The sequence below is a fragment of the Gouania willdenowi genome, chromosome 19 (genome assembly GCF_900634775.1).
Source record: "Gouania willdenowi chromosome 19, fGouWil2.1, whole genome shotgun sequence".
In the NCBI taxonomy this organism is placed as follows: domain Eukaryota; kingdom Metazoa; phylum Chordata; class Actinopteri; order Blenniiformes; family Gobiesocidae; genus Gouania; species Gouania willdenowi.
In genome coordinates, this window is record NC_041062.1 from 20,700,563 (window position 1) to 20,761,510 (window position 60,948).

The window sequence follows — 60,948 nt, forward strand, 5'->3', positions numbered from 1 at the left end:
CCAACGACGAAGCACAGAGTTGTTCAGCTTTTATTTGCTTAACAATTATACGAGCTTATAAACATTATTCCTCACCATGACGGCTTGTTTTCCGTACTCGATCCATCGTTCCGAGGCAAAGTTGGTGGCCTCGGCACAGTTGAAACCGTGATTAAAACCAGCGTGGTACGCATAAGGGAACGTTATCATGAATTCACCAGCGTTTTGTGTAATCTTCAAAGAGTAAACAAAGGAAATCAGTTACAGCATTTACATCATTGTCCTTGTTTGGATGAATGCTTGAAAAGGAAAAACTCTGCTCACCTTTTCAAAAGGAATGCCGTGTTTCTCCAAGATTGAAGGTGAGATGAGCGCCATCTTGTGCCTTAAAAACGCCTCACAGTTTTTGGAGCTTTCAGGAAAAAAGTCTAAAAGTCACACAGAAATCACAAAGTTTAGTTTTAGGAATTTTTGTACTTTGGTGTGTTTTTGTTGTTCTTTTAGTTTTGTGAATTTTTGTTTTGTGAGTTTTGTGTTTTCGGAGTTATTCTGTATTTTTGTTGTTGTTATGGTATATTTTTCTGTCATTTTGTACATTTATTTTGTGTGTTTTTTATTGTCATTACACATGTTTTTCTGCCATTTTTGTAGTTTCTGAGTTTTTGTTGCCCTTTAGTTAGTTTTTGTTGTCTTTTTGTGTGTTTTTGGAGTCATTTTGTGTACTTTTGGTTCAAATGTTGTGTATTTTCCGGTATTTTTGTGTGTTCTTGAGGCATTTGTGTTTTTATTCATTTTAGGGGGCCACACGAAATCAGTGTGAGATCCACATGTTGGTCACCACTTGTCTATTTGTGGTTGAAACTCAAATGAAATATGACATAAGGTGGCAACAGTGATTATTAACAGCAATTCTAAAAATGTATATAAAATAATTTGTCATATATCGATCTCTTACCTTTGGCCAGATGTTCCAGGCTTTTCCCGTGCTCTGAAGACACAGCGTACCTACACACACACACACACAGTTTAGTCATTTATCAATGCAGTAAGTAATACATTTATATGTTTTGATCATGACAATGAGTTGTCGTTCATCATCACCATGATTTGGGCTCTCCAAAGTGAAGGTAGTTGATGCTGTAGAGGTCCATGTCCTCTGTGTGCCAGGGAAAAGTGGTTTTCCAACTCCCAAAATACAAGTAAGGTGTGTTAACGCCCTCTATGTTGATGCCGCTGTCCTGCTCCAGTGTGTCCAGGATGGTGCCGAGGTTGCCAATATTAAACTCTTTCACATTCTTTAAGGGGAAAACACAAAGAGATGCATTAAACACAAAAGTCACCAACACATAGGTCCAGCGAGATTCATTTTGTCTTCCTTTTGAACAGCATAAGTTGAGGTTTTGTTTATTCAAACAAGGTTTTTCAGAAATGTTTTATCTCCCGACATGTTTCGACTGTCAGCTGCCAGTCTTCTTCAGAGGAGTTCTGCTGATTGCCTTTGATGGTTCCTTTGAAGTCAAGTGAAACTTCAAAAGGAACCATCAAAGGCAATCAGCAGAAACCTCTGACGAAGACTGGCAGTTGAAGTGACCTACGCAGAATGTATTTAATCAATTTAATGAAAACTCACCGGCTCGAATAAGCTCCCGTTCACATCTGCTCCATATATTGGGCAGTTTTTGTTCACGTTCGACCAGTACTTCCTTTCTAGTTCCTCAAAGTCTGAATGTTTTGGAGGACGATATCTAAGAAAACATTACAGAAACAACAGATTAATAACTTAAAATCAAGAAAGCTTAATCCAACATATGTTTTTTCCTCGTGTTACTAACTTAACACTGTTGGCCATCTTCCGGAACTCCCTCACAGTCATGGCCTTCTTCCTTTTGATATACTGTGAGAACACGCCCGCATTGCCCGACACCACCTGCTTAAGGGGTTTTGGTATCACTAAGTCATCGATGTTGTCGTACGAGCCTCTCGGTTTCCACTCTTTAGGTGGAACAATCTAGAAAAAAGAGAATTTATTGTGTTAAAACAAACTTACGCACACAGGAAGTAAAGGACCTTTGTCATCCAATGATAACACTCACTTTAGCCAGGCCGGCCTTATGAGCCCCCTGGGACTCTATGTAGGCGATGTAGCGGCTGAAGTTGCTGAATTCCTCGTACGTTGGGAAGAAAGTCATGATGCCTTTGCCGTCAGGGTTTGGAGAACTCATGTCTGATGCCATCTTAGATCTTCTTAGAAGTTCCTGCACACACAATGGAAATGGACAAATATTTGACCTTATCATAACCACAAACCAACTTTGTAGCTACAAACCAAGATTGTAGTTTTTCAAATGATATGGATTTTCACCACACAAATGTCCGATTTACAGAAATTATTCTTAAAATAAAATCAAATCAGTAATTGACAGCTACCTATGGCTTTTTAAATTCATAGAGAATGGACGGGTTAGGGTTAGGTTATAACCCAATATTGCAACAATTTTTAGGGTTTGGGTTAGAGTTAGAGTTAGGTTTAGGTTTAGTTTTAGTCACATGACCTAAACTGGCCAAATAGGGGCGCTGCGTATGGATAGAATGTCGGTATATTGATATGGCACCCGTACGGATAGCCACTGCCAATAATAAAATACTCCTCACTTCCTTAGCTATCGCCAAGAAAACTACCCTCATGAACTGGAAATCTAAAAAGTCCATACACATCACCCACTGGAAGAACCTTCTGTCAGATCACATTGCTTTGGAAAAAGAACCACCCACCCCTCTTAACACCACTCAACCACCCTCCATATGGCTCTCGCTCATAGATTTCTTACACACCTAATCCCTCTCAGCTGTACCTTACATCTATTTCTTATGATCCTTTATTCCCTTATCCATTAGCATTTTTCTTTATTTATTTTGTTTTGTTTTTGTGCACATATTGCTACTTTTCCAACCATTCATTTTATTTGATTCCTTTTATGGCACAACTGCATATCCCACAATCTCCCTCGCTGTCATCTGCTCCTGATTCTGGTTATTATGATTGCCTCTGTTGTTTAGGAATTTTTTATAATGTTGTCATTTGTTTATATTCTCCAAATTCTTTGTATTATTATTATTATTATTATTATTATTATTATTATTATTAGTGTACATTATAGGGTGGAGGGGCTGGGGGAAGAATGTAAATAGCGATGATAATCCATTTTTACAAATGACCAGTTTTGGGTTGATATAGTCATATATTTATATATATATATATATATATATATATTTTGTTTTTGTTTTTTTTAATGCATTTGCTTTATTTTTTTGCCCCTCTGCTCTCTCAATTTTATTTTGTATATATATATATATATGTCGTTTCTATACCCCACATATTTGACTATTATTAACTTGTTATTGTCTCCTTCCATCATCCTCTAATAAAACAATACCATTATTATAATATCACACACATACACACACACACACACACAAACTGACTATTATAATCTATTAGCATTGTAAATATTGTTTATGATCTGTGGTATTTTTTTCTGCAATTTTCTGTTTTTGTGTTGTATGTGGCAAAAAATAAAGTAAAATAAAAAGCTTTACAATATCAGCTCAATCATATCGGATTATAACTAAACATGTAACACAAATTTACATATATACACAAAACTATATATATATATATATATATATATATATATATATATATATATATATATATATATATATATATATATATATATATATATATATTTAATTAACTATATCTACAATATTACAAATCCAGCTGTATTTACCAACTTGATTTAGGAATATCACCGAATAAGTCATTAAAATGTACAATATTACAAATAACTTTAGTCACAAACCTTGGTCACTGCTGACCTCTGCTGGTCAATGTTTACTAACTGGTTTAAATGATATTAGACCTCCTTTAGTCTTATCTGAGAGTCTTTAGTGCTGTCACTGTTGTAGCTCCTGCTGCAAAACTCACACTGCGGTTTATTCTGATCATCTTTCATCTTTTAGCCTGCGTTGCCATGACTCCCTGTAAACATTGAGCTGCATTTAAAACGCTTTTGGCTCAAACTGACACTTGTGGGAAATTCAAAAAATGAATTATTATGAGCAGGGCTCCTGTAGCACTAATAATAACCTAATACATTTGTTTTTAGATTTTAAAAAATTGTTTCGGGTTATATCTGTAGAAGTCAATAGGCAGTGTTGCTAAAGATGAATAAATTAAGGCAAAACTTGCAATAAAAACAAGTTGCAAAATGACGTGCAAATGTGAGTGATACACTGAGCCAAACAGCGGTGCTTATGTTAAAATAACTAATAATGTATTATAATAAAGACAACTATATCCCTCTTAAGGCGTAGGTAGTGTTTGATACATTTATAATGCATACTAATGGCTTCAAAAATACGGATAAACATGTTTTACATGGTAAACACTGCTTTCAGTTCATTTAAGATAAGAGCAATACAGTAATTTGATTTATTCATGAAATTTATTTCTGTTGATTTAAACAAAATGGGCATTTCATCATGTTTACATTCACCAGTCATCTTTTTACCTTACCACGCATATTGTTGAGCATGTTAATGGTTTAGACTAGAGTGCAGTTTGTTAAACAATGGTTGGCTCTCTATGGAAGAGACAGAATATATACAGTCTTACAGTAACAAGAGAACCTTTTGAGATCAACTCTAACACAGATAAATAATAATATACACAACCGGTCAACTCATTTTTGTATTTTTCTGTAATGTTTGTTTTTTTGGAGTCATTATGTGTATTTTTGTATCTTTCTTTTTTCTTTTTGTGCATTTTTTGTATAATTATTGTTTTTTGTTGCCATTGTAGTGTGATTCTGGAGTCATTTTGTGTATTTTTGTATCTTTTTTGGCCTTTCTTGCATTACAGATAGATAGATAGATAGATAGATAGATAGACAGATAGATAGATAGATAGATAGATAGATAGATAGATAGATAGATAGATAGATAGATAGACAGATAGATAGATAGATAGATAGATAGATAGATAGATAGATAGATAGATAGATAGATAGATAGATAGATAGATAGATAGATAGATTGTTCTGCAGCAATGAAGGTTGAATCAGCCTTGAAAGCTGGTGCTACTCATTCCTTCAAGTGTTCCAATTTTTCTTGGTTACTTCCAACCACCTCTGTCTGCATAAAAGCAGTGTTGGAACACATTGTGGTACCAGACCCTGATGAGCATCAGCTGAACAGTTTTGTTCATCAGAATCAGAATCAGAAACAACTTTATTGACCAAGTAATGTATGTTGTACACACGAGGAATTTGACTTGGTGAACTGTGCTCTGTCTAATAGTGTAAACATTAAATAATAACAAACAACTAGAAAAAAAATAAAAAAATAAATATAAACAGTATTTAGACAAATATGTGCAGAACTAAATAAAATAACAAGATAATAATAATAAAAATAATAATAATAACAATAATAATAATAATAATTATTATTATTATTATTATTATTTTTAAAAAAAAAGAAAAGAAAAATAATAATACAATATAATAATATGATAATAGTGCAGTAGTGCATTGATGAGTAGTGCAGGTGAACATTTAAATGAAAAACTATGTCCATGAACATTCTCAGTGACAGGTTGATCCAGGGTTTTTATGTTTAGTTCCATGGTTATTTCACAGTAACAGAAACAGGTCTGACACTCTATGACTGTTAGGTGTTGATCAGAGTGACAGCCTGGGGGAAGAAACTGTTTTTATGGCGGGTTGTTTTGGCGTACAGTGATCTGTAGCGTCTGCCGGAGGGGAGGAGTTTAAACAGATTGTGTGCAGGGTGTGAGGGGTCTGCAGTGATGCTACCTGCCCGTTTATTGACCCTGGACAGGTATAAGTCTTGGATTGAGGGCAGATCAACACCAATGATCTTTTCTGCAGTCCTAATTATCTGTTGTAGTCGGTGTTTGTCTAGCTTGGTTGTAGATCCAAACCAGACAGTGATGGAGGTGCACAGAACAGACTGAATGATGGAGGTGGAGAACATTATCAGCAGCTCTTGGGGCAGGTTGAACTTCCTCAGCTGACGCAGGAAGTACATCCTCTGCTGTGTCTTTTTTCTGGTTGTGTCTATGTGGGAGGTCCACTTCAGGTCCTGTGAGATTGTGGATCCCAGGAACCTGAAGGAGTCCATAGTAGCCACTTTCCTATTCAGAATGGTAGTGGGGGGGGGGTTCTTCTGAAGTCCACTTGCATCTCCACAGTCTTGAGCGGGTTCAGCTCCAGATGGTTCTGACTGCACCAGAGAGCCAGCTGCTCCACCTCCCGTCTGAAGGCAGACTCGTCCCCGTCCCTGATGAGACCGATGACGGTGGTGTCGTCTGCAAACTTCAGAAGTTTCACAGAGGGGTCCCCTGAGGTGCAGTCATTGGTGTAGAGGGAGAATAGAAGTGGGGAGAGAACACACCCCTGAGGGGCGCCAGTGCTGAATGACCGGGTGCTGGATGTGATGCTTCCCAGCATTACTTGCTGCTTCCTGTCAGTCAGGAAGTTGGTGATCCACTGACAGGTGGAGGCCGGCACTGTGAGCTGGGTGAGTTTCTGGTGATTCCATCATTGCTTTTTACACTCAAATTGCTTATTTGTTCTATGCTTTCATTTCAGAGTGAAACACCACAATAAATTGAATAATTTTCAGTAAATACCTGGAAAAAGTGTGTTGTTCTTTTCTGACCAGTAGTGTGTGTGTGTGTGTGTGTGTGTGTGTGTGTGTGTGTGTGTGTGTGTGTGTGTGTGTGTGTGTGTGTGTGTGTGTGTGTGTCTGTGTGTGTGTGTGTGTGTGTGTGTGTGTGTGTGTGTGTGTGTGTGTGTGTGTGTGTGTGTGTGTGTGTATTAGAGCTGGGCGATACATCAAGATTCAAGAGATATAGAGTCTTCTATTTGTGAGGATAGGAAGTTCATAAATGTTAAAAGGAAACGGGCACCCCTATATTTTAATTGTTGAACAATGTGGTGTCCTGTTTGGGGAATAGTTCATTTATTGTGTTCTTCCACATTGGCGTTTGATTTGTTTGTAATGTGGAATGTAAATTGTGCTCCAAAGCTACACAGACAGACAGAAGGCACTGTGCCAGTAATATTGGTGTTGTGGCCCAATTTCACCACAAGGTGGAGTGTGCTGCTATGTGAGTCCTTCTGCATGGTCAAACAGTATCGTCTCATTGTAGCTCGACGTGCTGTGAAGTGAAGCTGTGTGCAGAAGCGAGACGTTAAAAATGTGCTTTCTGTTTGTGTACATTTACAGGTAAGCAGACATGAATGATAGTAGGAGTGATAGGATGTGAGAGGAGGCAGTGGATCTCAGGTTTAGTGGGGAAGAGGGCCGTTTATAACCACTAAGGGCGGATAGAGAAGTTGAGTTTGTTGTTAGTCATGCTAAGTAAGCTAACGATGCTAAGTGAGCTAGCTTCTGGTTGTTATAAAGAGATCCAGCGTCAATGTGTGTGATTTGTGTTTGTAATATTTGTTAAATCTCAGGAACTGTTCCATGGTGTAAAATAGGAGTCACATTTATATTCTATATGATTTATATTACATTTATATTCTATATGATGTATATCACATTTATATTCTATATGATTTATATTACATTTATTTGTTCTCTTTTATAAGTAATAACTACATGGTAAAACAGTATCGTCTGATTGTAGCTCGACGTGCTGTGAAGTGAAGCTGTGTGCAGAAGCGAGACGTTAAAAATGTGCTTTCTGTTTGTGTACATTTACAGTCGCCGAGCAGTACAATAAACACGTAAACAACCCACACTGGGATTCATTTTTCAAGTGTGCAACAAAATTGGTGGCCCGTACGGGGATCAGTGGTGCTTCTAAGGAGACAGTGGGAGATTCCTGAGTCAACACACAAGATATGGAGCTGGAGGAACTGCAAGATCAGCTGAGTCAGGCCCTGGTGCAGTTAAAGGTGGAGCAGCTACAAGAGGTGTGTCTGCACGGTAAGATCACCACTGACAAAAAGGCCAAGAAGCACACACTGATTAGAATTATAAGTGAAGCAGCTGAAACAGCTATTGAAGAGGAGGAGGAGGAGGTTGCTCATGAGTTTCTGGTCCGCTTGATATCAACTGCTCAGGAAATCCAGAGGGGTGATGACCAGACAGAGGGGACAGAAGATAGCGGCAGTAAGGATGCTGCTAAACTAGCTGGGTTGCAGGAACAATATGCGGCATTACAGTTAAGCTTCCAGGCATCGGTGAAGAGAATTGAAGAAGAAATGTCAAAGTTGACAAAGAAAGGAACAACTCCAAGTAATGTTGTACCCCTGCTAACTAGTCCCATTGTTACTCAGCCACCTGAACTCACTATACGGAGAGAGTTTAAAATCAACGGACAAATAGGAGAAAGGGGTCAGAGAGATAAACTGTCTTACTCTAATCTCATCCATCAGATCGAAATTGGACTGAAAAGAAACCACAGTGAGGCTGAGATTATTGAAGCAGTCGTCAGGGCAATAAGTCCGGGTCTGAGCCTCCGCAACATGTTGGAGATTAAAACTGACCTCACACTTTCACAACTGCGCACGATACTAAAAGGCCATTACAAAGAAGATAGCTCGACTGATTTGTATCATCGGCTAATAAATATCACACAAGACTCTAACGAATCTCCCCAAAACTTCCTATTCAAGGCAATAGAGCTTAAAGAAAGACTTTTAGCCTCATCTAGAGAGCCTGGCGCAGAAGAACAGTACAGTCCTGACCTTGTCCAGAAGAAATTTCTAAGAGCTGTTGGTACTGGACTAATAAGTGACAATGTGAAATACCAGCTCAAAAATTACTTGGACGATCTCACCGTCACTGATGATATCCTGATAGCGAAAACAAATGAAGCAGCTAGCATCGAATGGGAAAGACAACAAAAGTTCAAAAGACACAGTAGAGAACTGAAAGTGAGAGAAATTAGAGCAGAAACACAGTTAGTCCCAGAAGCAGTAGGTGGGCATGAAGGGTCACCTTCCACCTGTACAAAAGTTAAAAGTATAAAAGCCCAACAAACAGTGTCTCGCACGGAAACTGAACTTTTTGATGCAATTAAACAGCTCAAAGGGGAGATGGACGAAATGAAGAAGCTCATTTATGAATCTCCGAGACCTGCTGCCCAACAACGAATGAATAGAAAGCGCGGCTGTAAAAACTGCCAGGACAGCGACAGGGGAGATCGATGTGATCATTGCTTCAAATGTGGACTAAGTGGTCATCTTTCACGGGGATGTAGGACCAGAAGGGGCCCTACTGACAAGTCAGGACAGGTAGATATGTCAGCCAGCACTGTAACATCCATATTATCACCACCTGTAGAAAACAAAAAACAGAGTGATGAGCCTGAAGATGTTCACAAGCTAATCACTGACAGTATTCAGCATTTAGAAATGAAAATAGCTGATACAGTCGCACAGAGAGGTGAAGTTGTCCGTGTTAATCTCCTGTCCCCGACACGAAGACAAAGGTTGCTCAATCTAATTGGGAAGAAATATGTTATCGCTTGTCTTTTGGATGAAGTAGAGACAAAGGCTTTATGGGATACTGGATCACAGGTATGCCTAATAAATGAAAAATGGAGAAAACAGAACATTCCAAATGTCACAGTGAGGAGCCTCACTGAGATTATTGGGCCAGGTATACTTGATGGTCGAGCAGTGAATAAGACTCCAATCCCTTTCTCGGGATGGGTTGAACTTAAATTCAGCTTACCCTCAGTTAGCCCATCACAGTTAGAGCTGATAGTTCCAGTGTTGGTGGCTGACGAAGAAAAGGTGGGAGAAGAACCAATAATCGGGTTCAATGTGATTGAACATTTATTAGAGATGGGCATAGAACCACCACAGGTTGTCAGAGAAGCAGTCAGTGCAGCATTCTCTTTTGACTGCAAGAAAACTGAGGTGTTCCTGAAAGTGATGAAAGGTGGTGATGATGGGCTCGGCAGTGGGATTGTAAAAATAGGGAGAGGAAGCATGGCCATTCCAGCAGGCCAAACAAAAGCTTTAGCGTGTTGTGTAAGAGCAGGCCCACTTCCGGAGCCACAGGATGTTCTTTTTGGGCCGTGTCCACACCCACACCTGCCTGAGGGGTTGCAAGTGGAACAGGGGGTAGTGAGATTGCAGAGAGGTTCCTGGTCCCGTCTCACTGTCCCAGTTACAAACAACACTGCTCATGACATCATGCTGCCTCCAAAAACCGCACTGGGACAAACGCAAATCTTGAAAACGATTTACCCTGCACAAACAAAAACAGTGGACAGTAAACAGATAGAGACAGTGATCCAGAGTATTGGAAAACTAACACGACCAATAACAGAAAACGGAACGTCAGAACAAGAAAACAAAATAGAGAACAGCAGCAATGATAGTTGGGATCCTCCAGTTCCTGTGAATCACCTCTCCCCAGCACAGCAACAGCAAGTCAAACAGCTCCTACGGGAAGAGAGTGGTGCTTTTGCTCGGGATGATTATGATGTGGGTACCATACCCTCACTACAACTGAAGATTCGTCTGAGCGATCCCACACCTGTGACAAAAACATATGTGTCAGTTCCCAAGCCACTTCACAGAGAGGTGAAGGAGTACCTCGAAGACTTGTTAAACAGAGGTTGGATAACAAAGTCTAAGTCTTCCTATTCGAGTCCCATTGTTTGTGTGAGGAAGAAGGATGGAAGCCTCCGTCTGTGTTGTGACTATAGGGAGTTAAATAGGAAGTCTGTTCCTGACCGTCATCCAATACCCCGTATACAAGACATGATCAACAGTCTGATGGGAAGTTCCTGGTTCTCTGTTCTCGACCAAGGGAAGGCGTATCACCAGGGCTTCCTGGAAGAGTCAAGCCGCCCTCTCACTGCATTTATTACACCCTGGGGCTTATACGAGTGGGTGAGAATCCCTTTTGGGCTGTCATCTGCACCGGCTGAGTTCCAGAGGTCAATGGAGGAGTGCTTGGTGGGACTACGGGATGAAATATGCTTACCCTATTTGGATGATAATCTAGTTCACTCCAAAACTTTCAACGACCACCTTGACCATCTAAGAAGTGTTCTCCGTCGTTACAAGAGCCATGGAGTGAAGTTGACGGCAAAGAAATGTGAAATCTTCAGAAGCCAGGTGAGGTTCCTTGGAAGACTTGTAACCAAGGATGGCTACACGATGGATCCTGCAGACATTGCCCCTGTGCAGGCTCTGAGACAGATAACACCCACCACCATAGGAGAACTCAGAAAATTGCTGGGATTCATTTCATACTATCGCAGTTATATCCCAAATTTTTCCTGCATAGCAAAACCCCTCTACGAGCTCCTCTGCACAGACAAAACTACGAGTGAAATGCGCAAACAAATAAAACGGGGCAAGAAAAAGAGTAACGACGGAGGCCAGTTGCCATCATCGCACCCAATCATGTGGTCAGAAAAACACCAACAGGTACTTTGCCAACTACTCGACTTTCTCTCTCAGCCACCAGTGTTGGGGTATCCTGACTTTGAGCAGCAGTTCATCCTACACTGTGATGCCTCACAGGACGGGCTGGGTGCAGTGCTTTATCAGAGGCAGCAGGGAAAGTTGGTGGTGATCGCATATGGATCAAGGACTCTAACTGCCCCAGAGAAAAACTACCACCTTCACTCGGGAAAATTGGAGTTCCTGGCTATGAAGTGGGCTATATGTGAGCGGTTTAGGGACTATCTCTACTATTCTCCACCATTTGTTGTTTACACAGACAATAATCCTCTTACATATGTGCTCACTACAGCTAAGCTGAATGCAACCACTCATAGGTGGGTAGCTGAACTTGCTGACTTTAAGTTTTCCATCAAGTACCGGCCTGGAAGGTTGAACGGGGACGCTGATGGTCTCTCCCGCATGCCTCTTGACATGGAAAAGTACATGGAGAACTGTACACAAGCAATTCAACCTCAAATCGTGAACAGTGTAACTCAGGCTGTGGATGTTCAGTTTCAAGAAGCAGAACCTTGGCTGTGCCCAGCAACCATTAATACAATGTTAAATGAGGGTAATGAGGTGGGGAAGACATCAGTGGCAGAAATTCCAAAAACAGCATTAAGAGAAGCACAAAGAGAGGACCCTGTGATTGGAGAGGTGCTGCATTATGTAACAGTAAATAAGTGGCCAAAAGATGGGAAACGACTTGACAACAGGAGGGCAGCTGCACTGATCAGACAAAGACAGAGACTTCACATCGGTGATGATGGGTTGCTATATCGCAAGACTGCCACCCGTTCACAACTACTACTCCCCAAGAGGTTTCATCGGCTGGTTTACAAAGAACTGCATGAAGAGATGGGCCATCTAGGAGTAGAAAGAGTGTTGAATCTCATCAGAGATCGCTTTTATTGGCCCCACATGCAGAAAGAAGTCGAGCATCATGTCCTGCGTGTGTGCAGTTGTCTGAAAAAGAAACGCCCTAACAAACCAACTAGAGCGCCACTCACCAATATCACAACCACCTATCCTTTCGAGCTGGTGTCCATCGATTTCTTACATTTGGAGAGATGCAGGGGTGGGTATGAATATATCCTGGTTGTAATGGACCACTTTACAAGGTTCGCTCAGGCTTACCCTTGTCGAAACAAAGCTGCAAAGACAGCTGCAGAAAAAATATTTGGTGATTTTGTGTTGAGATTTGGATTTCCTACGAGACTTCATCACGATCAAGGGAAAGAGTTTGAAAATAAACTTTTTGCTAAACTCGAAGAATACAGTGGAGTCAGGGGGTCTCGGACCACACCATATCATCCCCAGGGGAATGGCCAAGTGGAAAGATTTAATCGGACGCTGTTGACCATGCTCAGAAGTTTACCTGAGACTGCTAAAGCAGACTGGAAAGCCTCCCTGACAAAGGTGGTCCACGCTTATAATTGCACACGTAGCGAAGCCACAGGTTACGCCCCTTACTTCCTCTTATTTGGTCGCCATCCACGACTCCCCATTGACCTCATGTTTGGCCTCACGGCGGAAAATCAAAGCCCATCTCACACAGAATATGCGGAGAAATGGAGGTCCAGAATGACCGAAGCTTACCAGTTGGCCTCTACGACTGCCAGAAAAGCAGGGAACCGCAGTAAAACTCTCTATGACAAGAAAGTGCAGGGTGCAGAGTTGTACCCGGGATGTAGAGTACTGGTTCAAAATTTAAATGAAAAGGGAGGACCAGGGAAATTGAGGTCATTCTGGGAAGATCAAGTGTATGTTGTCACACAAAGGAAACATCATGACAGTCCAGTTTATGAGCTCAAACCAGAAAATGGGAAGGGACGCGTCAGAGTCATCCATAGGAACCTTCTCTTGCCCTGTGACTTTCTCCCTGTTGCAACAGACAAGCCCTCTGAATCTGGGAAACGGAGGAAGGAGAACAACCGACGCAGTCAAAGAGAAGAGGAAAACAGTTCTGAAGATGAAGAGCTGTATGAATACATTGGTGGATCACAGGCGAGCAACCTTCCTCAGAAGGGAGACTTGAGGGTAGAGGCACCCGAGTATCATCCAGCAAATGGAGCGGCAGCAGCTGATGATGTCCAGAGTGGGGACAACACGGAGCAGCAATTAGAGCTGGCCGAAGAAGACATCACGATACCAGAAGGGATCATTGAGACACTGGACGATGGGACACCAACCTCAGAAAGTGAAGATGAGTCTACTCTGTCAGCCCTCAGTGACCAGGGTGACCCGGATGGTACTGACCGGTCACCATCAACAAGAAAAAAGTATCCTTTCAGAGTGAGAAAACCCAAGTTGATATTTACATATAATAAGTTAGGGCAGCCTACTCTATCACATGACTAGGTGGTAATGTCATTCTTAAGTGGGTAATAGATAAGTTTTGTATGGTTACCAGGTGAAGAACATATATAGATATATACATTTGTATACGTGTGTATGTATATATATGGACTTTTCAGTTCAGAGTAGTTGGATCATTGTTAGTTTAGCTGTTAGCAGTAATAAAGTGCATAGTTTTAACATGCATGTTTTTGTTTAAGATGTCAGATATTGAGATAACCCAGCATAACAATTGTACGACATGTTGGGTATAGATGGCAGGCTACTACTATGTTATAGTTACTTACTCTCAGAAGGGATGCAGATACCCGTACTCACGACGGAAGGGGCAGTGGACAGTTATAGTGCACGATGACGTCTGCTGCAAACATATGGCATGAACGGGAGATATATGTCATATGACGGACTGGTGGCAGTTGGGCACCCTTATAGACTCTTGGTGGACGATGGAATTCTGACTCCTGCGTGGAAGTAGCCATTAGGTCATTGGTGCCAACATGTGAACTTTGTTGTCATAATGTGAACTGGTGCTCCATGTCGGGACGCCATTCGATTTTTGAGGGGAGAGTGTGAGGATAGGAAGTTCATAAATGTTAAAAGGAAACGGGCACCCCTATATTTTAATTGTTGAACAATGTGGTGTCCTGTTTGGGGAATAGTTCATTTATTGTGTTCTTCCACATTGGCGTTTGATTTGTTTGTAATGTGGAATGTAAATTGTGCTCCAAAGCTACACAGACAGACAGAAGGCACTGTGCCAGTAATATTGGTGTTGTGGCCCAATTTCACCACAAGGTGGAGTGTGCTGCTATGTGAGTCCTTCTGCATGGTCAAACAGTATCGTCTCATTGTAGCTCGACGTGCTGTGAAGTGAAGCTGTGTGCAGAAGCGAGACGTTAAAAATGTGCTTTCTGTTTGTGTACATTTACAGTCGCCGAGCAGTACAATAAACACGTAAACAACCCACACTGGGATTCATTTTTCAAGTGTGCAACATATTTATATTATATTATCGCCTATATCAATATATATTTTATAATTTATTTTTTATTCAAATTCTCATTTTAGGAGTCACTGGTTTTGCTACTTATCATAACAGCATGAAAAGCACAGTTAGATGGATTACTGAGTGCATCCTAATCCTTCCCCTAAACAAGCTAAACTTTTGGACTAAACACCATTAATGAATATCCAAGAAATATTATAGACTTCTGTAAAGGTAGTTCACAATGTCAGGATAAGTCACTTCCTGGAAATAAGAGACATCTTCATTCCATTTGTCATCAGGAACGTTGTAGGGGTCGTTCCTGCTGATCAGACCCAGTTTCTCCTGGTACCGACTTCTCTCAGCTTCTAGTGTCAACATAATCCGACATATTGAGGCCAAACGGAGACGACCTACAACCTTCGTTAAGCACATGGGCTGCTTTTAATAAGTCAAAAAACAACACTACTATTCAAGTAAACACACCCACGCAGGTGCATCTGTATAGGGCCGTTGTTCTGACTCCTGTCAGGGATTGAAAGGGTTAAGTCCCCCTGGTGGTGTTTTTGAGTTACTGCGGTGTAAAGGACCAGGCACTTTCTTTGTTCATGCATAAGCTACAAGTGCTCTGCCACAGAAGGTTGTTGCCTGAGTCTTGGAGTGGAACTAACAGTGAGTATGAATGCAATTTATTATTTTAGTTGTTTTGTGGCACTGAGATATTTAAGATAGTGTTTGAGACATTTATTTTAAGTCACAAAAACCGTACTAACTATGCTAATGCTAATCGTGAAGCTAAGCAAGAAGCTAGTTTATCTGCTATGACTAATTCAGTTAATTGTCAGACCTTGTTTGTGTTATATGCTATGTTTATGTGTGAACCAGTATTACTGTTTACTGTGTTTATGCTGTTATTTACCTGTGGAAGCATACTGTAAAAAAGATGTGTTTGCCTTATTTAACAGTGTGATGTACTTACCTAATTTATAACCTGGAAAGGAAGAACAAAAGTGTGACCAGTGTTGTTGCATATATTTAATTTCAATTTGTAACATTGTGTTAATTTCATTGTGTTGCAGTTTTACAAAAAAAAAGTACGGGCAGATTCAGTAAAGCAACTTCAGTCAATCTACTGGGTCTCTCAAATTTGTCAGCCAGGACAGAATAGCCGTCATCTTCCAAGATGGCGCTGGGTCAATGTGCCGTGACGTCAGTCACAAGGGTCTATACAGCTTTCAAAACTTATGTTACAGAAATTAGAAATACAAATAATAATAATAAAAATAATAATAATAAAAGTTAGATTGGTGCATTTGTTTTCATTATTGATATGTGAAGCAAAACTGGAGACGTTCTATATGTATATATGATTTATTTTTTGCTGCTTCAACTGGCAAGAATCTCAAACTTCATTAATGGCGATGACGCAGCATCATCACTGGGCTCGTCTTTGATGAGCTAGTGATTACGAGGCTCCGCCTGCTGCAGCTTCTGCTTCTTCGGCAGTGGCTTGCAGTAGGAATGTTCTTCTTCTATCTATTGGAGGAACACAGTCAGGACAAGTTAGACCAGTGGTTTTCACACTTTTTTTGTGAAATATATAGAATTAAAAAAAAGAAAAATAAATAAGATTATATATGTGTTGTCAATAGGTATTTTTGAAAAACTAAATTTGGTTGAATTCTAAAAAAAAATGGGTCGCGATTTATTGACCGTGGCAAAATGTATAGGTCCCAGGTTGAGACCAGTTGAGAACCCCAGCATTAAACAAATTCGTATTAATAATCATTTTTTCTTGTGTGTGCCAAGCTTTTTTTTTGTAGATATCTAAATCATGGAAATTTGTTTTATACAATCAAAACACATGTATAATAAAACATTTTAATTTAAAAATATATTATTATTAATAATATTATTTTCTCAAATAATAGTTTTTTCTCTATTATGTTGTTTTTGTAACCATTGAGTGTAATAATCAAAATCGAATTTCGATTAATTGCACAGTCTTACCTGTGTTGTGAGGGCTCAGCCTGGGACTGGATGGTGAGAGCTCGGCCTCTGTCACCGAAGCCTTGGTGAAAAATATCCACCAGAATCAACTTTGGCCAACCTGAGAAACAAATCACCCAATCATACTTCCTGTATGTGTAAGTTTTCTAATATTTTAGCATGTTTAGCATCACTGATACCTGTATTACTTCTGCCATCCTTCGTGATAGTTCTTGGAGATTTGTGAGGAATCTTATTCTCCTCTTCCTTTTCTGGTACTTCCAGACACACTCTGGGTCTCTTGGTCTCAATCCTCCATTTAGTCCTGAAATGGATGTGGGGGGAACATTTATTATGAATACATTTATCAACTTTAAAAGGATCCTCTACTGTTTTTCCAAATGTGTCGTAAACCTTTGAGATGTACAAAGGTGCACAAACAGTGTGCTGACACGCTCTGGTGGCTGAAGTAGTATAATGATATAATAGAATAAAAAGGGGTCACAATAACAACATCATTTCATTTGTTATCTGTCCAAAGTCAAACTTAAGATGTTTTGACAAAAGCTGTCCCTCTGCTCTGATATTTTTAACTCGATGTATGGCTAATTACAAAAATGCTAAACCAAACATTCTAAATTGGACTAATAAAGTCAACTACCGTTATTCATTTTACACTTTAAATGATTCAGATGATAGAAAACAGGATGGTTGATATATATTTATATATATATATTTTTTTTTTCACTGTGTTTCCAACACAAACAACGGATGCGCTGTCGTGTCATGAGATATATCTTGTTGGGAGAGTATGGAGGCTATATTAAATAATTGTTTATGTTTTTTTAATGGTGTTTTATGATGTTGATTTTGTTAGATTAACACTTGCCAGCAGAAACATATGAAATTGCCATTGTGGTCTTGATTTGCAACGTGTCTACCCAACCCTAGTGGTCACGGCACGTCACTGTATATATGTGTTTTCTTATCCTCTTTCATGGCGCATCTTGTAGACTGATGCCACTTATACTCCAGTGTGACTTATAGCCCAGAAAATGCAGAACACCATGTGCACCCTCACACAAAGACATTTTCCACCTACTTTTTCCATTTCCCACAGCTGTCCTTGGAGTAGCCGTTGTCATCCAAGAACTCCTTAGCCTCTGGGGTGGACTGGGAATAGTCGATGGGCACCACGTCTCTCCCTTCCAACCACTGAGCGTAACGGTCAGGCTGATATTTACGCACAAACACGTCCATAGAAAACTTCACCATGTCTTCCCGGCACGAGCACTGCCAACGACGAAGCACAGAGTTGTTCAGCTTTTATTTGCTTAACAATTATACGAGCTTATAAACATTATTCCTCACCATGACGGCTTGTTTTCCGTACTCGATCCATCGTTCCGAGGCAAAGTTGGTGGCCTCGGCACAGTTGAAACCGTGATTAAAACCAGCCTGGTACGCATAAGGGAACGTTATCATGAATTCACCAGCGTTTTGTGTAATCTTCAAAGAGTAAACAAAGGAAATCAGTTGCAGCATTTAAATCATTGTCCTTGTTTGGATGAATGCTTGAAAAAGAAAAACTCTGCTTACCTTTTCAAAAGGAATGCCGTGTTTCTCCAAGATTGAAGGTGAGATAAGCGCCATCTTGTGCCTTAAAAACGCCTCACAGTTTTTGGCGCTTTCAGGAAAAAAGTCTAAAAGTCACACAGAAATCACAAAGTTTAGTTTTAGGAATTTTTGTACTTTGGTGTGTTTTTGTTGTTCTTTTAGTTTTGTGAATTTTTGTTTTGTGAGTTTTGTGTTTTTGGAGTTATTCTGTATTTTTGTTGTTGTTATGGTATATTTTTCTGTCATTTTGTACATTTATTTTGTGTTTTATTGTCATTTTTGTAGTTTCTGAGTTTTTGTTGCCCTTTAGTTAGTTTTTGTTGTCTTTTTGTGTGTTTTTGGAGTCATTTTGTGTACTTTTGGTTCAAATGTTGTGTATTTTCCGGTATTTTTGTGTCACGATTGGGTGTTGGTGTGGACCCAAATGCAGGGAAAGAAGGAGGCAGGATGCAGGAATAGCGTTCTCGGAACCAGTCCATGTTTAATTCAAAAAATCCAAAATCAAAAATCAAAACTCAAATCCAAATTAGGGGAGTTGGAACAGGGAGCAAGACCAGACACGAGGAAGCAGATAACGACCCTGACATCACACAGACACACAAACACAAGGGGAGACCACAAACCTGACAACATAATACAACGAACCAGCAACCACACTGTGACCAAGCACACATTTAAATAGTGAAGGAGGCCTGATTAGGAAGGGGCCACACCTGGGTGCAAACATGAGGGAGCTACTCAATCACCAAGCACTCACACAGACATCACTGAGGGGTGGAGCCACAAGCAGGAATCCCTGAAACACAGACAAGAGTTAACACCAGACAAGACTCAAAATAAACAAAGACACAGAATAACTGAACTTAACCAACAGAACATGACATAACCCCCCCTTTAAGGAGCGGGTTCCAAACGCTCTCAAAACAACAAAAAAAAATCTAACCACCCAAACACCAACCTAGGGTGGGTGGACGGGGGACCCGGAGGGGGGTCAAGACAGTTCCGGCGGCCTCCCATGAGGCAGAGCCGGCGAAGCAGGGGACCAGGAGTCCGGCGGCCTCCCATGAGGCGGAGCCGGCGAAGCAGGGGACCAGGAGTCCGGCGGCCTCCCATGAGGCGGAGCTGGCGAGGCAGACAGTAAGACCTCCGGCGAAGAGCGCTCAGACGAGGCAGGCGGGAAGACCTCCGGCGAAGAGCGCTCAGACGGGACAGGCGGGAAGACCTCCGGCGAAGAGGGCTCAGACGGGACAGGCGGGAAGACCTCCGGCGAAGAGGGCTCAGACGGGACAGGCGGGAAGACCTCCGGCGAAGAGGGCTCAGACGGGACAGGCGGGAAGACCTCCGGCGAAGAGGGCTCAGACGGGACAGGCGGGAAGACCTCCGGCGAAGAGGGCTCAGACGGGCCGGGAAAGCTGGGAGTTGGCGGCCTGGTGCGGGGAGCCGGCACTGGCGGCGACGTTGGCGGCCTGGTGCGGGGAGCCGGCACTGGCGGCGACGTTGGCGGCCTGGTGCGGGGAGCCGGCACTGGCGGCGACGTTGGCGGCCTGGTGCGGGGAGCCGGCACTGGCGGCGACGTTGGCGGCCTGGTGCGGGGAGCCGGCACTGGCGGCGACGTTGGCGGCCTGGTGCGGGGAGCCGGCACTGGCGGCGACGTTGGCGGCCTGGTGCGGGGAGCCGGCACTGGCGGCGACGTTGGCGGCCTGGTGCGGGGAGCCGGCACTGGCGGCGACGTTGGCGGCCTGGTGCGGGGAGCCGGCACTGGCGGCGACGTTGGCGGCCTGGTGCGGGGAGCCGGCACTGGCGGCTGGGCAGGCGGCGGCCTGGTGCGGGGAGCCGGGACTGGCGGCTGGGCAGGCGGCGGCCTGGTGCGGGGAGCCGGGACTGGCGGCTGGGCAGGCGGCGGCCTGGTGCGGGGAGCCGGGACTGGCGGCTGGGCAGGCGGCGGCCTGGTGCGGGGAGCCGGGACTGGCGGCTGGGCAGGCGGCGGCCTGGTGCGGGGAGCCGGGACTGGCGGCTGGGCAGGCGGCGGCCTGGTGCGGGGAGCCGGGACTGGCGGCTGGGCAGGCGGCGGCCTGGTGCGGGGAGCCGAGACTGGCGGCTGGGCAGGCGGCGGCCTGGTGCGGGGAGCCGGGACTGGCGGCTGGGCAGGCGGCGGCCGGGTGCGGGGAGCCGGGACTGGCGGCAGGGCAGGCGGCGGCCGGGTGCGGGGAGCCGGGACTGGCGGCAGGGCAGGCGGCGGCCGGGTGCGTGGAGCCGGGACTGGAACGCTAGCCTGACGGCTAGGGGACACAGGAACGCTAGCCTGGGAGCTAGGAGACACAGGAACGCTAGCCTGGGAGCTAGGAGACACAGGAACGCTAGCCTGGGAGCTAGGAGACACAGGAACGCTAGCCTGGGAGCTAGGAGACACAGGAACGCTAGCCTGGGAGCTAGGAGAAACAGGAACGCTAGCCTGGGAGCTAGGAGAAACAGGAACGCTAGCCTGGGAGCTAGGTAAAACAGGGACGCTGGCCTGGGAGCTAGGAGACTGGCGGGGCTGACCCTTCCTTCTCGACCGACCTTTACCACGTTGTAGGCTCCGGGGTCCTCCCAAAGCCAGTCGAGTTCCCCAGTAGGGATCCCCTACAGGCTCGTCCTCCCATCCATACCACAGATCTTCCCTGGCCTCCAGTAGGTAGCTCTGCCAGTATGAAGTCCTTTCAGCCAGGTCCATCTCTGCCAAATCTATCTCCGCTCGATCCACTTGTGGCTGGATCATTCTGTCACGATTGGGTGTTGGTGTGGACCCAAATGCAGGGAAAGAAGGAGGCAGGATGCAGGAATAGCGTTCTCGGAACCAGTCCATGTTTAATTCAAAAAATCCAAAATCAAAAATCAAAACTCAAATCCAAATTAGGGGAGTTGGAACAGGGAGCAAGACCAGACACGAGGAAGCAGATAACGACCCTGACATCACACAGACACACAAACACAAGGGGAGACCACAAACCTGACAACATAATACAACGAACCAGCAACCACACTGTGACCAAGCACACATTTAAATAGTGAAGGAGGCCTGATTAGGAAGGGGCCACACCTGGGTGCAAACATGAGGGAGCTACTCAATCACCAAGCACTCACACAGACATCACTGAGGGGTGGAGCCACAAGCAGGAATCCCTGAAACACAGACAAGAGTTAACACCAGACAAGACTCAAAATAAACAAAGACACAGAATAACTGAACTTAACCAACAGAACATGACATTTTTGTGTGTTCTTGAGGCATTTGTGTTTTTATTCATTTAAGGGGGCCACACGAAATCAGTGTGAGATCCACATGTGGGTCACCACTTGTCTATTTGTGGTTGAAACTCAAATGAAATATGACATAAGGTGGCAACAGTGATTTTTAACAGCAATTCTAAAAATGTATATAAAATAATTTGTCATATATCGATCTCTTACCTTTGGCCAGATGTTCCAGGCTTTTCCCGTGCTCTGAAGACACAGCGTACCTACACACACACACACACAGTTCAGTCAGTTATCGATGCAGTAAGTAATACATTTATATGTTTTGATCATGACAATGAGTTGTCGTTCATCATCACCATGATTTGGGCTCTCCAAAGTGAAGGTAGTTGATGCTGTAGAGGTCCATGTCCTCTGTGTGCCAGGGAAAAGTGGTTTTCCAACTCCCAAAATACAAGTAAGGTGTGTTAACGCCCTCTATGTTGATGCCGCTGTCCTGCTCCAGTGTGTCCAGGATGGTGCCGAGGTTGCCAATATTAAACTCTTTCACATTCTTTAAGGGGAAAACACAAAGAGATGCATTAAACACAAAAGTCACCAACACATAGGTCCAGCGAGATTCATTTTGTCTTCCTTTTGAACAGCATAAGTTGAGGTTTTGTTTATTCAACCAAGGTTTTTCAGAAATGTTTTATCTCCTGACATGTTTCGACTTGTCAGCTGCCAGTCTTCGTCAGAGGAGTTCTGCTGATTGCCTTTGATGGTTCCTTTGAAGTCAAGTGAAACTTCAAAAGGAACCATCAAAGGCAATCAGCAGAAACCTCTGCCGAAGACTGGCAGTTGAAGTGACCTACGCAGAATGTATTTAATCAATTTAATGAAAACTCACCGGCTCGAATAAGCTCCCGTTCACATCTGCTCCATATATTGGGCAGTTTTTGTTCACGTTCGACCAGTAATTCCTTTCTAGTTCCTCAAAGTCTGAATGTTTTGGAGGACGATATCTAAGAAAACATTACAGAAACAACAGATTAATAACCTAAAATCAAGAAAGTTTAATCCAACATATGTTTTTTCCTTGTGTTACTAACTTAACACTGTTGGCCATCTTCCGGAACTCCCTCACAGTCATGGCCTTCTTCTTTTTGATATACTGTGAGAACACGCCCGCATTTCCCGACACCACCTGCTTAAGGGGTGTCGGTATGACTAAGTCATCGATGTTGTCGTACGAGCCTCTCGGTTTCCACTCTTTAGGTGGAACAATCTAGAAAAAAGAGAATTTATTGTGTTAAAACAAACTTACGCACACAGGAAGTATAGGACTTTTGTCATCCAATGATAACACTCACTTTAGCCAGGCCGGCCTTATGAGCCCCCTGGGACTCTATGTAGGCGATGTAGCGGCTGAAGTTGCTGAATTCCTCGTACGTTGGGAAGAAAGTCATGATGCCTCTGCCGTCAGGGTTTGGAGAACTCATGTCTGATGCCATCTTAGATCTTCTTAGAAGTTCCTGCACACACAATGGAAATGGACAAATATTTGACCTTATCATAACCACAAACCAACTTTGTAGCTACAAACCAAGATTGTAGTTTTTCAAATGATATGGATTTTCACCACACAAATGTCCGATTTACAGAAATTATTCTTAAAATAAAATAAAATCAGTAATTGACAGCTACCTATGGTTTTTTAAATTCATAGAGAATGGACGGGTTAGGGTTAGGTTATAACCCAATATTGCAACAATTTTTAGGGTTGGGGTTAGAGTTAGAGTTAGGTTTAGGTTTAGTTTTAGTTTTAGTCACATGACCTAAACTGGCCAAATAGGGGCGCTGCGTATGGATAGAATGTCGGTATATTGATATGGCACCCGTACGGATAGCCACTGCCAATAATAAAATACTCCTCACTTCCTTAGCTATCGCCAAGAAAACTACCCTCATGAACTGGAAATCTAAAAAGTCCATACACATCACCCACTGGAAGAACCTTCTGTCAGATCACATTGCTTTGGAAAAAGAACCACCCACCCCTCTTAACACCACTCAACCACTCTCCATATGGCTCTCGCTCATAGATTTCTTACACACCTAATCCCTCTCAGCTGTAACTTACATCTATTGCTTATGATCCTTTATTCCCTTATCCATTAGCATTTTTCTTTCTTTATTTTGTTTTGTTTTTGTGCACATATTGCTACTTTTCCAACCATTCATTTTATTTGATTCCTTTTATGGCACAACTGCATATCCCACAATCTCCCTCGCTGACATCTGCTCCTGATTCTGGTTATTATGATTGCCTCTGTAGTTTAGGAATTTTTTATAATGTTGTCATTTGTTTATATTCTCCAAATTATTATTATTATTATTATTATTATTATTATTATTATAGGGTGGAGGGGCTGGGGGAAGAATGTCAATAGCGATGATAATCCATTTTTACAAATGACCAGTTTTGGGTTCATATATTTATATATATATATATATATATACATATTTTTTTTTTATGCATTTGCTTTATTTTTTTGCCTCTCTGTTCTCTCAATTTTATTTTGTATATATATATATTTATATATCGTTTCTATACCCCACATATTTGACTATTATTAACTTGTTATTGTCTCCTCCCATCATCCTCTAATAAAACAATACCATTATTATAATATCACACACACACACACACACACACACTGACTATTATAATGTATAAGATTTGTAAATTTTGTCTATGATCTGTGGTATTTTTTTCTGTAGTTTTCTGTTTTTGTGTTGTATGTGGCAAAAAATAAAATTAAATAAAAAGCTTTACAATATCAGCTCAATCACATCAGATTATAACTAAACATGTAACATAAATTTATACTTGATTCAGGAATTTATCTGAATAAATAACTATATCTACAATATTACAAATCCAGCTGTATTTACCAACTTGATTTAGGAATATCATCGAATTAGTCATTAAAATGTACAATATTACAAATAACTTTAGTACAAACCTTGGTCACTGCTGACCTCTGCTGGTCAATGTTTACTAACTGGTTTAAATGATATTAGACCTCCTTTAGTCTTATCTGAGAGTCTTTAGTGCTGTCACTGTTGTAGCTCCTGCTGCAAAACTCACACTGCGGTTTATTCTGATCATCTTTCATCTTTTAGCCTGCGTTGCCATGACTCCCTGTAAACATTGAGCTGCATTTAAAACGCTTTTGGCTCAAACTGACACTTGTGGGAAATTCAAAAAATGCATTATTATGAGCAGGGCTCCTGTAGCACTAATAATAACCTAATACATTTGTTTTTAGATTTTAAAAAAATTGTTTCGGGTTATATCTGTAGAAGTCAATAGGCAGTGTTGCTAAAGATGAATAAATTAAGGCAAAACTTGCAATAAAAACAAGTTGCAAAATGACGTGCAAATGTGAGTGATACACTGAGCCAAACAGCGGTGCTAATGTTAAAATAACTAATAATGTATTATAATAAAGACAACTATATCCCTCTTAAGGCATAGGTAGTGTTTGATACATTTATAATGCATACTAATGGCTTCAAAAATACGGATAAACATGTTTTACATGGTAAACACTGCTTTCAGTTCATTAAAGATAAGAGCAATACAGTAATTTGATTTATTCATGAAATTTATTTCTGTTGATTTAAACAAAATGGGCATTTCATCATGTTTACATTCACCAGTCATCTTTTTACCTTACCACGCATATTGTTGAGCATGTTAATGGTTTAGACTAGAGTGGATTTTGTTAAACAATGGTTGGCTCTCTATGGAAGAGACAGAATATATACAGTCTTACAGTAACAAGAGAACCTTTTGAGATCAACTCTAACACAGATAAATAATAATATACACGACCCATCAAAAGTTTTAGAACACCCTAATTTTTCCAGTTATTTATTGCAATTCAAGTCGTGCAACTAGTACAGTGCCTGTCAGAAGTATGTATTCATATAGTGGGAGGAGCTTAAGTCGAATTGTCAATTATGGCCAAATGAGTATGTGTTTGAAGGTTGGATATACAAAGAGGTGTACATACTCTGTACTCTGTAGTGTTATTAAGGGGTTTATGTGTGGGTGCAAAAGTTAAATAGCCTGTGTGAATTCCCTGGTTTAATTCTATGGGACATGTGCATAATAAATGTGTTTTTTTTTTTTGTTTTTTTTTTACTCATTTCTATATTTTTCTGTAATGAGTCATTATGTGTATTTTTGTATCTTTCTGTTGTCTTTTTGTGCATTTTTTGTATAATCATTGTTTTTTGTTGCCATTGTAGTGTGATTCTGGAGTCATTTTGTGTATTTATTCAGTCTATTTATTGTCTTTTTATTCAGAGGTTATTTACAAAATGTCAACAACAGAAGACTTGTCCATCCAGCCTTACATGTTCGAGCCAGAGTCTGACCTGGCGGAGCAAGATGAAAATGAAGATGATGAACCTGCAGAACCCTAACAAGTGAGCTAACACAAGCACCGAGCTAACGCTAGCGCCAAGCTAACATCACGAAATGCATTTTAATACAGTCTTTTCAAAGACAAAAACGGCAAAATGAAATGACTAATGAAAACTTTAGACTTAAATTAAATCACGTAGGCCATATCATCAGGGATCTAAAACGAGCACACAGCGCTAACATATGAAGTCTGAAGACGGTGCAACTGCTAACGCTAACAAAACAATGACAGGGACGTCTTATCATCACACTTTTTACCGTTATTTACAGCTTATTGAAGTGCTCTGTTTGTCGTCTCCAAAGATAGAAGGAATTGAACCCTCAATCAGACAAAGTCTTTTGGCAAATCCTTCTTTATACTGGCGGAGGTTGCAGAAGCAGTCATCCTTGAAGTGCTTCGCGCACACAAAAATGACCTTACCCACAGATGTGGGTACATTTCCATAAAAAATAAAACTCAACCAGGCGCTTTGAAAAGGTTCTGATGCTGGGAGACGTTGTAATGAAGCGTGTGGGTTACTACATCCAACAACCGAACATTTTGACTTATCCTCTCGTAACTTCTGCATCCTTGAGCTTGGACTACAAAATAAAATCGAGAAATAAAAACGGTGGATTGCTCGAAGTGTTGGACCTGGAGTTGATGTACTAATTTGGCAGTTCCGCTGCAAATACTGTGATGTAATAGTTCAAAAAACGTAATAGAGAATAGAAAAATCGAAACAGATTGAAAAATATGACCAAAACAGAATATAAAGATATCTACGGAGCACCTGAAGAGACTAATTTGATTTTTTCTGTACTTCTAAGCACTCTAAATATACAACAAAATGCATTTAAGGGCTAAAAAAGTGCCTTTAGCATGATATGTCCCCTTTAAAGATAAATTGCACTGAAAAATTGATGTTAATTATGAAAATAAGTCTGCAGAATTTATTGTGAATCTATCTTGTTGGGTGAAATGAGATCAAAAGGAGATCAAAATGTTAATCTGAATAACTCCCAGGGTATAAATGGGTCATCAGCTGGGGACCATTAACCCCAGTACATCTCCTGGTGGCGGAGCGATGACAGGGATCTCTCCCTCCAACCCCCTGCCAATGCACTAGGTGTTATCTGCCCCCCAACTCTTATGCTTCCTCCTCAGCCATAGCCAAAAGCTGCCCCTCTCTGCCTCCTCGGCCAGTTCTTTGATGGCTTTCCAACACCCTGCTCCTCTGCATCCCATATCGCGCAGCAGGCAAACCGTTAAAAACATGACGAAGACCCTGCATCCCACTTTGACGGGACACAAGATGGCTTTCTAGCCAGCCTTCTTTCAGTCTTCCACCAGGTCTGCATACTTAGATCTTTTTCGCTTGTTGGCAGCCTGCATACCCTCCTCCAAAGGGACAGTGAGCTCCACCAACATAATGGTCTTGCGTGGCTCTGACCACATGACCAGGTCTGGTCGGAGCGATGTTTCTACCACCTCGCTGACGAACTGGAGCTGCATCCCCAGGTCGACCCTCATGGTCCACTCACTGCCAGGTGTGAGGACTTTTGACATACATCTCTGGCGAGGGGGGTTGACATTCTCTCCGGCCCTTGCAAACAGGATGGGTTGTCTCGCTGGAGCTGAAAGACTGCTGTTAGCCTCTTGTCTGCATAACCCTGCCACCTCTGCCAACTTCCTCAACACCATATTGTGTGGCCACCTGTAGCGGCCTTGGGGCAATGCTATCTTGCAGCCCGACAGGATATGCTGGAGGCTTGCATTGCTGGTACTACAAAGGGGACAGGTCACTTCAGCACCGAACCACTAGTGGAGGTTTCTGGGACAAGGTAGAGTGTCATAAGTAGATCTGTTTAGGAAGCTGAGCCTGGCTTGGGGGATCTTTCACAGGTCAGACCATGTCAAGGGCCTGTCTGTGACACCTTCCAATGACATCCAGCCTCTCTGCCGTCTTTCAGACACCTCTTTGATATTAAGGCGATCCTGCTTGGTCCTTGTCACTTCTGCTACCACCATGGGCTCTCCGCTCTTCCTTGGAGGCCTTACAACAGAAGCGGGTGGTCTCACTCCTCCCAAGGCCTGCTCAACCCTCCTGGACTCTGCCGACTACCTCGCAATGTTTCAGCCTGCTGATTGCCATGTCGACCTCTTCCTGGGCTTTCCACTTCCTCCTTGTTTGTATCTGAGAGCCAGCTGCTCTCACCAGTTGGACATTGGATTCCCTCAGCTCCATCACCATCCGAGCCTTCTCTTGCCTGTAACTCAGGCCAATGAATCGCAATGGTAGTTGCAGCGTATTTCTGCCAAAGAGGCCTACGTCTGGCTGGCATCTCGGCAGTCCGAGTCACTTCCTGATATATGAGTTAGCAAGCCTGTCCATCTTGTCTACCATCGAGGAGGGATCTTCACTCATCTTCAAAGGCCACATCACCCTTGGGTACGATATGAACTGGTAACTCCATACTTTATACTTTCCGGGGAGCTGGCTCTCATTGATTCTGGCCAGGCCATCTGCAAGCTGCTTCCTCACAGATTGGGAAAAATTTAGATGTATTACTGATCAAGAAATGGAAAAAGTTGATAATAATGAGAGTGCTGATAAATGAAATGTTTCTTTTTGTAGAGCTATTCTTGAGGCAGCAAAGCAGTCTATTCAAGAGAAGGGTGGTAAGTACAGGAAAAAGATTTTACCATGGTGGACAAAGGAGTGTGGTGAAGTAACTAAGTTACAAAATAAAGCTTTTAAATTGTTAAAAAAAAGAATTTTATTACATATAAGAAATTGCAAGCAACGGTAAGAAGAACTGTTAAAAATGCAAGGAAGGATTTTTGGAGGAAATTTTGTAACTTAATAGGAAGAGAAACAAGAATTGATAAAGTGTGGAGAATGATTCAAATAATGAAGCGGTTTAAAAGAGAGTGTGGACGTCTTGTCTTAAAGCTGATATCCGGAGTTTCTGAAAAATCAATGTTTATGTTTGATTTTTTTTTAAATGCAAAAAAACACCTAACTCGTCTTTTACTATGGTCTATTGCCGGTGGTCAGTCTTATACATTAATGTATATAAGTCCCTCCTTCGTCCTATAGACCCCTATACAAATGGAAACGATAGCAGCGTGCGCCCAGCCAATAGGATTTGACTTCATGTTTTTGAGACTGTCAATCAAAGTGAACGCGGAACTGTGCATGGAAACAAGGCCACAACAGCAAACAGGTAAATATGATTTTGGCTCTTACCTGACCCATAGACCTATATCAATGTGACCATAACCTTGTTATGTTCTATGTGGCGCATGCAGAAAAGTAGGGGTGTGGCTTCTGGTAGATTGCAAAGGTGAGGGAGGAAGTGGAGCTGTTGAGGGCGGGACATCGAGATGTCCTCTCAGAAACTCCGGATATCAGCATTAAGTGATGGTGAAAAAACAGCAATAAAAGACAAGGAGAAAGCAGGTATGCTGGTAAAAATATTTGTTAAAATATATAGTTCTGACAATATTAGTGAAGAGGGGAAAAGAGGGAGGGAAGTGACAACAGCAGAGAATGAGGAGATATTACAACATGAGGTAGAAGTCAATGATATATTAAATAGGCCATTTACAAAAACACAACTCAACCGCTCTCTTAGGAAAACCAATATGTCAGCACCATGTAAGATTCAGATTTGTTATTAAATGATTAACAATCTCAGTGAAACGTCAAAGGACTGTTTATTTAATCTATATAATATAGTTTGGGTGGGTGGAAAATTGCCTCAAAGTTGGAAGGAGGCGATCATAGTTCTAATACCTAAGCCAGGAAAAGTTTGTACTCATTCAGGGAATTATAGACCAATTTCTTTAATGTCTAAAATCTGCAAAATAATGGAGAAAATGATCAACGATAGGTTAACATATTATTTTGAAAATAAAGGATACAAGTGAAAATATCAGAGTGGTTTTAGGAGAGGACAAAATACCATGGATCCAGCTTTATGTTTGGAACATGACATTAGGAAGGTGTGACAGTATTTTTTGACATAGAGAAGGCGTATAATATGATGTGGAGAGAAGGATTGTTAATCAATCTATTTAGGATTTATAGATGGATCAAGAACTTCTTATTAGAAAGAACAATACAGGTTAGAGTAGGGAATAAATACTCAGGAAAATGTGTGATTGAGAATGGAGCACCTCAAGGCAGCATAGTAAGCCCTTTATAATTTTCTATAATGATAAATGATGTATTAAGAGGAATGTGGTTTTCTCTTTTTGCAGACGATGGGGAAATGTGGACAAGGGGAAGAAATGTGGAGTTCACTGGCCACGTTTACATGGGAGCTTTAATTCCTCTTAAAAGAGGAATAAAAGTTAATTCCTCTTTAACCTGACCTGGTAAACACTTAATTCCTAATGCTAATTTAATTTCAAATTGAAGTTAATTCCGAATTAGGTGGCTGGTTTATTCTGTTTTTAATTCTGAATGAGATAATTCCTCTATCTTGTAAACATTTAACAACACTTAAAGCCACTTTAAGTTAATTACGGTCGTTTAGCGCATGTGCGACTTGCGGCGATGATGCTTTTGGTGACAACATAATCGTGCAGATTAACACGGACACATGGAGTTATTAAACACACACGGAGATCAGTAAACGGAGCTGGCTTCACCGGACGATACTAAAACCCGGAGAAGGAGTAAATACATCCCCGTACTGCTTTCACAGGCTGTAATATCACCAAGTTTATCATTGTACCACTTTTTAGAGCTACAATCTTTACCAGGGAGCAAATATTTATTCCTGGTTATTGTTTGTTTTGAAATCAAACAAACACTCCTTCAGTTTCTTTTTGCCAGATTGTCTGTTTTCATTCGTGACCAGTAATCTAGTGTTTTCCTAGTGACTAGTTCTGACTCTGCCTGTTTTTCACCTTGTTTTTTGCCTCCTGGATTTTGCCTCTGACTGCTCCTTTTGTACTTCTGCTTGTGCTGACTGACCTCACGTGTATCGATCTTTTTTAAGAATAAAACTCTCGAACTCTGATTCTGGGTCCCGCATTTGAGTCCTGTTCTGTCTGGTCCAGTGTTACAAATAATAAGATCATTGATTGATTATGGAAGTACTGTATAGTGTACAGATCAGCATCCAAAAAAAAGCTAGATGTCTTCAAAATCAATTGAGGTTTTCCTTTGGGTCTATTAAGTCTTCTACAGCCATAGCAGTCCAAGTAGAAATGGGAGAAGTGCCATTACTCTTGAGGTACAAAAAGTTGGTGTTAAATCAATGGATAAGTCTACGAGGACAAACTGAAGAACATCCAGCAGTGAACCATGCTGGGAGAGCTGAGCAACAAAGTGGGAGTGTTATGTAGGGACAGCTAGTAAAATGGAACTGCATAGGGAAAGATATACTCTTACCTGGTGACCCCTTCGTGGTTATTTCCCCCTATATGTTTAAATGTATACATTAAAAAAAAATGAAGGAAGACATAGGGAAAGGAAATTAGGATGGTGCAGTTGCTGAAAGGCTGAGACCAGTACACCAAGCTCACATTCCAACTTACACCGACAGATTAAGGAACCCAGGAAGGGAAATACTGGGTTTGCTTTTAGTATTCCAAATTTAAATGTATAAGTGGGAGTGGTGGCCTGCTCCACTGCTCCTCAGGGATGGGTCAAATGCAGAGAACAAATTTCATGTTTGTGTAACGATGAAGATAAATAAAGGTGAAAGCCCCTGATTATTATGCAAGTATTAATAAAATAACATCAGATCACTTAACAGTAGAAATGTTAGCTATTGTAGTGGTATAGCAATGAATAGAACAAAATCGGGTAAATAAGGTCATGTTCAGTCTGCAATGATGCCAAGGATAATAATGACTCTATGTCAGACCAGAGATGGTGTATGACATTTTTGAAGCACTTTTAGGACTACAACACAGGGGGACAGAAGTTAGATTTAGGTGGATCTGCAGCTCATAGTGGTATTGAGAGAAATGAGATTGCAGACGCTCTGGCAAAACAGAATGAGCTAATGGAGGAATCTCTGAGTAAAAGTGAAGCCAAATAAATTAATAATTCTCTCCAAGATAATGAGAGAGTGGCAGAAATATTGTGATGCAGGAACTAAAGGTTGTCATTTGTATAATGTAAAGCAAAAAGTGGGAGGAAGGGAATCAGCAGGAAGAAGCTCCAGGGAGGAAACAATCATATCTAGACTGAGGTTATGACTCACTGGTTTATATAAAACAATGCATTTAATGGGAAAACATCCAACAGGATTTTGTGAGTGTGGATCAGAGACCAGAATGCTGGAAGTACTTTATCCAGAGAGAAAGATTTAAAGCTGCAGTTTGTAGAATCCTCTCTCCGCTTTGTTTTGAAACTGAAACCGAAACTCCCTTACCGGTGTCTTTGTGAATGCTTTTAGGGCCCTATTCTCCAGTCTGCACTGAAGCGCTTTTTTGCATGCCTGCAGTTATGTTACACTTATAAAAATGACGCTGTGGTCGATCCTTTGTTTCACATATTAATTTTTATTCCTCAGGAAATAGTGACAAAACATAGCAGTTTTCACGTCTGTGTTGCTCCGTGTAACTAGCACTGTCTGACGTCTCACTCTATTGGTGACTGACATCCGCTATTGACACCGAATGCTCACAGCTCCGCCTACTGGCCATATACCGCCACTAGGTAAAATGTAATAATAATAATAATACAGTAATTTTAACATGTTTTAAAGTCCTTGCCACAGTTATGCGCCTCTCTCCTGTGCGTATTCGCCGGTCCAGGCTCCTGACACGCTCACCACGTGTAAATAAACCAAAAGCACGTAGTCTGTCAATGAAGGCAGTCTGAAGCAAAGGAGGCCATGATGTCATTTTTTGGGGCTGTCTAGAAATCACGGAACATGGATTTTTCCCACCCCTTGTAAATGTCATTGGAATCCATGAAAATGATAAAGCGCACTTTTAATTTGAAACGCCTTCATTGATAAACAATGTAACAGGTTGATTTGATCAGATTATTGCAGTGTGAGAGAATTGGTTGCATTCTTCTGTCCGAACCACAGTTAAAATCTCTCCTTTTTTCCCCCCAAACTATCTATAGATTCACGTTTGTTTGTGTAGAAAGCCTGATTTGATTAAATTCTTCCATTCCTGCATTCTGAAATAATCAGCACATCAGTCAACATCTGTCATCAATACGGTACCTGATCTAAAGCGTGACCGAGTGTGACGCGCTATAGGTATGAGGAAATAATCCCGCAGAGCGTCTTGCTTTAATCCAGAGGAGACACAGATGTTTGCAGTGAAACACAACCAGTGGCTTCCTACATAATACACAGTTTTAAAAATAGATTGTCTAAAGCCTTCATGGAGCTAATGTGAGCAAATCCGAACTGAAGCTGAGCCTCATTTAAATATGTGTGGGAACAGTTTCTGCTATCAATCGTCTCATACGCATTTCACCAACCTCTGCATATGACAGCTTGCCTCACTTATTATTTACTCTGGAGTGAATCAAACTGCGGCTTTACGTTGGACATAGTACGAAAATAGTTGGACATCCATGTGACCAACGTGGACAGAAGTCTGCGTCTGTTAGAGTTTCATTTCTCGAGCAGGCTCAACTCGGGTGCGCACAGCTGATCAGCTCCACGACGCAGCACCCACCGTCTCTGCAGAAAAAGGAGCAGACAGCACGGATAAAATATAATGAAATGCAACACATTTTGTCCCGTCTAGAACTGTTAAGTGTGAACATATTGAACCCGTGACAGTGCAACGGTGTAACAACGAGACAGTGTCAGTTTGGATAAATTATTTCTGAGTCTCTTCTGCAATAATATGAGTCTGTGTGGTTTAAAATGTAACTAAGTTCATACTTCTAGTGCAATATAATGTTTCACTTCCTCCGGCCACTGCAGTTGTTCCAGGTTCAAAAGTGCATAAGAAGAAAAGAACTTCAGCAGAGAATATGCGCAAGGCCAGATTTGAATGGGAACGCCCGCATTTCAGGGCCGCTCCACCCAGAGTGCGTAACTGGGATGGAGGCGCACAGCGGCTGACTTAAGTACAGCATAACTGTCAAGTATCCCGTTTTGGCCGGGAAACTCCCGTATTTTACCCCTCTTTCCTGCCATCTTCCCATATTATTATTTTCCCGTGAATATCCCGTATTTTAATGTAATAATATTTCAAAGATGTCTTACTAAACTGAACAGCTCCACTAGCCTCGCGAGAACTGCCACCTGAAATGGCCTCAGTGGCAGCTCTCGCGAGATTAGTGCTGACAGCGGAACAAACCTGGAAATAACTCAGAAGAGAGACAATGAATGAAGACGTTCCGGCGAAAAAAAAACAAAGAACTGGTGTAAATACGTTGTAAAATGGGACACAGAATTTACCTTTCAAATGAGCTGCAGGATGGGACACAGTTACACGTTCTGTTAGATTAATAACTGAGATTTTAATGTCTACCACGGGGGAAGGAACAATGTAAGTCGCCATGAAAAATCAGCCAATCACAAGCTCCACAAATATACGCTGCTTTAAAAAGTGTTAAATGATGTAAAGTCTGCAACAAATGTTTCTAATAAGTCATTAGTGAATACCAGAGAACCACATGAGAGAGCATGAAAAATTAAAAGAAAATATGTAATGAAAATAAAATGATAATGTCTGACTTAAAGACAAGCAATGCATTGACTTGTATATAAACTGTAAGTATATTAAATAAACACATGTGCTTCATAAAGACAGTTATATGTTTATTTAGGCTGTTTTATAATTTAGGAATTAGGGCTGGGCGATATATCGAGATTCAAGATGTATCGAGTTTTCGATTTTGGCGATAGAGAAAACTATATTTCATCAATATCTATATATATATATATATAATAGCTTATTATGAGTCGCTGCTTTTACTTCTCAGAACAACATGTAAAGCTCAGTTAGATGGATTTCTGAGTGCACATATTGATCAGCTGTTTGTTAATAAATGTCCATGTGTGGCATTTTGCATCAGCAAATTCAACCCAGAATTGTTTTTCTGGTCAGACTTTATTTGATAAAATGATCTAGATTTATATTGTATATCACCATTTTGAGAAAAAAATATTGAGATATGAGTTTTGGTTCATATTGCCCAGCCCTAGTAGGAATGTTCACAGCATTTCAATGTTAATAAAGGTCGACCTACCAGATTCTAATCACATAATTGTATTTCGTAAGTGGTTGACAAGTGGGTATTTTAGATTTCTTGTACACCTATCTTAAAATATAAGGGATACTGGAGCTTGGTTGGGCGGATGGGGCGGGTGGGATGGCTCGTAGTGGGCCCAGAAAATTTCCCTTATTTTCAAATCCAAAACTTGACAGGTATGAAGTACAGGGGGAGAATAGCGCCCTTAGGGACGTTTTTCTCAATAGAAACTAGTGACAAATATCTTGTGTTAGTGGAATTTTTTCTGGTGTTTTAGAGATTCTGACATGAAAGCACGTATCACTCTGTAGTTACTGCCCTGAGCAGCGGCTGCTGCCCGCTCGTTCCCGCCACAAGCACACACAAACGGGCTGTGATCCCAGCTGCCTGCCGCTCAGGGCAGAGTGACAACCATCACTCTGCATCCAGACTGTAAAATGAATTCACCTTGAATAAGCTTCTCTTGGGTTTACACGCAATTTATCCCGTCTGTTATCACTCTCCCTCTGACACCAGTAGGTGAGGCGGACTCTGCACAGTTACGGGGATCCGAGAGGATTCAAAGTGATCCGTCCTCAGTATGTTTGTGCCTTTAACTGTTGTTTCTCCACCTCAGTCTGACTTTTTTTCTTTTCTTGATTTGCCATGTAACTGTTGTGTCTAACGCTGTGATGGAGACTTCTGCTGGAACATCCGCCATTGCACTTTTACTACCGACTTCAGTCAGCAGCCAATAGTAACACCCAAAACAGCCCATTGTAGAAAGATCTTGAATTGGCTGACATTCAGTGTCACGCTCCTGGATTTCTAAATCTCATTTAAAGGGCCAGGAGAAAGAGAATAGATTGACTTTCCATTTATAACACACAAGATGATTATGGATTTTTGACCAAATTATGTCAAAAAAAAAAAAAATCTTACATAATGCACCTTTAAGGAAGAATTCAAGAATTAGGAGGCAAGAGTTTTAAATCTATAAAATCTGTTTAACATTGAGGAGGGGAAATATAAAGCATTGCTTATGTTTTTAAAAGAAACTGAGTTAATGAAAATAATTTAGTTTTTTTTTTTCATAGATTTAGGGACATAGTTCTCTGGTTAACACTCCAGTATTAGTTAGTGACTGTAATGTACCTGTAACGCTAGGTGCCATCCAACATGAAACAAAACGAAGAAGAAGAAGTAGAAGAAGAAGAAGAAGAAGAAGAAGAAGAAGAAGAAGAAGAAGAAGAAGAAGAAGAAGAAGAAGAAGAAGAATACTATCTACACTTCCATTCAAGTGCAGCAGGTTGTGCTGCAGCCGCTAGTATGGGAAGAATCCGTGGACGAGTTAAAGACTGAAAATGTTTGTATATTTTCAGTCTTTACCAAAAAATTTTTTTATATATATATATATATATAGGATGCATACATATGCATCCTATATATATATATATATATATATATATATATATATATATATATATATAGGATGCATACATATGCATCTTAGATCATTTGATTAAAATCACTGATTGTGAACTCGAGCTGTTCCACTATTAAAACATGAATGAAGTCCCTGCTGTCAAGTTAAAAGAGTTAATGTTAAAGAGTTAGGTACTGCTGACCTCTGACAACTTCTCTGCTCTGCTTATCATCTCAGTGAATAAGACTGTCTTCAGAACCCTGAGCAGGATCTCTGATCCTCGTTAACTGAAGAATGTAGCGCTAAAAGGAAAGAAGAGCCTCCACTCACACATCTGTAGTTAGCAGGTCATCGTCTAATGCTGCACTACAGCTAATGAGAAAGATAAAAAGGGGAACTGTTTTCCTGTTTCTTAGAGAGACACCGGAGGTCAAATACTGGCTGGATGGGAGAAACAACAGAAACAGCTCTCAAGGTCTGGACCCCGGCCCAGAACAGAGAGAGGATTGATAGTGTTTATGTTTGAGGGTTAATTCCAGGAGGATTCTAAAGAAATACAAGATTTCTATCTATTAGTTCAAGGAGTTTTTTCATCTTAAATCCATCATGATACATAAGTTGCATAACTCCAGGTGAAGATGTAAAAAAGGCCACATATAATGTGAGGAGAGGCTGAAGAGAAGATGAACTCAGTAGCCTCCGTTTAAAGCTTTTCGCTTTGGTCTACAGGTTCTATACCTATGTAGCTAACCGAGTAGCTCGCATTCGAGGCTCCACTGAACCAAAACAGTGGCAGTATGTGTTGACTGACCAAAACCCTGCAGATCAGGGAACCAGGCCAATTCCAGCAGCTCACTTAGTCTCATCCAGTTGGTTGCTTGGCCCTCCCTTTTTCAGTCAGCTGAGTCCAAGACAGGATGATGAAGCAGAATCATTTGAGCTTGTGCAACCAGATGCAGATAAAGATGTTCGGCCCCAAGTCACCCGTCTCATAACCAAGACCGCAGAACAGTGTTTTGGAGCATCAAGGTTTGAACGCTTCTCTGTTTGGAAGAGTCTAGTAAGAGGCATGGCAAGTCTCGTTCATGTAGCCAAGTCATTCTCCAGAGAGAGTAAGACTGATAGATGTAAGGGGTGGCATCAATGCAGTCAGCCGCTCACCAGAGAGCGTTCTCAAGCAAAGATGGATATCTTCAAGGCTGTGCAGGAGGATGTGTATAAAGAGGAGCTGAAATGCTTAACTCAGGGTACCAAAGTGCACTGCCAAAGTCCCCTTGCAAAGCTGGATCCCTTCATTGACAAGAACGGATTGATTAGAGTTGGAGGTCGGATACACAGGGCAGATTTGGAAGACCAAGAGAAACATCTACTCATCCTACCAGCTGGCCATCACGTGACCACTCTCCTGGTCTGACACTATCATGATAAAGTAGCCCACCAGGGTCGCCACTTCACTGAGGGTGCATTGCGCATATTCAAATGCATCATCTGTAAGAAGTTGAGAGGCAGACAGAAGTTCAAAAGATGTCTGACCTACCGGCTCATGTAGGGCTTGACGTTTTTGGCCCATGGAGTGTCACAACCCGGCGGATATGAGGTGGAGCTGCAGAGAGCAAGAGGTGGGCAGTGATTTTTGCTTGTCTAAGTACAAGAGCTGTGAATCTTGAAGTTATCAAATCCATGTCGACCTCGAGCTTCATCAATAGATAGAGGCACGAATTTCATCGGTGCATGTAGAGAACTTCAAGTAAACACAGATGACCCTGAGGTCAAGAGCTACCTGCAGGAGCAGGGATGTACGTGGACCTTTAATGCTCCCCACTCCTCACACATGGGAGGAGCTTGGGAGAGGCTAATCGGTGTGGCAAGACGCATCCTGGATGGACTGTTAGTAAACTTCTGGTTCCAATCTCATGTGTAATTAAGGAGTATCTTAGACCCATTAGTGATGTTGTTTTACTTATGCCACAGAAGAAGGTGTAAATAGTGGTATAACATGTTTATACCAAGCGGGGAGTGTTCTGACTCCTGTCAGGGATTGAAAGGGTTAAGTCCCCCTGGTGGTGTTTTTGAGTTACTGCGGTGTAAAGGACCAGGCACTTTCTTTGTTCATGCATAAGCTACAAGTGCTCTGCCACAGAGTGTTGTTGTCTGAGTTTTGGAGTTGAACTAACAGTGAGTATGAATGCAATTTATTATTTTAGTTGTTTTGTGGCACTGTGATCTTTAAGATAGTGTTTGAGACATTTATTTTAAGTCACAAAAACCGTGCTAACTATGCTAATGCAAATCGTGAAGCTAAGCAATAGAAGAAGCTAGTTTAGCTGCTATGACTAATTCAGTTAATTGTCAGACCTTGTTTGTGTTATATGCTATGTTTATGTGTGAACCAGTATTGCTGTTTACTGTGTTTATGCTGTTATTTACCTGTGGAAGCATACTGTAAAAAAGATGTGTTTGCCTTATTTAACAGTGTGATGTACTTACCTGATTTATAACCTGGAAAAGGAAGAACGAAAGTGTGACCAGTGTTGTTGCATATATTTAATTTCAATTTGTAACATTGTGTTAATTTCATTGTGTTGCAGTTTTACAAAAAAAAAGTACGGGAAGATTCAGTAAAGCAACTTCAGTCAATCTACTGGGTCTCTCAAATTTGTTCGCTATCTGTCAGCCAGGACAGAATAGCCGTCATCTTCCAAGATGGCGCTGGGTCAATGTGCCGTGACGTCAGTCACAAGAGTCTATACAGCTTTCAAAACTTATGTTACAGAAATTAGAAATACAAATAATAATAATAAAAATAATAATAATAAAAGTTAGATTGGTGCATTTGTTTTCATTATTGATATGTGAAGCAAAACTGGAGACGTTCTATATGTATATATGATTTATTTTTTGCTGCTTCAACTGGCAAGAATCTCAAACTCCATTAATGGCGATGACGCAGCATCATCACTGGGCTCGTCTTTGATGAGCTAGTGATTACGAGGCTCCGCCTGCTGCAGCTTCTGCTTCTTCGGCAGTGGCTTGCAGTAGGAATGTTCTTCTTCTATCTATTGGAGGAACACAGTCAGGACAAGTTAGACCAGTGGTTTTCAAACTTTTTTTGTGAAATATATAGAATTAAAAAAAAAAAAAAAGAAAAATAAATAAGATTATATATGTGTTGTCAATAGGTATTTTTGAAAAACTAAATTTGGTTGAATTCTAAAAAAAATGGGTCGCGATTTAATGACCGTGGCAAAATGTATAGGTCCCAGGTTGAGACCAGTTGAGAACCCCAGCATTAAACAAATTCGTATTAATAATCATTTTTTCTTGTGTGTGCCAAGCTTTTTTTTTGTAGATATCTAAATCATGGAAATTTGTTTTATACAAATAAAACACATGTATAATAAAACATTTTGATTTAAAAATATATTATTATTATTAATATTATTTTCTCAAATAATACTTTTTTCTCTATTATGTTGTTTTTGTAACTATTGAGTGTAATAATCAAAATCGAATTTCGATTAATTGCACAGTCTTACCTGTGTTGTGAGGGCTCAGCCTGGGACTGGATGGTGGGAGCTCGGCCTCTGTCACCGAAGCCTTGGTGAAAAATATCCACCAGAATCAACTTTGGCCAACCTGAGAAACAAATCACCCAATCATACTTCCTGTCAGTGTAAGTTTTCTAATACTTTAGCATGTTTAGCATCACTGATACCTGTATTACTTCTGCCATCCTTCGTGATAGTTCTTGGAGATTTGTGAGGAACCTTATTCTCCTCTTCCTTTTCTGGTACTTCCAGACACACTCTGGGTTTCTTGGTCTCAATCTTCCGTTTAGTCCTGAAATGGATGTGGGGGGAACATTTATTATGAATACATTTATCAACTTTAAAAGGATCCTCTACTGTTTTTCCAAATGTGGCGTAAAACCTTTGAGATGTACAAAGGTGCACAAACAGTGTGCTGACACGCTCTGGTGGCTGAAGTAGTATAATGATATAATAGAATAAAAAGGGGTCACAATAACAACATCATTTCATTTGTTATCTGTCCAAAGTCAAACTTAAGATGTTTTGACAAAAACTGTCCCTCTGCTCTGATATTTTTAACTCGATGTATGGCTAATTACAAAAATGCTAAACCAAACATTCTAAATTGGACTAATGAAGTCAACTACCATTAATAATTTTACACTTTAAATGATTCAGATGATAGTAAACAGGATGGTTGATATATATTTATATATATATATTTTTTTTTTTCACTGTGTTTCCAACACAAACAACGGATGTGCTGCCGTGTCATGAGATATATCTTGTTGGGAGAGTATGGAGGCTGTATTAAATAATTGTTTATGTTTTTTTAATGGTGTTTTATGATGTTGATTTTGTTAGATTAACACTTGCCAGCAGAAACATATGAAATTGCCATTGTGGTCTTGATTTGCAACGTGTCTACCCAACCCTAGTGGTCACGGCACGTCACTGTATATATGTGTTTTCTTATCCTCTTTCATGGCGCACCTTGTAGACTGATGCCACTTATACTCCAGTGCGACTTATAGCCCAGAAAATGCAGAACACCATGTGCACCCTCACACAAAGACATTTTCCACCTACTTTTTCCATTTCCCACAGCTGTCCTTGGAGTAGCAGTTGTCATCCAAGAACTCCTCAGCCTCTGGGGTGGGCTGGGAATGGTCGATGGGCACCACGTCTCTCCCTTCCAACCACTGAGCGTAACGGTCAGGCTGATATTTACGCACAAACACGTCCATAGAAAACTTCACCATGTCTTCCCGGCACGAGCACTGCCAACGACGAAGCACAGAGTTGTTCAGCTTTTATTTGCTTAACAATTATACGAGCTTATAAACATTATTCCTCACCATGACGGCTTGTTTTCCGTACTCGATCCATCGTTCCGAGGCAAAGTTGGTGGCCTCGGCACAGTTGAAACCGTGATTAAAACCAGCGTGGTACGCATAAGGGAACGTTATCATGAATTCACCAGCGTTTTGTGTAATCTTCAAAGAGTAAACAAAGGAAATCAGTTACAGCATTTACATCATTGTCCTTGTTTGGATGAATGCTTGAAAAGGAAAAACTCTGCTCACCTTTTCAAAAGGAATGCCGTGTTTCTCCAAGATTGAAGGTGAGATGAGCGCCATCTTGTGCCTTAAAAACGCCTCACAGTTTTTGGCGCTTTCAGGAAAAAAGTCTAAAAGTCACACAGAAATCACAAAGTTTAGTTTTAGGAATTTTTGTACTTTGGTGTGTTTTTGTTGTTCTTTTAGTTTTGTGAATTTTTGTTTTGTGAGTTTTGTGTTTTTGGAGTTATTCTGTATTTTTGTTGTTGTTATGGTATATTTTTCTGTCATTTTGTACATTTATTTTGTGTTTTATTGTCATTTTTGTAGTTTCTGAGTTTTTGTTGCCCTTTAGTTAGTTTTTGTTGTCTTTTTGTGTGTTTTTGGAGTCATTTTGTGTACTTTTGGTTCAAATGTTGTGTATTTTCCGGTATTTTTGTGTGTTCTTGAGGCATTTATTCATTTTAGGGGGCCACACGAAATCAGTGTGAGATCCACATGTTGGTCACCACTTGTCTATTTGTGGTTGAAACTCAAATGAAATATGACAAGGTGGCAACAGTGATTTTTAACAGCAATTCTAAAGATGTATATAAAATAATTTGTCATATATCGATCTCTTACCTTTGGCCAGATGTTCCAGGCTTTTCCCGTGCTCTGAAGACACAGCGTACCTACACACACACACACACAGTTCAGTCAGTTATCGATGCAGTAAGTAATACATTTATATGTTTTGATCATGACAATGAGTTGTCGTTCATCCTCACCATGATTTGGGCTCTCCAAAGTGAAGGTAGTTGATGCTGTAGAGGTCCATGTCCTCTGTGTGCCAGGGAAAAGTGGTTTTCCAACTCCCAAAATACAAGTAAGGTGTGTTAACGCCCTCTATGTTGATGCCGCTGTCCTGCTCCAGTGTGTCCAGGATGGTGCCGAGGTTGCCAATATTAAACTCTTTCACATTCTTTAAGGGGAAAACACACAGAGATGCATTAAACACAAACGTCACCAACACATAGTTCCAGCGAGATTCATTTTGTCTTCCTTTTGAACAGCATAAGTTGAGGTTTTGTTTATTCAAACAAGGTTTTTCAGAAATGTTTTATCTCCCGACATGTTTCGACTGTCAGATGCCAGTCTTCGTCAGAGGAGTTCTGCTGATTGCCTTTGATGGTTCCTTTGAAGTCAAGTGAATCTTCAAAAGGAACCATCAAAGGCAATCAGCAGAAACCTCTGACGAAGACTGGCAGTTGAAGTGACCTACGCAGAATGTATTTAATCAATTTAATGAAAACTCACCGGCTCGAATAAGCTCCCGTTCACATCTGCTCCATATATTGGGCAGTTTTTGTTCACGCTCGACCAGTAATTCCTTTCCAGTTCCTCAAAGTCTGAATGTTTTGGAGGACGATATCTAAGAAAACATTACAGAAACAACAGATTAATAACCTAAAATCAAGAAAGTTTAATCCAACATATGTTTTTTCCCCGTGTTACTAACTTAACACTGTTGGCCATCTTCCGGAACTCCCTCACAGTCATGGCCTTCTTCTTTTTGATATACTGTGAGAACACGCCCGCATTGCCCGACACCACCTGCTTAAGGGGTGTCGGTATGACTAAGTCATCGATGTTGTCGTACGAGCCTCTCGGTTTCCACTCTTTAGGTGGAACAATCTAGAAAAAAGAGAATTTATTGTGTTAAAACAACCTTTCGCACACAGGAAGTAAAGGACTTTTGACATCCAATGATAACACTCACTTTAGCCAGGCCGGCCTTATGAGCCCCCTGGGACTCTATGTAGGCGATGTAGCGGCTGAAGTTGCTGAATTCCTCGTACGTTGGGTAGAAAGTCATGATGCCTCTGCCGCCAGGGTTTGGAGAACTCATGTCTGATGCCATCTTAGATCTTCTTTGAAGTTCCTGCACACACAATGAAAATGGACAAATATTTGACCTTATCATAACCACAAACCAACTTTGTATCTACAAACCAAGATTGTAGTATTTCAAATAATGCTGAGTGATATGGATTTTCACCACACAAATGTCCGATTTACAGAAATTATTCTTAAAATAAAATCAAATCAGTAATTGACAGCTACCTATGGCTTTTTAAATTCATAGAGAATGGACGGGTTAGGGTTAGGTTATAACCCAATATTGCAACAATTTTTAGGGTTTGGGTTAGAGTTAGAGTTAGGTTTAGGTTTAGTTTTAGTCACATGACCTAAACTGGCCAAATAGGGGCGCTGCGTATGGATAGAATGTCGGTATATTGATATGGCACCCGTACGGATAGCCACTGCCAATAATAAAATACTCCTCACTTCCTTAGCTATCGCCAAGAAAACTACCCTCATGAACTGGAAATCTAAAAAGTCCATACACATCACCCACTGGAAGAACCTTCTGTCAGATCACATTGCTTTGGAAAAAGAACCACCCACCCCTCTTAACACCACTCAACCACCCTCCATAAGGCTCTCGCTCATAGATTTCTTACACACCTAATCCCTCTCAGCTGTAACTTACATCTATTGCTTATGATCCTTTATTCCCTTATCCATTAGCATTTTTCTTTCTTTATTTTGTTTTGTTTTTGTGCACATATTGCTACTTTTCCAACCATTCATTTTATTTGATTCCTTTTATGGCACAACTGCATATCCCACAATCTCCCTCGCTGTCATCTGCTCCTGATTCTGGTTATTATGATTGCCTCTGTTGTTTAGGAATTTTTTATAATGTTGTCATTTGTTTATATTCTCCAAATTCTTTGTAGTATTATTATTATTATTATTATTATTATTATTATTATTAGTGTACATTATAGGGTGGAGGGGCTGGGGGAAGAATGTCAATAGCGATGATAATTCATTTTTACAAATGACCAGTTTTGGGTTCATATAATTATATATATATATATGTATTTTTATTTTTTATTTATTTATTTATTTTTTTAATGCATTTGCTTTATTTTTTTGCCCCTCTGTTCTCTCAATTTTATTTTGTATATATATATATATATTTATATATCGTTTCTATACCCCACATATTTGACTATTATTAACTTGTTATTGTCTCCTCCCATCATCCTCTAATAAAACAATACCATTATTATATCACACACATACACACACACACACACACACACACACACACACACACACACACACACACACACATACTGACTATTATAATCTATTAGCATTGTAAATATTTTCTATGATCTGTGTTATTTTTTTCTGTAGTTTTCTGTTTTTGTGTTGTATGTGGCAAAAAATTAAATTAAATAAAAAGCTTTACAATATCAGCTCAATTACATCAGATTATAACTAAACATGTAACATAAATTTATACTTGATTCAGGAATTTATCTGAATAAATAACTATATCTACAATATTACAAATCCAGCTGTATTTACCAACTTGATTTAGGAATATCACCGAATTAGTCATTAAAATGTACAATATTACAAATAACTTTAGTCACAAACCTTGGTCACTGCTGACCTCTGCTGGTCAATGTTTACTAACTGGTTTAAATGATATTAGACCTCCTTTAGTCTTATCTGAGAGTCTTTAGTGCTGTCACTGTTGTAGCTCCTGCTGCAAAACTCACACTGCGGTTTATTCTGATCATCTTTCATCTTTTAGCCTGCGTTGCCATGACTCCCTGTAAACATTGAGCTGCATTTAAAACGCTTTTGGCTCAAACTGCCACTTGTGGGAAATTCAAAAAATGCATTATTATGAGCAGGGCTCCTGTAGCACTAATAATAACCTAATACATTTGTTTTTAGATTTTAAAAAAATTGTTTCGGGTTATATCTGTAGAAGTCAATAGGCAGTGTTGCTAAAGATGAATAAATTAAGGCAAAACTTGCAATAAAAACAAGTTGCAAAATTCCGTGCAAATGTGAGTGATACACTGAGCCAAACAGCGGTGCTTATGTTAAAATAACTAATAATGTATTATAATAAAGACAACTATATCCCTCTTAAGGCGTAGGTAGTGTTTGATACATTTATAATGCATACTAATGGCTTCAAAAATACGGATAAACATGTTTTACATGGTAAACACTGCTTTCAGTTCATTAAAGATAAGAGCAATGCGGGAATTTGATTTATTCATGAAATTTATTTCTGTTGATTTAAACAAAATGGGCATTTCATCATGTTTACATTCACCAGTCATCTTTTTACCTTACCGTGCAAAAGTAAAATAGTGTATGTGATTTCCCTGGTTTAATTCTATGGGACATGTGCATAATAAATGTGCTTTTTTTTTTGTTTTTTGTTTTTACTCGTTTTTATATTTTTCTGTAATGTTTGTTTTTTTGGAGTCATTATGTGTATTTTTTTGTATCTTTCTGTTGTCTTTTTGTGCATTTTTTGTATAATTATTGTTTTTTGTTGCCATTGTAGTGTGATTCTGGAGTCATTTTGTGTATTTTTGTATCTTTTTTGGCCTTTCTTGCATTACAGATAGATAGATAGATAGATAGATAGATAGATAGATAGATAGATAGATAGATAGATAGATAGATTGTTCTGCAGCAATGAAGGTTGAATCAGCCTTGAAAGCTGGTGCTACTCATTCCTACAAGTGTTCCAATTTTTCTTGGTTACTTCTAACCACCTCTGTCTGCATAAAAGCAGTGTTGGAACACATTGTGGTACCAGACCCTCATGACCATCAGCTGAACAGTTTTGTTCATGGATTCCATCATTTCTTTTTACACTCAAATTGCATATTTGAAACGACACAATAAATTGAATAATTTTCAATAAAAACCTGGAAAAAGTGTGTTGTTCTAACTTTTTGGACCAGTAATGTGTGTGTGTGTGTGTGTGTGTGTGTGTGTGTGTGTGTGTGTGTGTGTGTGTGTGTGTGTGTGTGTGTGTGTGTGTGTGTGTGTGTGTGTGTGTGTGTGTGTGCGTGCGTGTGTGTGTGTGTGTGTGCGTGTGTGTGTGTGTGTTACAAAGTGTGCTCTCCTGTAGAACAAATTGGATTTACAAACATTGCCTGAAGTCCTTCAGACCCACTCAGACTTGAGATATGAATGTAAACCCCTACTTTATGATCCTAATGAAAGCCTTGGTTAGTTTTGGTTGGTTCTTCTTGCACTTGACTCTGTTATTATCAGGACATATCTCATTTATCTTCATTGTGTATGAGCTGCCAAGGCAACAAACATGGGAGCCAAACCTGGGTAGAGCTGGCAAAGCCACACACGGCTGCCAGTTTGTCTTGGGAACAGCGTTCAAACATCAAAGGCTCTTATTTACATTGTGCTTGTTCTGCTTGGCTCTCCATGCCTGACACGGCTCTGTGCTTTGTTCCATTGAGAAGTGGCTGGCGGGCGCTGTAAATGTCGCACGAAAATGCTTAAAGGATTCCAAGTTCAGCCGGAGCCTCAAAGACGAGACAGGGAGGGTTTAAATCCTCAGTTTGGCTGTAGCTTCCAAGATGTATCACTGATACTTGAAGGACAACAGTACCATTACTGTATTACCTAGAAGGCTAAATTAAAATTATTTCTATTTTAAACTAAAAGAAAATATTAACCTGATACTTGTGGGCTAGAGTTCATATGCAGTGATGTGCCGTGAGCACTAGGGTTGGGTAGGCAGGGCATTGCAAATCCAGACCACCAATCTCTATTTAACAGCAGCCTCCATACTCTCCCAACAAGATATATCTCATGACACGGCAGCGCATCCGTTGTTTGTGTTGGAAACACAGAAACATGGAGAAAATGACAACAACAATCACTCAGAACAGCCTCAGTGAGGCTCATGCACAAAGCCAATCCTTCCTTTTGTACCTTTCACTGTAGAAAATATGAACAATGTTCTGACTTTAACTTTGCTGAAGGTCTGGTAGCTCAGATGTTGGTATCCCATCTTTTAGAAGCTGTCGTTTATCCTCAAGAGAAAGTTTCTTTATCGTCTGTAGCGCATACCTGTTAAGTATCATGTTTTGGCCGGGAAACTCACGTATTTTACCCCTCTTTCCCACCATCTTCCCGTATTAGTATTTTCCCGTAAATATCCCGTATTATAATGTAATAATAATTAAAAGATGCCTTACTGAACTGAACGCTGTCACTAGCCTTTAGTTTTCATTCTAGATTATAAATGTTGTATTTATATCCATTGTAGCTCCGTTATAAAGTACGCTGTGATTGATGGCATGTGAGGATTTTATCGCAGATTTTTTTACTTGTGACTCACTTTACATGGACACTCAAATATCCCTAGCACTGATAACTTAGCCTTATATCGTCCTATGACCTCTTCTGGTAGTGTTTCTTGATAGTTGTATGCCATACCAGGATATAAGTCACTCCTGTATTGAAACAAAGACGTTTTTGTCATCGAACAAACAGGAGGTGGATGGTTTGTTTTCCCACTGTTCAAAATGGCGCCCGTTTATTTACTACCGCTAACGTCATCTGTGACATAAGCCCGTCTTCCCAAATTCATACACATTCACACACCAATGGGACAGAGCTGCCATGCAAAGCACTAATCAACCATTGGCAGCAACTTAGGGTTCAGTGTCTTGTCCAAGGACACTTAGTTTGCATTTTCTAAACACAAATTGGGGGATGGCATCTGGATAAAAAAAAAATGGTGGCCATTGCATTTCACTGGGTTCATCAGGGCCTTTTAGCAGGCCTTTATGACCTTGTTCAGAACAAGAGGGTATACAAAAAAAAAAATGAGACACAACATTATGAGGAAGAAAGGAATGTTTCTGAGGAATAAAAAAAAAAGGAATGTAGTAGAAAGGGTGACTTTCCGAGCAAATATTTTAGCTCCTTAACCTCTGAACCCTGTTCTATTTTTAATATTTCTACCAACATATCATATCCAATATGGTCAGTATCATCCTATTTTATTTAATTTTTTCAGGTAAATAAGTAAGTAAGTAATTCAAATAATGACTTTCTTTATAAACAAATAAAATTGACACATTTGCTAAAGCTATAGTTTATTTATTTTACATTCAACATTTGACTGAACACACTTAATTTTCTGTGTTAAAACATCTGAACATATTTCAACCTTTAAAGTAAGGTTAATCGAAGTACTTCTTGTAAAATCAGAAAAAAAATAGTCCAGATTGAATCCTCTGGTTCATAAACCAGTAAGCTAACGTAGCCTCATATGTTAGTTACATAAACTAACCCACAGAAGCTGTAGACTTTCAACAATTTATCAAAATAAAAAAAGTGGGAATGTGGACATGAAATGTGTTTAAAATCCATCCATCCATCCATTTTCTTCCGCTTTTATCCGGGGCCGGGTCGCGGAGGCAGCAGTCTCAGCAGAGATCACCAGGCCAGCTCCATCCGACCCTCACTCGTGAACAAGACCCCGAGATACTTGAACTCCTCCACTTGAGGCAAGGACTCTACACCGACCCAGAGAGGGGAAGCCACCTTTTTCCGGTGGAGAACCATGGCCTCAGATTTGGAGGTGCTGATCCTCATCCCGGCCACTTCACACTCGGCTGCAAACCGCCCCAGTGCACAATGAAGGTCCCGGTTTGATGAAGCCAACAGCCAACAACAACATCATCTGCAAACAGCAGAGATGAAATCCTGAGGTTCCCAAATCGGGTTCCCTCCGGTCCCTGGCTGCACCTAGAAATTCTGTCCGTAAAAATAATGAACAGAACCGGTGACAAAGGGCGGCCCTGGCGGAGACAGGTCTGACTTACTGCCGGCAATGCGAACCAGGCCCCCCCCCACAGGGCACCACGAGGGACACGGTCGAACGCCTTCTCCAGATCCACAAAACATGTGGACTGGTTGGGCAAACTCCCACGAACCCTCGAGCACCCGATGAAGGGTATAGAGCTGGTCCAGTGTGCCGTGACCGGGACGAAAACCGCATTGTTCCTCCTTAATCCGAGGTTCGACTATCGGCCGGATCCTCCTCTCCAGCACCCTGGAGTAGACCTTGCCGGGGAGGCTGAGGAGTGTGATCCCTCTGTAGTTGGAGCACACCCTCCGATCCCCCTTCTTAAAGAGAGGGACCACCACCCCGGTCTGCCAATCCAGAGGCACTGTCCCGAACTGCCACACGATGTTGCAGAGACGTGTCAACCAAGACAGTCCTACAACATCCAGAGACTTAAGGTACTCAGGACGAATCTCATCCACCCCCGGAGCCCTGCCCCCGAGGAGCTTTCCAACCACCTCGGTGATGGGCAAGTCCGCCTCTGAGTCCCCAGCCTCTGCTTCCTCATCGGAAAACGTGGCAATGGGATTGAGGAGACCCTCGAAGTACTCCTTCCACCGCCCGACAACATCCCCAGTTGTGGTCAGCAGCTCCCCCCCTGCACTGTAAAGTGTTGGTGAAGCACTGCTACCCCCTCCTGAGGAGCCAAATTGTTTGCCAGAATCTCTTCGAGGCCGACCGATAGTCCTCCTCCATGGCTTCTCCGAACTCCTCCCAGACCCGAGTTTTTGCCTCAGCGACCGCGCGGGCTGCAGCACGCTTAGCCTGCCGGTACCTCTCGGCTGCCTCCGGAGTCCTACCAGCTAAAAAGGCCAGGTAGGTCTCCTTCTTCAGCTTGCCGGCATCCTTTACTTCCGGGCGCCACCACCGGGTTTGTGGATTGCCGCCATGACAGGCACCAGAGACTTTACGGCCACAGCTGCGAACGGCTGCATTGACAATGGAGGAGGAGAACATGGTGCACTCGGACTCCATGTCTCCCACCTCCCTCGGGATCTGGGAGATGCTCATCCGGAGGTGGGAGTTAAAGACCCCACTGACAGAGGGATCCACCAGACGTTCCCAAAAGACCCTCACAACACGTTTGGGCCTGCCAGGTCTGACCGGCTTCCTCCCCGGCCAGCGAATCCAGCTCACCACCAGGTGGTGATCGGTTGACAGCTCAGCCCCTCTCTTCACCCGAGTGTCCGAGACACGCGGCCGGAGATCAGATGATACAACTACAAAGTCGATCATCGACCTCCGGCCTAGAGTGTCCTTGTGCCACGTGCACTTATGGACACCCTTGTGCTCGAACATGGTGTTCGTTATGGACAAACTGTAACTAGCACAGAAGTCCGATAACAAAACACCACTCGGGTTCAGATTGGGGAGGCCGTTCTTCCCAATTACCCCTGTCCAGGTCTCACTGTCACAGCCCACGTGGGCGTTGAAGTCCCCCAGTAGAACAATGGAGTCCCCAGTCGGGACATCGTCTAGTACCCTTCCCAGGGACTCTAAGAAGGCCGGGTACTCTGCACCAACGTTGGCCCCGTAGGCCGAGACAATGGTGAGAGACCTGTCCCCAACCTGAAGGCGTAGGGACGCGACCCTCTCGTTCACTGGGGTAAACTCCAACACGTGGCGGCTGAGCTGGGGGGCAATAAGCAAGCCCATCACAGCCCGCCGCCTGTCCCTGCGGGCAACGCCAGAGAAGTGGGGCGTCCAGCCTCTCTCCAGGAGTTGGGATCCAGAGCCCAAGTTGTGCGTGGAGGTGAGCCCGACTATATCTAGCCGGTACCTCTCAACCTCCCGCCCAAGCTCAGGCTCCTTCCCCCACAGCGAGGTGACGTTCCATGTCCCAACAGCCAGAAGTTGTGGACGCGGACCGGGCAGCCGAGGCACCCCCCCCTCGACCGCCACCCAGCCCTCTCTGCACCCGACCCCTACGGATCCCTCTGCGGGTGGTGGGTCCACAGGAGGGCGGGCCCACGTCGTCCTTCCGGGCTAGGCCCGACCGGGCCCCGTGGGCAAAGGCCTGACCACCAGGCGCTCGCATTCGAGCCCCAGCCCCAGGGTGGGGCCCCGGCTGCGCCATACCGAGCGACGTCACGGTCCTTGTTTTTATAATGTCCATAAGGGTCTTCTGAACTGCGCTTAGTCTGACCCGTCACCAAGGACCTGTTTGACATGGGAGACCCTACCAGGGGCATAATGCCCCAGACAACATAGCTCCTTGGATCATTCGGGCACTCAAACAACTCCACCACGTTATGGTGGCAGTTCACAGGGAGCGTGTTTAAAATATGGCCAATAAACCAAATATGTGCATATTTATTCAAAAGTGAACAATATTTATTCATCCAGATATTGAACTTATTGTACCTAAATTCCTCCTCCCAATCGCTCCCTGGTTGTCATGTTTCTCTCATAGAGGTTTTATTACACAGCTGCCTGCTCTATTTAGAGCCATTAGTTCCTAGTAACAAGCAGGTTTAATGAGCATGTGCATCCATCATTTATTTACTAGTGGCCCTAAATCAAACAATAAATGATGAATAAACCAACTGTCTCGATGCTGACTACACAGCTTTAGATTGTGGTTCAAGTCAAACTGATGAAACTTAACCTTCCAAAACACAAACAAAAGAATGTCATAAAATAGCTGGTATTGATATTTTGTACCAGAGATGTTCACAGGTCAGAGTGGAGTAGTGATCGTTAGATGCTGTGAATAAACATACATTCACATTTGGTGACTTTATGCTATTACATGTTTCAATGGTAGGGAAGAACATGTTTACAAGTTGGTGTTGGCATCTCTCATACAAGCTTACTTAACCTGTGAGAACGGCAAGCTTCAATAAATTACTGAAACCGTAGCTCACGAGACACATAAACACTTTTAAAGGTGCGTTCATACCGAACGCGACTGTAGAGTTTGGTGTAGTCACTTCAATCGCCTGTGATGAGTCACTTGAACATAGTGGCGCTTTTTGGTCACTCATCACTTCATCGCTCCAGTGACGTGATGACCAGGGAACAGTGTGTGCGTGTGTGTGTGTGCATGTGCGTGCGCTTGCATGCGTGTGTGTGTGTCTCTGCCGCTGACAGGGGAGAGAGAGGGTTGATCACTTCTTCTCCGGCCGTATCATGACAGTGCCACTTTTACGGTTTAAATGATCAAGTTACGGGGTTACTAAAGATTGGGTTAATGCAGAATGAAGGCTTATTCAAGAAGTTAACCGCTTTAATTTTGCCCCGATAAGTTCAAGAGGTCCTGGCTGTAGACCTTCGCTGCAGCCGTCTCACTGTAGCGGGAGGGAGGGGCTGCTGCCTCGGCTCTACAGACAGTGATGGCTGGGAGAGTTGTTGCTTGAAGTCGCTTAAAAAGTTCCGATTTTTCAACTTGGAGTGACAAGGTCACGCTTCACTAATCTCTCAAATCATGTAAGCCACATCGCTTGAGGGGGAGATAACTTGAGGTCACGTCATTTATATTGATTTTAATGTAATCTAGTCATTTCAGTGTTGTCGTCGGACAAAGGGGGTACTTGGATTCAGAAATAAAAGAAAGGGGTAATTGAGGCAAAAAAGTTTGAGAACCCTTGCTTTGATGAACGTGCACAACTTTGGAGCTCTTAGCGACTTTATCTCACTAGAGATTAGTGACAAATCTAGGGACTTTATCTTGTGTTATTGGAGAGTTTTCTGGTGTTATAGACTGAGACTCTGACATGAATACATGTAACACTCTGTAGTTACTGTTCTGAACAGTGACTGCTGCCGTCAGCTCCTCCCCCGCACACAGAACGGAGAGAGTTCAGAGCAAAGTGACAGCAACTACTCGTGCGTCCAGACTGCAAAATTTATTATGTCTGTTTTCTCCACTTTGGATAAGCTTCTCTTAGATTTACATGCTATTTATCTCGACTGTTATCAATGTCCCTCTGACACGAGTACATGGGGTGGACCCTGCGCAGTCACTGGGATCCAAGAGAACCCAAAACGAACATCCAAATATTCCATTCTGCCCAAATATGTTTTTGCGTTGAGAGTGTTGTGCCTAACGCCGCAATAAAGAGTTCTACTGCTGGAATGTCTGCCATTGCCCCTTTACTACAGAAGATGTGAAAGCGCATTGACTTTAGTAGGGCAGCCTACAATAACACCCCAAAACAGCTCATGGAGCACTCTGTAAAAGGATCTCTGATTGGCTGAAAGGTCGCTTCACGCTCCTGGATTTCTAAAGGTCATATATAGGACCAACAGAAGGAGAAAGGGTTCAATTTCCACTCAGAACACTTTGAATTACAATATGATCAAAGGTGATAATGGATTTTTGACCAAATGAAGCCAAAAACCGTGCATACTGCAGCTTTAACAGCACATGCACACTGACGTCACTGGGATGGAGACACAAGGAAGACCTGGGAAAACTAAGACACAAGAGTTAACACGACATGAAGCAAGAACTAGAAACTACACACAATTAAATAAACTAAGACTGAAATGTAACTAAAGGAGGGCCACAAGGGCTAAACACAAATATAACCATACAGACCTGGACAGTATGCTAAATAAGAACTATTCACACCAATTTATGCTGGTGCGACCAATTCAGAAAGTTGGTAGCACCATTGCCACCATAGGAAAAGTTAGTGTAGAGCTTATGACTACATGATTTGTTTCTCTCATGTGTGTTTGACAGTGTCATTCTGTAGCAGCATCTGCTGAGTGTTTGTTATTTTCGCAGCTATAAAGAACAAGCACAAGCCGAGCATCTTGGCTTTAGTGCAACGAGCCAAAGGACCCAGTCCTGTTTAGAGCCTGTGCACATGGAGCTGACAGGAGCAGCCGATAAAGGCGTAGAATATTAATGTTTAGATATTTATCTGCTATCTGAAACTAAACAGTTCCAGCTTAAAAACATGGTGAAAATATACACAGTAACCAATGGATGTAATCACCCTCATATACAAGTTAAAGAAGTGATTGGTAAAGCATTAACATTTTCAAACTGAGCTTTAATATTTAGTTTCAACTTGCTTTAATATTTTCTACTTTTGTATATTTTGTTTATCTCCAAAAACCTTCCAGCAGCTGTTTGTGAGCTCTTTAAATATTATCCTACCAAGTGTTGATACATTACAGATTTAGGGAGATTCACCCTTTGCTTGAATTTAGAAACAAAGATTTGTTGGTGTAACTGAGCCTAAACACAGGATCAGAAAAACAATGTCTCTGACTGAACGATAAATCCCAGCAGTCAAAGCCCTGGACCATCTTTTTCCCGATTGTTTTTCCTTCAAGAGAGCAAATTTCTGCCAGCATCAAGTGTAACCGCCTATAAATTAAATTGAGAAACCTCCTCCAGGCTTGGAGAAAGCCATGGTTTAACGGAGAAAGGAGGAAGCTGAGGAGCATCTATGTGCTTTGTGTCCAGCTCCAGGGCATATTGAGCCGCTCAGGGGGAATCAAAGGGTTGAGCTGTGTGTCACTGGCCTGTTAACGGCCTCCATGGCTGACAATAACTGTCTACAAACACCACCGTGGGCTGTTGTCTGTAGGAGTGAAGGTAATCCACCTCAAATGCACTTAAAAAGTGACGGCAGTCGGAAAAGTACTGGCTGATGTATATTCACAGACACATCCGTCTCTACTGACTGCTTCATGTTTGCTGAAGCTAATGTGTCACACCAGGAAGGCTGATGTCATTACTTCTGTGGTCAAGGATTTTTCTGTTAGCTTAGCCATCCGTCTTGTTCAACTCTCATCGCTGAAACTCAGAGTCTGAGTCCATGTGCTACATGTTTATTTTAGTGAGACTGGGCTGTTTATTTGAGTCAAAATGCAAAGCTGTGAAGACAGGTTAATAAAACAGGAACACTTTTTTAACTTTTTAACACAATCTCTCACCATATATGGTCCAAACAGGTCAACGGAACTAAACTGGAATCTTGAAGGTGGGACAGCATTGGAGCTGACTGCAGGCCCAGATGTGGTGGCTGTCGATGCTGAAAATGCCAACCTGGGGAGTAGGAGATGATTCTTTCTGAGGAGCGAGAACTGTACCAAATAAGAAGTGGATTGACATATGTAATGGTAGATGACCACAGTGAAGACCCCCACTTGCCCTGTCGGTGGACCCATCAACATTGCCCAACAGTAGAAGAACAGTTGAAGCAACGTTCCTTTGGACTGAAAAGCAGTTCACGTCTTGCATCCCTCCAACACCATAAAGCATGAGAGTCACATCTTCACTTCTCAAGTTTAACTCAACTGCAGCCTCATGAGTAATACAATTAGTGTCAGAAGCCAAGTCTATTAAGGTTCTGATCTTTTGCCCTGCGTTTGCTATTAGCTCCAAGATTATCATTAGAACTGGAAACTCATGGAGACCACTCTCTGCATTCAAGCTGCGCTCAGAGCTGACTTGGGAAAGGTGTTCCAACGCCACTGAGCTAACTCGAGTGGCAACCTGGTCAGAAACTGCTCTTGGGACTCCGTGTACTTGTTCCCTTCACCTCTTACTGTACTAGGCTTGAACCAACTCTTCTGCTCACCTCCTTTGCTTCTGGATTTGAAACAGAAGGAGAAGTGATTATCTGGTTTTTGAGCATCCTCACACCCCTCATTTGTGCACAAAAAGGTGGTTTTAACCTCTCCATCCTCAGTTTAAACCTCCAAACACCTCCCAGAAGCACCAAGTCTCCTTTCTGCTTCTTTCTTTTCTGCTACTTTGAGTTTCTTTAATTTTTTTGCAGTAGTACAACTTCATCCTGTGGTTCCTTTCTCTACAAAAAAACAAGCTTGGGAGATGATTTGGTGGCCTTCATGCAGGCATGCTTTTGCTGGATCATCATCCCGTAATTGTTCCAGCTGCTCTTAAACCTTCTTCTGACTTTTCATAAATTTAAGGAGCTTATCAAACTGGCATTGAGTGATGCCACTCTTTTATTAGACCTTCTGGCAACTTACTCTCCAGTGACTTTGTGACAAGCGGGTTTTTCAAGGCACCTGTATTCCCCAACTCCCTTATGTCCTGCAAAGCCTTTTCCACCATCTGTATCAAGTCAACGATCCTCTTCGGTTTGTGACTTTTCACTGGTGGTAGCATCTGCAGTTCTTTGACTATTTCCAAGGTGATTCCAGTTTTATTTCCAAAACAGTTACTGAGGACGCAGGACATCTGCAGTTCCATATGTTGACAAGCTAGGTTGCTTGGTACCTTTTCCTCAAGACTATCCAAAAGCTGGAACTTCCTCACTTCCTTGGAGCCTGTAGGTTCTTCTTGCTCTTGGAGTGCCTCCCAATCCTTTTTGTCAAGAATAGAAGTTCTGCTTATTCCCATCAAATTTTGGTTGTGCCGTTTGTTTCAATTTGATGGCAGGTCCCTGGAAACAGGGAGCTGCTTCTGAGAGCCCCTCTCCATATTTGCCTGCATTAGAACAGCTTCCTCCGACACAAATGCAGGTAAGCTGGCTTCCAATTCCCTCAACTCCTGCTGCGAGTCCATTCTGTCTGCATCTGGGATCCAGCAATTCCATTTAAATGAGCTTGTGTTCCCTTTCATGCGGAATTGTTCCACAAGACCTTCAGAATGACCCATTTAACTTCCTTGAGTTTCTTCTCACACTCATTCACTGTCCTTTCAGTATCTACACATATATTAGCAACTCATATACGAGTGCTAGATTTCTGGGCTTTACTACTATTACTGTCTTCTGAATTTTGCGTTATCCTTTCCTTTTTACTTCAGGTATTCAAAGTCTTGCTGACAGAATTTTGATAATTTGCTTTGTAACAATGGCCAGAAAAGGGTTATTTTTTTTTTCTACTGGGATTCATATGTCATCCAGCATTCAGCACTGTATAAATAAATATTTAGTTTCATGGAAATTGAAATCATGGAGTCAGAGCAAATTCCCACGTCCTGATGATTTGGGCGTGTCGAACACGAAGGGGTTGGTATCTAAAATTGCCCAAAGAGTATCAACTTTCATCCCCCTGATTTGTGATGATAAGCATGCCCAAAACATGGTAAAATTTTGGAAAAAATCTGAATTTTTTCCAGTATTTTTTTATATATATATAATTGTAGGTTGTTTTTTTATAAGGCTTGTGAATTCAGTTGTGAAAACAATGTTTTGTCAGCTGAATGCTGCGTGGCTTAAAATTTTGAAAACCGGATAAGATCTTTTCTATTTTTAATCATTAATACTGATAATAGGAACCTTAAAAGGATGGCTTCTTTTAATATGTCCCCCCAGGTATATCTGCCTCACATTTATTTTCCATGCAACCTTCCCCCTCGAGGTTGTTGACCACTTGTAATAAGGATGTGATGTGTCATTTGGCTCAGCCACGCTGTGCCTGAAGCGTGTCTGATGTTATCCCACCCAGACACGTACACAGATGTTTCCAGAGTGGCTGGGATCCAAAGGGGCTTTCTGTGACTTTGGGCCTGTTTGTTTTTCCGGCTGAAAGCCGGCATTTGCCTCCAACTCTACACGGCTCCGCCCGCCTCTTCTGCGAGCATCACTCTAACGCAGCAAGAATGTAAACACAGAGAAAGCATGTACATGTTCTAAGTAGATGTACAAACAAATGTACACTGCACAGTATGTTCAGTTGTCAGGAAAGTGAAAGATTATTTTGAACTGACACACCTGCAGGAAAACATCAATAGACATCATCCCTAAACCAGCTCTTTCTATGAAACCATGATGATTTCATCTCAGCAGACTCTATATGCTAAACAGCTCCTATTGTCTTCCCAACGTCCTCACACCAAGCTATTTCGTTACCAAGAAATGTTTCTTCTTCACTTGAAAAATGAGCAGAGCTTTGACTCCCAAACACAGCAGGACGAGCCTGCAGTCTTCACAGACCCAAACAGTTTACGATCGTTCTGCCTTTTCCATAGCACCGCTCCCGTCTGCTAAACACTCCGTTCGCCATTTGCCTGGAGATCATAAACATTTTCATTATTGTGTTTACTTAATTTGAGCAAGAACATCACCAGCACTGAGGTGGGGGGCACCAAGAAGATCTGACCTCTTTAAACCGATTTCTCACAATTTACGACTGTTTGTCTGGGAATGAAACCAAACTTATAAAACACAGCAGCAGGTCAGTTTAACTTTCTCCTATAAGAATTTAAAGGTGAGAAAAAGATCATTGTTCAAGCTTAAACATCAAGTAAGTTCCTGAACTTTTGTTAAACGTGCAGGTACAAAAGAAATACATCCCAAAGAATTAGAGTGCAACACAGCTGAAACAACTTTGATTATTATTATTATTATTATTATTATTATTATTATTATTATTATTATAGATAAGCATTCATTTTATGAGTCCCAAAGTAAAGCTGATATAAACTTCTTGTTCCAATACTCCTGATATTGTAAAACCTCCTACAGTAACAAACTGAGGAATGTGGCAAAATTTCAAAATGATTAATAATTCCATAAAATATAGTTTATGATTTTTTTTTAAAATATTATTGCATTGAAAAACCATTTATAATTTTCATTTCATTTAAGAGTTTATCCAGATTTTGCTTTTCCAAAAGACACTTTAATAGCCAGTAATCCTTTAAAAGGGAATAAATATGGGACTTTATGATGAAATGAATTGTGGCTGTTTTTGTGCGATGTTTAAAACAAAGTGATGCTCTATTTATTCTGAAGCTTGTGATACTCATTAATCGGTGATAGCAGGAGGATGTGTTGGTGGACCCAAATGCAGAGGAAAGGAGGCAGAAGTAGAATTATCAGCAGTATATCTAATGTAAACTCTTTTTTTTTTTTTAATTCTTTGTTTTTCTGTATTTGTGTTTGAACAATCACACGAAAGGTGTACAACAAAATTTGACAGATAAATTAATAAAAGTAAATGTGCCTATGTGGTCTTTACGAGTCCTCAAAAAAGTCCACAAAACTCAGATGGAAATAAAATAAATAAAATAGAATAAACCTGGTAAAAAGATTTTTTTTTTCAACCTTTGAGGCTCAAATTACCCTCTTTCCCATGTAGGTTACAAAAATTATGTAATTAGATAAACAAAAAGTATCTTTATATATCAATATACATATACATATATCTAAGTTTCATTTGGTATGGTACATTTAAATTTTTATATATATAATTTAAATTTACCACAGTTATACTCAACACAATTACAAATGAAAATTAAATGGACTAACAGCAATTCCTTTAGACAACCTGAGTATCTTTTTTCTGCTTATTTGCCACTAAAACCTTTATCTTTGTACTCAACAGTTCAAAAATACACAATTCTTCCCTTATCACAATAACAGTAACTATAGACAAAAGAACAAGAAGTGTCTGCTTAAGGGGGTGACATTTAATGCAAACTCAAATTTCAAAATAAAAGCAGGCACGAGGAAAAGTGAAGAAGGGGAAAAGGAAACGGGAAGAGGACACAACAACGGCAAAACTAAACAGAGAGGGTGGTGTGATTGGTAATGGACCATTGAGCTAAATGCAGAACAATAGGAAGCCTGATTGATATCTCTGTGAGGTAAAAACACAAACAAGAATACCTGGGAACACAATTACAAAATAAAAGCATAATTTGAATCAAAACATGGACTAGAGATTGAAGCTTCAAACAAGTAAATACAGTATAGGACTGACTGAAAACTAAAGGAGGACCACAAAGGGCTGAAGAAAGAAAGATAATAAAATCCTGCATGTTGTCATTCATTAATGATGAGAAACTTCAAACACAACGACAGAGTTGACAGCAGCACATGTCTCTCATATGGACTCTCTAGCCTGCTCTTATGCGTTTATTCTACAGGACGTTTTAGTTGTAAGGTTTATCTGTAGCTGTTTTAAACTGCTGGGAAAGTGCAAGCAAGAAATGTGATCCCACTTCATCTCTCACGTCGTAAACAGCATTTTACTCTCAAGTGGGTTCCTGCAGAGTCTGGATTAGGAATTATATACAAAACCATCACGTAAGATAAACACACAAGTCGGACAGCAGCACAAACTGAACACTAGAGCAGTGAGTCTTTAAAAACCTGCTAATGCTAATGTTCATCTGATATGCTTGAATTCATAGAAAAACGGATATCAAGATGCAGTGTAAGAAAAACTGAAATATTAATTAATCAACACATTTGGTTAAGGTTGCACAAAATTTATAATGATTCTATAATTAAATCAAGAGCAATAATGAGAAACTTAATATTAGGGTCTGTTAGGGTCTAAAACAGGGTTTTTCAAAGTGTGAGGCGCTCATTTTCTGGGGATTCAGAGAACGTCAGGAGGGCCGTGACGTTCAAAATATAAATAAACCAGAAGAAATGGTGGTAAACAATATGACACAAAGGA

The 60,948-nt window shown here is 41.2% G+C and overlaps 2 protein-coding genes across 2 annotated transcripts in view; both read right to left on the reverse strand.

Moving 5' to 3' along the window:
- The window catches only part of LOC114481871 (lysine-specific demethylase 4D-like), an 18,083-nt gene extending 14,120 nt beyond the window's left edge, over positions 1-3,963 (reverse strand). Inside the window, exons 1-8 of the mRNA XM_028476928.1 lie at positions 3,843-3,963; positions 2,073-2,234; positions 1,812-1,987; positions 1,610-1,724; positions 1,081-1,274; positions 935-984; positions 304-407; positions 76-213 (exon numbers count right to left, since the gene is read on the reverse strand). Of these exons, the coding sequence (XP_028332729.1) occupies positions 76-213; positions 304-407; positions 935-984; positions 1,081-1,274; positions 1,610-1,724; positions 1,812-1,987; positions 2,073-2,213 (918 nt within the window). The 5' untranslated portion in view covers positions 2,214-2,234; positions 3,843-3,963. The remainder of the gene's footprint in view (positions 1-75; positions 214-303; positions 408-934; positions 985-1,080; positions 1,275-1,609; positions 1,725-1,811; positions 1,988-2,072; positions 2,235-3,842) is intronic.
- Positions 3,964-27,476: 23,513 nt separating this feature from the next.
- Positions 27,477-45,448, reverse strand: LOC114481873 (lysine-specific demethylase 4D-like). Its single transcript, XM_028476933.1, has 14 exons — positions 45,336-45,448; positions 43,597-43,758; positions 43,336-43,511; positions 43,134-43,248; positions 42,605-42,798; positions 42,459-42,508; positions 41,862-41,965; positions 41,634-41,771; positions 41,365-41,555; positions 40,461-40,585; positions 40,282-40,381; positions 38,283-38,348; positions 38,125-38,199; positions 27,477-27,924 (listed from the first exon to the last, which is right to left on the reverse strand). The coding sequence occupies exons 2-14, from the start codon at positions 43,735-43,737 to the stop codon at positions 27,477-27,479; spliced, it is 1,923 nt and encodes a 640-aa protein (XP_028332734.1). The 5' UTR covers positions 43,738-43,758; positions 45,336-45,448.
- Positions 45,449-60,948: the final 15,500 nt, after the last annotated feature.

Bases quoted from the DNA above. Each gene is read 5' to 3' on its own strand.
- LOC114481873 (XM_028476933.1), bottom strand. From the start codon at position 43,737: ATGGCATCAGACATGAGTTCTCCAAACCCTGGCGGCAGAGGCATCATG. The intron at 42,799-43,133 runs GTGAGTTTTCAT...TTCCCCTTAAAG, and splicing joins ACGGGAGCTTATTCGAGCCG to AATGTGAAAGAGTTTAATAT. The intron at 40,382-40,460 runs GTATCAGTGATG...TTTGTTTCTCAG, and splicing joins GGATGGCAGAAGTAATACAG to GTTGGCCAAAGTTGATTCTG.